Source organism: Callorhinchus milii, unplaced genomic scaffold (genome assembly GCF_018977255.1).
Source record: "Callorhinchus milii isolate IMCB2004 unplaced genomic scaffold, IMCB_Cmil_1.0 Scaffold1, whole genome shotgun sequence".
Lineage (NCBI taxonomy): Eukaryota > Metazoa > Chordata > Chondrichthyes > Chimaeriformes > Callorhinchidae > Callorhinchus > Callorhinchus milii.
In genome coordinates this window covers 98,732,038-98,799,531 of record NW_024704742.1, presented here as the reverse complement: position 1 = coordinate 98,799,531, position 67,494 = coordinate 98,732,038, and the positions used below count along the sequence as shown (strand labels likewise).

Genomic DNA, 67,494 nt, shown 5'->3' with positions numbered 1-67,494 from the left:
AGAAAGGGTGCAAAGGAGATTTACCAGGATGGTACCAGGAATGAGGGACTTCAGTTATCAGGAGAGGCTAGAGAAGCTAGGATTAATCTCCTTGGAGCAGACAAGGTTAATGGGAAGATTTAATAGAGGTGTTCAAAATAATGAGGGGATTCGATAGGGTGAACAGAGACAAACTGTTTCCATTGGCGGGTAGGTCGGTAATCAGAAGATACAGATTTAAAGTAGTTGCCAAAGGAACCAGAGGGGAGGTGAGGAGAAATTTTTTCACAAGTGAGTTGTTCGGATCTGGATTGCATTGCCTGAAAGGGTGGTGGAAGCTGATTCGATAACAACTTTCAAAAGAGAAGTAGATAGATATTTGGGGAGGAAAAATTTGCTGCTCCATGGGGATAGAGTGGGGAGAATGGGATTAATTTGGACATGATGGGCCAAATGGCCTCCTTCTGTGCTGTATAATTCTCTGATTCTATGATTCTATATACAAAACAATGTTATTCAGTAGGGTGGAGAGAATGAGATGGACACATTCTAACCTTGCACAAATAGCCACTTTCAACCCTGCAGTCCATTCCAGAAGGATATATCTCACTTTGCCAATGAATAGAATTGTTGATTTATTTTGGACTGTGCTCAAACTTCATTACTTTTGTGTCTTTTCAAACAAACAGCAAGCAATTTATCTTCAGGCCAGTCGCTGAATGCATTCTTACATAACAGTGCTGTCATTGTATAATTGTAAGTAATCTGCTTCAGAGAGTAACAGATGCTTTGTGTTATTTCATAAGAAGTAAATAAATATTCTCTACACTTTACAATTTACTCCAAATCTCCAAATCGAAGATTCAAACATAAGATAAATCACCTTATCTTACCTGTCTAATACCTTATTACTGGCTAGTAGTAAATTGGTTAGTAGTAGATTCAAGTATAGCAAAAAAATGAAGATAAATACAATACTGTATTATGTAAAATGTCAGAAAAGAAAGAACTTGCATTTTAATAGGTCATTTTATAGACTTTCTTATCACTTCTAAATATTCATAAAATACTTTTCAAATAATTGCCGTCAAGTGACTGTTTTTGTGGGCAAAGACAGTACCTATTTTATCTACAGCAACACAGACAAGGGTGGCCACAGACACAATCCATGTAGGTCAATTCTATGTGCAAAATTGGCTGCTATATTTGCCCACGAATACATTACACTTTACATTAAATCCTGTGAAGCATTTTGGGATGTTTGACAATGTGTTAAATCACTATATTAAATGCAAAGATTATTATTTTGATTATGATGAAATTGAGTGTTGGTAGTTTCCAAATATTTCTCAGGAATTTCAGTATTTTTGAAAAAAATCAGTATTTGTGAGAAAATGATACGTTATTTGAAATATACCTTTAGTTTTGAGGAAAAATTACTACTGATTAAAAGTAGCAAAATAATAATAATAATAATCCTTCCATTTGATATAGTGCCTTATCATGTCTTTGAGACATCTCAAAGCGCTTCACAGGATATACTGTAAAGTGAATTGACTGTATATTTTATGGGCGAAATGCGGCAGCCAATTGTGCACAGCAGTATCCCACAAACAGTCATGGATTGAGTGACCAGTTTATTATATTTTTTTTTGAAGGAATTATTACCCTCGGAAAAATTCCCAGTATTCCAGCCTTCCTTTAGCACCTCTGGAAGTCAATGCTGAGAGTGTACTTCAGTGATATTCAGTAGGGCTGAGACAATGAGATCAACAACAACGATAACAAAATTACATTCGTCTAATGGCTTTCATGTCGGGATGATATCCCAAGGTACTGGACAGACAGAGTTACGGACCCGAGCTGGGGTCGAGATAGGGGAGGGTGAACGGCAGTGGGGGGAAGCAAGGTGATCAAAAGCACGGTTGAAGAGGAGGGTCTTGAGATGGGTCTTGAAGGAGGCAAGAAAAGGGGCGAGGCGGAGGGACTGCGGGATGGAGTTCCAGAAGATGGGGGCAGAGTGGCTGAAGGCCCACCTGCCAATGGTGGGGCGGGTGAGGTGGGGGATGTGAAGCAGACCGGAGCCCGGTGAGTGGAGGGACCAGGCAGAATAATAAGGGGTTAGTAGGTCGCAGAGGTAGGGGGTGCAAGAGCATGGAGGGCTTTGAAGGTGAGGACCAGAATTGAGGAGGCAGAGTGAGCCCTGGTCGCAGATGGACAAAATGTCATTTGTCACTTTGACCAGGACTGTTTCTGTGCTGTGGGTGGCACAGAAGCCCAATTGGAGGGGTTCGTCAAGGGAGTGTCGGGAAACGAAGGAGCGAAGCTGCGAAGCAACAACTCATTCCAGGACCTTGGAGAGGAAAGGGAGGTTCGAGATGGGGCAGTAGCTTGAGAGCAGTGATGGGTCCAGGGAGGATTTTTTAAAGATAGGAGTGATGATGGCTGTTTTTAATGGGGTAGGAACAGTACCAGTGGACAGGGACAGGTTCATGATGTCTGTGAGTAGAGGGGCAAGGAGGACACATTCTAACTTTGCACCACCCAAAGTAAACAAATAGCCACTTTCAATCCTGTGATCCTTGCAGAAGGATATATCTCACGTTGCCGATTAATAGAATTGTTGATTTATTTTGGACTGTGCTCAAATCTCATTGCCTTTGCGTCTTATCAAATGAACAGCCTTCCTGCTCCTGATCCAGTGATTCCTGCTGGAAATAATATTTTGGCGGCTTGCCGTTAATGCCCACCACAACAATCAATCTGTTTACTCTATCTCCATTAGTATTTCTATCAATTTGAAGATCTGTTACTGCAGTGTGGATATGAGTTCTCAGCCACAGCACAGCATGGAGTTGATGCACAAGCAGTCTAAAGCAATTGCTATTACTTGCATGTTGTTCCCATTAGGTGATGTCAGTAAATGTGTGGTTTGTTCTGCTGTAACAGTATGTTCTCATAGAAGCAAAACTGTCATTAGTGATACATTAAATGATCATCAAAGGTAAATTGCCTGCTTTCTTCATTAGTGCAAGACCAGGGAATTTCTCTCACCTCTTTGTCACTTCCTGCTTTGATAAGGCAGCCAAAATCTACACAACTACACGTAACAATATATAATAATCCTTGCACTTGTTACAGTGCCATATTACATAATTGTAACATCTCAAAGCACTTCATAGGATTCACTCTAATGAATTGTGACTGTATATTTTATAGGCAAATTTGCGTGCAGCAACGTGCCACCAACAGCCATAGAGTGAAAGACTAGCTTTTTTCTGTGGGATTTTTGGCCACTAAAATGGGAGAAATTGCTTTCTGCTTTTGCATAATGCAATTGGATCTTTAAAGTCCACCTGAACAGGCTGACAGAACCTCAGTTTAATATCTCATCCAAAAGAGGTCCCTCCAACAATTCAGCACTCCTCCAACACTGCATCAAAGTGTAAGTTCAAATTCCTGATGTGGAGCTTGACCTCACAGCCTTCTGACTAGAAGCGAGAATGCCACCAACTGAGTCACGTTGACATCACATTGAAGAATGACCATCTGGATAAGACACCTAACCATCTGGTGCCCACAGAATCCTTACCCCTGTAATAGTCAATGTCTCAGTAGAGGTAGCTGGATAACTGGAGAGAAATCTTTGTGTAACAGCTGGAAAATGAAATCACAAGATCATAAGATTGATTTAGATGCAGAAAGCCCTAGAGCCCATCTGATTTTACCTCTCTGGAATACCTAACCTACCATCCTCCCATCACAGTAACAAAACTACTTTTTCACCACCCTTCCTGGCAACCTGTTCCAGTCATTAATTACCCTCTGAATGAAGACATTTATTTTTGCAACTGTGAACTATGTCCTCTTCTACTGTCATGGAGCATCCTAAACTATTGTTCTGGGTTTACTTTTTCAATCCCTTTGAAAATGTATGTACTTCTAGAAGGTTCTCCTTGAGTTGTCTTCTTTCAACATTGAAGAGCCCTAGCTTGGCTCATTTCTATAATAATGGGGATCATCCTCATTGCTCTCATTTCACTTCCTTTAGGGCATGAGCAGCCCCTTAATGTTGTGGTCACCAGAACTATATGGGGTACTCTAGGTATGGCCTCAACAATGCCTGGTGTACTGACTATTAATAATTTTCAACTTTAAGTATCTTCTTGCCAGAAAAATGTGATGTTTGGTAGATACTGGCTTGAAATATGTAATGTGACAAATGCAACTTTAATTGCATGGAAATTAAAATATAATGTAGGATAGATCATTGTAAAATGGGCATTTGATAATTTTGTGGTATATTCTGAGAAAGACACCATCCTGAATGTGTTAAAATATTCCCTGGCTCTGCTCCTGTTAGCTCATCTGATTCCTGGCTATGTTGGAATCTGTCCGTACAGTCAAGTCTCCACATCGGCTTTGTGTCTCTTTGTGCCAATTCCCAGATTTCTGTTTTGACTCTATTTCATTCTGTTCCAATTCACTGTCTGTGGTTTCCCATTTCCTCATGGCTATTAAATCACTCCAGGGAGATTAACATTTGTTGGCATAAACATAAATTTACATCTAAATGTCGATATTCAACCCAAAATATCTCCTGCAGTTGCCCTATAATCCATGAGCATGGGCATTGACATACTTTGTCTTAGGGATCAGATTGAGAGGAACAGTTTTTTGGGGGTCAACTGGGCGTCTAACACATGCGGAATTACTGTGCTTAAGAGTATCCAAACCAAACAGAGTTCCATGCATCCTACCAACACATGGAATTTCCTGAGATATTTATTGGGATGGAACTCTCTCCCTGGAGGGACTGCTTACCTAATTCTGGCAATTATTAGGTACAGATTGGAAAATCAAGGCTTGGGGACTCCAAAGCGTGCTGGCATCTAACCAGCTATAACTGCAAAGCTTGCCATGGAAAGTACTGGACATGGAAAGTGCCATGGAAAGCCTCCATGCCTCAGGCACTGACAGCATCACCATCTAAGGATGCACACTCCATCTTACTAAGCCAGTCTGGAACCTTGGCGTCTTGTCTGACCCTCAACTATCCTTTCTATAATAATCCCTCCAAAAAACAAAACAATAATAAATTGGTCATTTTCAATCCATGACTGTTTGTGGGACATTGCTGTGCGCAATTGGTTGCCGCGTTCGCCCACAAATATACAGTCAATTCACTTTACAGTGTATTCTGTGAAGCGCTTTGGGACATCTTTAAGATGTGAAAAGCGCTATATCAAATGCAAGGATTATTATTATTATTACCCCACATCTGTGTCATTCCCCCACCTCCGCAATATCTCCCGGCTCCGCCATTGCCTCACACCACAGGCTGCCAAAACCTTCATACACATAATCATAACATCCAGACTTGACTACACTGGCTTCCCATCACACAGAGGATACTGTTCAAGATTCTGATCCTCAGCTTCGAAGCCTTCCATGGCCTCGCTCCCCCCTACCTCTGCGACCTCCTAGCCCCCTACCAGCTTGCCCACTCCTTTCGATCAGTGGGCTCTGGCCTGCTTCACATCCCCCACCTCACCCGCCCCACCATTGGCGGGCAGGCCTTCAACCACTCTAACCCCAACCTCTGGAACTCCAGTCCCCAGTCCCTCCACCTCGCCCTCTCCCTTGTCTTCTTCAAGATGCATCTCAAGACTCAACTATTCGCCCATGCTTTCAATCATCCTTCATCCCCCCCTTCATTCTCGTGTTCAAATCCATTCACTCCCTGGCACCTCACTAACTCTCTGATCTCCTCACTCCCCAACCCACCACCTGGCGCCTCCGCTCGACTGGCACTGGCCTCCTGCTCGTCCCTCGCACCCTCCACTCTACTATAGGAGGTTGTGCTTTCAGCCACTATGCTCCAAAACACTGGAACACTCTTCCTCAATCCCTCCGCCTTGCCCCCTCTCTCCACTTTTTTAAGTCCCGCCTGAAGACTTTTTGCTTTGACATTGCCTACAGCCACATCCCCCTCCACCTGGCTGGGAGTCAGGCTCCACCACTGTTACGCGCTCTGAGATGCTACCCTGCACGGAGGGCACTATATAAGTGCAAGTTGTTGTTGTCCACCCTCCCCAATCCCGACCCCCGGCTGTCCAGCGCCTTGGAATGTCCTCCTGATGTGAAAGGCGCTATACAAATGTAATTTTATTGTTGTTGTACTGTCTGCCAAGCTATCCTGATGCTTGTCCAATACGACCACCTACTGCCTTTCCAGATCCTGCTGATGAGCTAAGAAGGCTGCGCTATCATCAGCAGTGCTTTGGATTACTATGGACCTGCCTAGCTCAGGAAGTGGACTTCTAGGACCACCACAGAGGGTTGGCTTGATTCTGACATTCTGACATTCCGTTGGCAAGCATGTCATCTTGGAGCCAATTCAACTCTAATGAGACCTTCCTCTCCAAGGAGGACAGAGGGGAGGAGACAGGTGTTTGTTTCGCATTACAGTTGAGTGGATTGCAGTTGCTGTAAAAAAACGTGGGTTTTGATGGGTCCTTGGATTCCTCTACAGCGAAAACAACAACAATACTTTACATTTATGTAGCACACTTAACAGCGTGTGGTTTGACACTGAGCTGGACAGAGAAGGGGAATATGGGTGAAGGAGAGATTGTAATCTACAGTAATTTGTGTTACTTTTCCTTGTGCAATACACATGTGAAGATGGTTTATAAAGGTGGACTTGCAATATTAATCTGTTCTTCATTACTAATCAACCCATGATCTAGCCCGTTCAATTCCCTATATGTTCTCCCATCAGTGAACAACAGTAGTTATCATTATGTAATACAGTTTTAGGATTGCAGTTTAATATCTTCAGTTCTTTAATTGAATGCACATTGTTTAGGAATCAAATACATCTAAAAGAGAGATGTGTTTTTTTAATTCAGCTCGGTAACCCTAGGCTACTCTCTAATGAAGTGTCATTGTGGTCAAGGTAGTCAAAAATAATCTGAACTTGTATTGCACATTTTCCATAAGGTAAACATCTCAAAAGTACTTCACAGAGATGATGTAAGGAGATTCCCAAACAGGAAGGAAAGGGAATATAGGGATATTGACCCTATTAGTCAAAAATGTATTTTAAGAAGGTTTTGAAGGTAGGAATAGAAAGTGAATGGCAAGGTGGTTTAGGAAGAGTTCCAGAGAGTAAAGGCATTATGGCTGAAGGCTCAGCTACTCATGATAATTCAGAGGAATTGAGGAATGAGCAGTAGACTAGAAGCAGGAGAGAAAGGACGAAATAACTGGAGATTACATATGTGGGACTCTGAGTACTTTGCTTTAGAGAATTTTAAGCGTGGTGATAGGATTCAATTGTGTCAGCAGAAGCTGAAGGAGATTGCAAAGATAGCGAGGTGCAAGATTGTGAAAGGATTTGAAGCTCAAACAGAGGCCAAGAGTTAGCTATGTATTCTTCAGTTCCAATTTTCCATCTTTACATGTTGAAGTAATAAACAACTGGTATTTTCTTTTATGAGCTCAAACTGGGTTTCGAAAAGATCTTTTTATGAAAAGAAACAGGAAAAAGGAATTAGGGTATGAAAACATTGTTTTTGTATGGCATGATAAACACACAATATTCTCAGCTAAGAACCACCAAAGACAGTGTTTCAGATTGAAACTGAAGGCTTTGTGCTTTGAATATGTCGATGAATGTTTTGTCATTGTGACTTTGCTTCACTGATCACACATATTGCTGAATGGTATATTATGAATGGTAGCTTTCTACAAATGGAGGCCTGAAATAGGATAAGCATTAGACCTGAATGAATTAAGTACTATCAGTCTCTTTACTGGGACACAAAAGAATTACTGACAACACGTAAAGAAAAATGTGTTGCACTTTTCCTTTATATGAATGTTCAGAGTATCGTAATTGAGTGGATCACAAAAAGCTTTCCATATAGCTCTCTAAAACCAAGAAAGCTCATAGCAAAAAAAACTGTAAAGAAAAAAAGTACTGGAGTACTTTGAGTTAAGCATTGTCATGAAACCTATTTTTACATTAAATCATTTGTTTGTAAATGGATATATCTAATGTTTTGAATGATATGTGTTTGTTTTATGAATATATGCTATACAGGGTATGTGTCAATGTGTTCCATCAATATCTAGAATGTATTTGTCATCATCATAATAATAATAATGTTTGTGAATAGTTCTATAAGTCTTCCATATGAAGGACATAGATGTGTTCTTCTGTCATGTTCAGATGGATGTTCCTTGCATTAGTTGTTATGTGAACTACAAAGGCTGTATCAAAGGGCGCTGCATCAATGCAAGTTGTTATTGTTGTTACGGTCTTAGCTCAGAACTCTAGGGGCAACCAGACTCAAGAGTCAGTACAGTGAAGGGTAATAAAGCTGATCCCCAGTGATATAGAGATAAGCTACAATGAACTCCTAGTTAAACTAAGGCTCTTCAATCCTGAAAAAGGTGTCCTGGAAGGGACCTTACAGAAGTGTATAAGGTGCTAAATGGGATAGAAAATGCAGATACACAATGGGGGCAGGATAAGAGGAGACTGGTTCAGGGGTATGAACAGCAATATTATGACATTTGTCAGGAAGTATTTCTTTACACAGAGGCTAATTTGTTTTGGTTTCTGACATACTTGGAAACCCACTACCATACTTAAAAGTCTCCAAACCAAGTTACTGAAAGTTCCATATTTGTATGTAAATTTCTGTTTATCTGGTATGTAGTCTGCACTCTCTTTATGGAGTGACGCTCCCTAATCCTTGAGAGTTTAGACACATATTGGCAAGAACCCGTCTCACTTGCCAGCACTCTCACCTCTGAGTTAGAATGTTGTGGGTTCAAACCCCATGTTGGGACTTTAAACTCACATAGTCTAGAGTCTAGGCTGACACTCCAATGCAGTAATGGGGTGTGTTGTATTGTTCGAGGTGTTGTCCTTTGGATAAGCCAAATGGTGTAGACTGGGCCTATCAGGTGGACATTATTTTGCCCTATTTTAAAAAAGGAAGGGAATGTCCCCCGTGCTTTTGGCCAACAATCTCCCAAATAAAAGTGGTCATTCACTTCATGGCTTTTTTGGGGACATTGCCGTGCACAAATTGGCTGCTACATATATCTACAATTAGAGTCACCATACTTTACAGTAAAATCCTTTTAAGCGTTTTGAGGCATTTTTGTAATGTGAAAGGCACTACATCAAATGTAACGATCATTATTATCATATTATTATAAGAGTCAATGTATGTGTGGGGAGGGGGTGCTAGAATGAGTATTGGAGTACTGCTGGAGTTTAAGCAACTAAATCCTTGCAATTTTCTATTGCATACTTGTCCAACTACGATCAATTTACCCCTCAGTGTTTTGAGTTGCAGGATTAACAAATCAAATGGGAAGAATCCCTGCTTCCAGTGACTGCTCTGCTCCTCCAGGTTCCACTAATGAGCAAGGCTGGTAGGTCTGTCATCAGCAATGCCCTGGAATACTGCAGACTCAACTGACCTGGTACCCAGACTACCAAGATCGCCACAGTGGGTTAACTTGATTCCAATAATGTGTTCCTAGGCACATCAACTATATGCAAGTTTAGCTCTAAAGAGACCGCACTCACCTCCTCCAAAGTAAAAGAGTCACTTGTTGGTTATTAGGCATCATAGTAGTTTGAGTCCTCACTAAATGCAAATTAGGAACTCCTCTTGAGCCACATGAACAGCATAACTAAGCATTATAATAATAATAATAATCCTTGCATTTGATATAGCGCTTTTCACGTCTTCTCGACATCTCAAAGTGCTTCACAGAATGGACTGCAACGTGAATTGACTGTATATTTGTGGGCAAAATTGGGCAGCCAATTGCGCACAGCAGTGTCCCACAAACAGTCGTGAATTGAAAATGACCAATGTATTATTGTTTTGTTTTGGAGGGATTATTATTAGGAGTGTGGAGTAAGGAAACTTGCCCAAGGTTTCGCCCTGCCTGGAATTGAACCCAGGTGTCTCACTTGCAAGGTGAGCGCTCTAACCACTGAGCTACAGGACTCCACAAACTGCCACCATCCTCCCGCCCACAGGGACTTATCAACAGTTGCATTGCTGACAATGATGGTTGAGGGCAGGATACTTGGCTCATTTACTAAACTTAATGTTAGAATGTAAATAGAGAATTGATATCACATTCTTAATCTACTGAAGACATGAGAAAAGGCCAGTTTTATTCTTTTATGTTTGTTCTGCTACAGTGCATAGACAGACAATACCTCACCCACTCATACATCTTCTAAAGTACAGCTCTGCTTAGATACTCTCTATATCTACAAAAATAATGAAGCAAAATGCAGGAATATTCATCAGTCATCCAGATTTTCATTATTCAAGTTGGTCTAGTTCCCTCAAAAGCCAGCATCACCTTCCCTTGACTCCAACAGTGATGTTCCACAATGTATTTGATCACCTAAGTCTATCCCTTCGGAGTCCATTCCACCTATCTCTGCATCTCCATTTCTATTCCAGGACCAGCTGTATCATCTGCCAAACATTAATCCAGTACCTCTACGAAGGCGTCAATAAATAGAGCATCGATTGCTTTTGCTGGGTGTTTGGTTCATACATCTTCTATTCTGGTGAACAAGTTTCTTCCTGAAAGCTTAGTTTTAAACCTGACTCCTATAGCTCTGGGCTTACAGACAGTCAAACAGCCTGTTCATATCTATATCATTGATGCCTCTAAGCATTTTGCAAGCTTGGAGCACGTCTACTCTCAATCTTCTTTCTCCAATGAAAAGAACGATCGTGACTGTGAAAGAAAATACAGAATTTGTTATCATGATTGTTATCTGCTCACTGGACCACTGAGGAATGAGAACAGGATGTTATAAATCTTTTTATACTTGTGTTAAATGTTGAAACATGATGTTGTACCTGTGTAGTTTCTTATGTAAAATCGGGAGAGTGTGAGTTACATTTTTAACATGGTACAGAACACCCTGCAATACAGAAAATTCTATAATGCTCTATAATGCAGAGCATTTTATAATCCAGAATATCCTCTAAAGCAAAACACCCTATAATAGAGTCATGGAACAAATTGTAATTATACCTGAAGCGAAAAGCATTGCTCTGCTGCACATGATAGTTTTATTCCCCACCACTTTAAGAATCTGACATAATGTATCCAATAAGAGAGGAAATGTATAAATAAACAATCCTTGCATTTGATACAGTGCTTGTCACGAAGGGCTGATGTCTCAAAGCACTTCACAGGATTTGCTGTGTAGTGACAGTGTATTTTATAGGCAAATGCACTGAAATAGCTAACTAAAAGGAAAATTAAGAGCAAAATTAAAAGGAACAATATGCAATTATATAGCGCCCTTCATGCGGGTAAGATCTCAGAGTGTTTTACAACAAATGTTACAAAAATCTACACACTTCCACTGAGGCCCCTTTAACTTAATTATATATTTCCCTCTCCAGATTGGGCCAAATCCAAAACACACAACCAGGCCACTAGAATGTTTCCTACAAACAAGTCTTGAGGGTTTGGATGAAACTGTGCTGTGTGAGCTGTTCTTTTCAAAACTGACAGTTGGATGGATTGCCACTGAGAATGAAAAAAATACATTACAAAGTTTCCTCTTTTCCCACATTTCACAAATTAAGATTTTAATTAACGAAAAACATATTTTGAAAAACAAAGATATCTTAACAGTAAACAGATCAGTTGTAAAAACAGACATGTTTAAATTGAGAGAAAGTTATTGCTTGCTTAATCTCATAATCATGGCAAGAACAATTATGAAAAAGTTCTTTATTTTTGTGAATTATTTCCAGTCAACCTGAATGTACTTAACTGTGCAGTGGTTAACATCTGGTTTTGTTTCTGGTTCAATTAAAAAATGGCTAATCCTGTTCTTTATGCCTTTTAAGTATTTAATACCACAAAAAATAGGTTACTTATTATTTGTTCGAATCTTAAAGGCACATTGTCTACTTGATAAACAGTTTGATAAACTCTTTCTCATTTCTTTACAAATAAATCACAACATGAATCATAATAAAATCATTATTGTATCAATTGCATACAATATCACCAAATGATGCATTGCATTTTGGGCTCTGTTTCTCCCTTAGACACCCAACTTGTGATTGTTCTCTGGGAGGAATAGGCTTCATTTTAAACCAGAGGAGTTAAGTGGATTGCAATGGCTCCATGCTACCATGCCTGGTGAAAGGGGAAAAAAGATGAGCTGTTTAAAATAATGAAATTGATTGGCAGTTTAGATAGTGGATTACTCTTCCTTCTAGAAGACAGATTCACTACAAGGAGACGTCATCTTTAAACTCAAACTAAGACAATTAGAACTGAGGTCAGGAAGTTTTTCTTCACACAGAGAAAGCTGTTGAGACAGAACCAATCAGGGATGTTTAAAATAGAGTTAGACAGATAATTGGGTAATAATGTTAAAGGATATGGCGAGGGTGAGGTGGTGGGGGGGTGTATTTGGATTAAAAGATCTTCCAATATCTAATGAACTGATGGAACAAGCATAATGAGCTGAACGGCCTCCTCCGGTTCCCCCCCCCCCCCCTCCCCCCCTCCCCCAGGGCTCACACCAGGGCTACCATGGTCCTTTTGGGTTGGCTGCCCCAGCCCCAGCCTACGGGATAATGCCATCCATCTGACCGCTCACTCCCGGTCCCCACGTGCGCACTATGGCTGCCGCTTTGACCCGAGCCCCCTCACCCCCTCCCTCCCTCCTCCCTCCTCTCTACCCCCAAACCCTCCCCCTCTGCATCTCTCCCGCTCTGTCCTCCTCTCTCTCCGTCCCTCTCGTCTTCTATCCCCACTTGACCCTCCCACAACCTCCCTCTGTTCCAGTCTGGGAATCCTCCGCCGGGCTCACCGTGGCACTCGGCGTTGGCTGTCCAGCAGCAGCCACACCGACTGCCCCATTCCCCACCACACTCGCCAGCCACCCCGGACACAGACCCGGGGAGCCAACCTCTCCTCCCTCATCCCCATTTCCCCCACCCCTGCCTCACAACCTGGACCCCCCTCCCTCCCCACACACCCTTCTGTCAACCGCTCCCTCCACATCGGACTACAAAACGTCCGCTCCCTCTGTAACAAGGCCCTGGTCATCAACGATCTCATCCTTGATGAGTGCGTTGACACCTTGGCCTTAACGGAAACCTGGCTCACCCCAGGCGACACCTTCCCCCTCACGGAGGCCACACCACCCGGCTACACCTCCCACCACATCCCTCGCCCCAACCGCCGTGGCGGTGGTGTAGCCCTTATCTCAAGGACACCACTTGCCCTATCCCCCTACTCCTCTGGCTCTTTCCCCTCTTTCGAGCACCTCACCCTCTCCCACCCCTCCTTCCTCTCGCTCAAAATCCTCCTCCTCTACCGGCCCCCTAAAACCTCTCCCACCTTCATCTCCGATATTTCGACACTCCTTACATCTCTCTGCCTCTGCTCTGATCGCCTCATCATCCTGGGCGACTTCAACCTGCACTTCACCCCCTCCTGCTCCATCTCCTCAGATTTCTCTTCCCTGCTTTCCTCGCTCAACCTCGCCCTCCACATCAACTCCCCCACTCAACTTGGTGATCACCCAGGGTCTCAATGTCTCGGATGTCACTATCACCGACAAGGCCGTCTCCGACCACCACATCATCTCCTTCACCACCTCCACCAGACCCACCACCATCTTCTACCGCCCTGGAAGAAGTTACCCCCACAATCCCTAACCGCTGCCTTGGAGTCCTCTGAACTCCTCTCCCTCTGGCCTTCAACCCTCACTGACCCCTCTTCTCCTCTCACCCTCCTCCACAACACCCTCTCCTCCACACTCGATACTCTTGCCCCCATCACCTCCCGTACTGTCTCCTACTCTCGCTCCTCCCCCTGGTTCACCACCCACCTCCGCTCACTGAAGAGCCAGGTGCGGGCCTGAACGCACCTGTCAAATCTGGCCTAACGGTCCACCGACAAATCTGGCTGGACCTCCTCAAAATCTACCGCTCCACTCTAGCCTCGGCCAAGTCGTCCTTCTACTCCAGGATAATCCTGGAGGCGAAGAACAACCCCAGGCTACTGTTTTCTACCACATCCCGACTCCTCCGTCCCCCCCGCCACCCCGCGCAGGTCATCTCCTCCAACCTTCACTGCGAGGAGATGCTGGATTTCCTTGAACCCAAAATCAGGGTAAATCGCTCCGCGGTCACTTCCCCTCCAATATCTACCCACCCCCCCACCCCCTCCCTCCCACACTCCGACTCCTACCCATCCTCCCCTACACACTTTCGTACCCGTTTCCCCACCCTCTGTCACCAAACTCATCCTATCCCTGAAACCCACCACCTGCTCCCTTGACCCCATCCCCACTCCACTCCTTATCTCCCAGCTCCACCTCCTTGCCCCACATATCATAGACATCGTCAACCTGTCCCTCTCCTCTGGCTCTGTTCCCATTCCCTTAAAAACTGCCACCATCACTCCCACCTTAAAAAAACTCTCCCTTGATGCGTCATAGCTATCAAGCTACCGGCCCATCTCCAACCTCCCCTTCCTGTCCAAGGTCCTGGAACGAGTTGTCGCCTCCCAGCTGCGCTCTTTCCTCTCCACCCATTCATTATTCGAACCCCTTCAGTCAGGTTTCCGTGCTGCCCATAGCACAGAAACTGCCCTGGTCAAGGTCACCAATGACATCCTGACCATCTGTGACCAGGGCTCCCTCTGCCTCCTCGTCCTCCTCAACCTATCGGCAGCATTCGATACGGTCGACCATGCTATCCTCCTCCACCGCTTGTCCTCCCACCTCAACCTTTAAGGCCCTGTCCTTGAGTGGTTTAGGTCGTACCTCTCCCACCGTCTTCACTTTGTTTCCACGAATGGTTTTTCCTCCAGCCCCCGCACTGTCTCGTGCGGTGTCCCTCTCAAAGACAGTCAGGAACCTTGGTGTTCTCTTCGACCCTGAGCTATCCTTTCTCCCTCATATCCGCGCCACAACTGGCACCGCCTTCCATCACCTCCAGAATGTCGCCAGACTACGGCACTACCTCACCCCTCACGCTGCTGAAACTCTGGTTCACGTCTTTATCACCTCAAGGCTGGACTATGGGAACTCTCTCCTCGCCGGCCTTCCCGGCACCTCCCTCCACAAGCTGCAGGTCATTCAGAACTCTGCAGCTTGTGTACTGTCCCGCACCAGGCTTCGGGACCACATCACTCCCACCCTCGCTCGCCTCCACTGGCTCCCCATCCCCCAGAGGATCGATTTCAAAATCCTCATCCTTACCTACAAGGCCATTCACGGCCTTGCTCCCTCCTACCTCTCCGACCTACTATCCCCCTACCTACCTGCCCGTACCCTCCGTTCCTCTGGCTCCGGTCTGTTCCACATCCCCCGCCCCAACCGCCCTACCATCGGTGGCCGGGCCTTCAGTCTCTCAGCCCCGAGGCTCTGGAACTCTATCCCCAAGTGCCTTCGCCGCCTCCTCCCTTTCCTCCTTCAAGGCCGGTCTCAAGACCTTTCTCTTTGACCTTGCCTTCAGCTCCCCTCTCGACTCTCTACCCCCTCCTCGCTCCCTCCCTTTCCTCCCCTCACCATTTCCCCCCTGCTCGGGTCCTGACCCAACTGTCCAGCGCCTTGGGACGTCCTCCCGACGTGAAAGGCGCTCTATAAATGGAATCTTGTTGTTGTTGTTGTAATTCCTTTGTTTCCTTTGCTCAAATACCTGAATCAGTGAGTGTTTCTGGGCACTGTTAATGAGTGACTTCCTGCAATGGGTCTTTCAAGGAGTAGACGAGTCACTGGGGAAGGGATTCATTGCAGATACAATCATGACAATCAATGTCCTATTAGGTGGAGTGATTCAAGGTAAACTGCCAATGGGAAACTTGATGGTGCCTAGTTCTGGTAAACTGCAATTTTGGCTGATATAAATCCACTCATAACTGAATGCACTCTTTGGGGTTCCCAATGCCTCTACATTTGCTAATACATACATTTGCTCCAGCCTCCTGTTTGTCCCTCATACCCTCCGCTCCGCTGTGCCTTCAGCCACTATACCCTGAGTGGAGGGAGCGTGTGGTGGTGTCGGGATAAGCAGGTGGGATGGGTAGGGTGGTGTGAGGTCATGAAGGGATGTGAAAACAATTGAGAGGATCTTGAAATCGATCTGTTCAGTAACTGGGAACAGGTGGAGTCTGACAAGGATCGATGTGATGAGGTTAATAATAATAATAATAATCCTCGCATTTGATATAGCGCTTTCCACATCTTCTTGATGTCTCAAAGCGCTTCACAGAATAGACTGTAAAGTGAATTGACTGTATATTTGTGGGAGAAACCCGGCAGCCAGTTGCGCACAGCAGTGTCCCACAAACAGTCGTGGATTGAAAATGACCAATTTATTATTGTTTTGTTTTGGAGGGATTATTATTAGGTGTGTGGAGTAAGGAAACTTGCCCAAGGTTTCACCCTGCCGGGAATTGAACCCAGTACGTGTTCAAGTTTTCAAGGGTCGGAGTTTTGTGCAAGTAAGTATCCGGGTGACGGAGTTTTGAAATAATTGTGCTTTGTGTATGGTGGACCTGGGGAGGCCAGCGAGGAGAGCATTTGAATAGGCCAGTCGGGAACTCCCAAAGGTGTGGATGAGGGTTTCAGCTGCGTTGGTTGTAAGGTATGGATGGATGCGGGCAATGTGGCGTAAGTGAAAAAAAGCATTCCTGTTCAGGGAATGGATGTTGGTAAAAAGGAAAGCTGGGCTTTGATTTTTCCATTTTAATCCAGTTGACAAACTGGACAATTTTAAATACTACATAAACTTGTGTGTATTCTCCATTCCTCTAACAAAAATCAGTGCATTTCTGTGTAAAAGTTAGGTGCCTACCATTTCAGAATGAAAAGGGATAGTTTTCGTGAGAAATTTTCAGCTGTTTATTTTAGGTCACAAGTCAGGTTTGTTTGTATAGGAAACATTGGTTGTCAGTGAATTCTTTCAATCTCATGGGCAAATTTTGGTAAACTAAATCTAAATGTTAATGTTTAATTTATTTGCTCCACTAACATTTACATTGAAGTTTGGTGAGTTTGATCTTCAGAGAAAGTCAAATTTCTGAGTTCACCTACAAGGCAAGGTCGAGCATGTTAATGTTTTCCACAGTTTGATATATTAACAATTTTGTTTTTTGGTTAGCCAGGTGTCTGACACACGTGGACGCTCATTGTCATGTTTAAGAATATTTTGACTAAGAGCTTCACATATGCGTGCCAGTTACGCATGGAAATTTCCCATTTGTTTGGAACAGAATACCTCTATCTCCCTGGAGGAAACACCCTACTTACACACCCGGAAAGTATTTGGTGCAGATTGCCCAGAGCCACGACTTTGGTACCCCAGAATATGTGCTGGGATGTTGTTGGTGTTTAACCAGCTAAAACTGCATAGAACCTTGCCATTGCGAGCATTATCTAGCAAACTTTCCATTGCTTCCACTACTCTGCTTCTTGGCTTCCATCAGCACCTTCTCACCTCAGATACTGACAGTATCAACCTGAATAGATGAACATACCATATAGTGGATCCAGTGCAGAATCTCAGTGTCTTGATTGACTCCCAAATTTTTTTTAGTCCCCACATCCATGATCTTATCTCTCAGCTTTCAACTTTTCCTCAACTCTGAAACAGCCTGCATTCACTGCTATCTCTCTTTTTGAGACCCTCATCCATGCTTTTATTACATCTAGACATGATTATGACAATGCTCTGCTCAGTGGACTCTCCAGCTCTTCACCACGTGAGCTGCAAACTATTCAGAACTTTACAACCTATGCCATTTCCCCCATTAGACTATGTAAGGCTATGTGCATTCATCCCCTACTGGAACAAGTTAAAAACATTTGTTCTCACCTTGAAATCATTCCACAGTCTCACCTCACTCTACTGTCATGACCTCCTTCAACTGTACTGACCCAATGCTCCTTTTGCTTAGCAAACAATAGTCTCTTGCCTTATGCGGCCCATTATCAAAGAGCGGGCTTTCAGCCATTCAGTCTCCAGTTTCTGAGCTTCCATTTTGGAATCTGTCCAACCCGTTCCTTCCCTCCCCTCATTCTTTGACCACACTTTCAATCATCTTTGCTGTAGCCACCCCTCTCAGCTCCCACCTCTAGGTTGGGTGTCCATTCACCATTGTCAAGCATCTTGAGATGCCCTCGCAATAGGGGTCACAGTCTTAAGATTAAGGGTCAGCCTTTTCGAACAGAGTTGAGGAAACACTTCTTCGCTCAAAGGTTAGTGAATTTATGGAATTCTCTACCCCAGAAGGCTGTAGATGCTCAGTCCTTGAACATATTCAAGATTGAGATTGATAGATTTCTGAAAGATAAAGGGATTAAGGGATATGGCGATAAGGCGGGCAGATGGAGTTAGGTTAGAAGATCAGCCATGATCTTATTGAATGGCGGGGCAGGCTCGAGGGGCCGAATGGTCTACTCCTGTTCCTGATTCCTATGTGCCTATGAATGTCAATTGTATTGTTCAGTTTGAACCATTGAAACCATTGGAAATTATAGGTTTAAAAGAAACTGGTTGGAAGCATAGAAGTGCATACTTCTCTGCATACCAGTCAAGGTGGATACCAAGCCCTGGATATATGAATGTTTGCTCACGAATCTGGATTCCAGGTAACACCTTCCACCAGCTGTTACCCAAGCTTCAGAGTTTTCCCATGAGCTATTTGATAGGTATCTTTCTGCAGCATGGTTGTACATTCAACTTTCTGAAGAGCACTGTTTATCCTTCATACCTTCTGCAGTTCTACAGTTGAATCAGAAAATCTTGGTCTCCAATGTTCCAATGGTCTCAGGCTCTGGCAGCATTTACCTCTATGGCTCACCAAGCCAGTTAGGAATCTAGGTGTCTTGTTCGACCCTCAAATGTCTTTTCTTCCCCAAATCCAAACTATGACCCATTCTGCCTTCCCTCACCTCCGTAACATCGCCCGACTCCGCCACTACCTCGCCCCTCAGGCCACTGAGACTCTTGATCATGCCTTCATTACCTCCAGGCTCGACTATACAAACTCCCTGCTTGTCAGCCTTTCCAACTCCTCCCTCCACAGGCTGCAGATAATCCAGAACTCTGCAGCCCATGTCCTCTCCCACACCAATCTCTGGGACCCCCATCTCCCCCATTCTCGCCCAAATTGAATGGCTCCCGATCCCTCCCTATTGATCCAGTTCAAGATTCTGGTCCTCACCTACAAAGCCCTCCATGGCCTCACCCCACCCTACCTCTGCAACCTCCTAACCCCCTACCAACCTGCCCGTTCCCTCCGCTCAGCCGGCTCTGGCCTGCTCCACGTCCCCTGACCCACCCGCCCCACCATTGGCTGGAGAGTCTTCAGCCACTCTGCTCCCAACCTCTGGAATTCCATCCCCAATCATGCTGCTTCACCCACTCCTTAGCCTCCTTTAAGTCCTGCCTCAAAACCCTCCTCATTGACCATGCCATCGGCCACCCCCCTTCCCCTCCCCTCCTTTCTCCCTCCCTGTCCCCAGCTCGGATCTGAAATGCTGTACACTGTCCAGCGCCTTGGGATGTTCTCCCGACGTGAAAGGCGCTATACAAATGTAATCTTGTTGTTCTTCTTCAATGGAACACTAAAAATGTTGATTAGTTTCAATTAGTCAAAGATATACAGTTTTAATTTTCTCAAAGGTTCAGTCAGCAGCTATTACTTATTTCCTTTGAGTTCTCTGCTCTTGGTTCTTGCTCATGAAGATGGCATTATTTCTAAAGACAAGGGAATTTCTCCCAGTATCCTGGCCAATAATCCCCCAGGTCAAATTGGTCATTCACTTCATGGCTGTTTGTAGGACAATGCTGTGAACAAATTGGCTATTAAGTCCACCTACTAAATACACAGTCACCTTCTGATGTGAAAGGTGGTAGAACAAAATGCAGGATTATTACAATTAGAAATGAGTTTTTTCAAATCTGAGCGCAAATGGAACCCTCATATTTCTATTTCTCAAGCTGCCTCCAAGAATCTTGATTTCTCATTCATGTCAAAGACTTTCATTCCCCTCATGTGAGCTCACCATGGGATGAAATATGTAGTATATGATATGATAATTAGCATATAATGGTAGTGGCCAACATTTAGCTCGTGGGCTGGAGGTGGCTGTAAGAAGCATACCCCCTGACATTCGCGCTAGTCCAGGTAAGTCCATGTTCAATTAATCAATGCATTTACAGATTTTTCTTGATTTAATTTCTTGATTAAGGCATAAATCAAGAAATATTCAATCAAGAACATTTATTTTGTTGGCCGACCAAAAAGTTGGCCACCACTGATATAACAAGACATTCCCTGGCTGGTGATATCTCACTCAATGACTATTGTGGGTTAACATCCTCCACCTAATATTTTCCAAATGGTCATGCCCAAAAGCCTCTTGCTGCAGTCATTGCGGTCAGTGTGGAAAGTAAATAATCATGTGATTCAGTTTTCGCTAACCATTCTTGTTTTTATGGTCTGTCGGGTGTCTGGCACATGTGGAAATCCATCACCATGTTTAAAAGTATCCAAACCAGATTTGTATTCTACTTACATGTGGACATTGCCCTGTGTCAGGAATGGAATGCACACTCTCCCTGAATAGATACATTTTGCTTACCCAATTCAAGAGAATATTAGGCACAGGTTGGCAAGAGCCAAGGCTTGGGGACCCCAGAGTTTGATATACAAACATGTCCTGCAGCTCAGTGGTTAGAGCACTCGCCTCTCAAGCGAGAGACCTGAGTTTGATTCCCGGCAGGGCAAACCTTGGGCAAGTTTCCTTACTCCACACGCCTGATAATAATCCCTCAAGAAAAAAAAAACAATAATAAATTGGTCGCTTCAATCCACAACTGTTTGTGGGATGCTGCTGTGCACAACTTGGCTGCCGTGTTTCACCCACAAATATACAGTCAATTCTTTACAGTATATTCTGTGAAGCGCTTTGAGACGTCTAGAAGACGTGAAAAGCACTATATCAAATGCAAGGATTATTATTATGTGTTCACAAACCTGGACTTCAAGTAACGCCATCCAGCAGCTGTTATTAGTTACCTTATCTCAATGTCAGGGAAAGAACTCTTGGATAGGTTCACCTTCCCTTCTCCTTCCAAATTGTATCTTCTCTTATCACTTGGTCACCATTCCTAGTTCATGGTAAGGAGTGCAAAAAGGCAAGTCTGCAGCCCAGTAACGAACCTTATTCTTGATCAAATAACCAGAGGCATTTTTATGAATAGAAAGTACTTGCTGGATTGGTAAGTAATGTAACATGGACAGCATCTGACCCAGGCTATCTTTTGAAGTATCTGATCATCTTATTCTAAATTATCCCTTTAACCTGCCACCTATTGCTATTTATTGCTATTTATTGAATCTGCGAGAATACAGTTCCACCAGGACATCGATCTGCAATCATTTCGAAAAGTTATTTTGAATTACGTTTCTGGATGCAAGTCTTCAGAACGAAGCTTAGGTGGTGGCATGTAACACAATCCCATCAGTCGCAGCATTTGCTTATTCTGCAGGGTTTGTGCAGTGGTTTTGCACTGGGGTTTGGATCCAGAGGGATTTGGGGTTGGCTTACATTCCCTTCCAGCGTCAGCGTCACTGTACAGGAGGAGGATAAGACAGAGAAACTCCAAAAGTTGCTGAGCAGCAGCTGCAGAAAGGAACTCACCAGATTCCTGGCACAGCAATTCCACACACACAGCCCCAGAGTAAGTACTTTTCCTTTTCAGAGATCGGAAGGAAAATACAGTATATATCTAAAAAAAAACATTTACTTGCTTCTTTTATATTGGCCCTTCTTTTTAAAAAAAACCATGCAATCCATAGTGCAAATTCATCTTTGGAGATTTTATCCCATTTAATTTGTAAACCAGGCGTGTTTCTGCAGATTTAAGTGGAAATGCTTATTTCAAATTGCGCAATGTTGTTGGCGCATTTGCAAGGATTATTATTATTATTATTATTATGTTTCCTTCGTAGTTTAATTTACATTGGCTATTATACTTGATCTCCACCTTTAGTTTTTTGGGAGGGTGGGTGGGGTTGTATAGAGAATATTATTGAAACGTGTTGCAGTGTTGTACAGAGAAGAGTTTAAATAAAGTCACGCTGCTGTAGTTTTATGCACAATATTTCATGTTTTCAAACGGTGGTGAGAAACGCCACCTGGGTCTACACTTACTCTATTAATGTAACGTTTCAGCACATCCAGAAGTTGTCTGATTCTTAAATAAAATAATAATGATCATTGCATTTGACATAGTGCCTTATCACATTGTCGAGATGTCTCAAGGTTCTTCACAGAATGATTTCCTAAATACAGTTGTTGCTTTTTGTAAGTTCTTTTAAGTTCTTCAAAGTTTAAACTGAATTCTACAACTGCTGCAAAGGTTGAAATGTTAGGTTAACTGAATAGATATTGACCTAGGTGGAATTTTAGCCCCTTATTTGAGTACAGTTTAAATATAATCAAGAATTCTTATTAGCCCTCGAATACTGCATTACAATTTATAATAATAATAATAAGTTGCACTTATATAGCGCCCTCCATGCAAGATAGCGTCTCAGAGCGCTTAACAGTGGCGGACCCTGACTCTGAGCCAGGGGGAGTGGGCAGGCGGTGGTAAGCACGATTGAAGAGGAAAGTTTTCAGGCGGGACTTGAAAGAGGGGAGAGCGGAGGCAAAGCAGAGGGATTGAGGGATAGTCTTCCAGAGTTTTGGGGCGTAGTGGCTGAAAGCACAAACTTCTATGGTGGGGCGAAGTGTGCGAGGGATGAGCAGGAGGCTGGTGGCAGTCGAGCGGAGGGTGGAGTGAAATGGTCGGAGAGGTAGGGAGGTGCCAGAGAGTGAACGGATTTGAACACAAAAGTGAGGATCTTGAAGTCGATCCTCACATAATAATCCTTGCATATGATAAAGCGCCTTATCACATCCTCGGGACGTCTCAAAGCGTTTCACAGGATATACTATAAAGTGGATTGACTGCTTATTAATTATTCAAACCCTTTTTGGTTTGTCAAGATTGTGGATTTTATTGGCATGCTTAGTTACAACAGAACATAATCTAATTAGATTTTTCTTTCCCCCAAAAAAATTGGAAACAGATTGGAGTATCTGTTCCACCATGTCTTGTCTTTTGCAACATTCATTTCTAAAATAATAATATTCCTTTATATAATATTCATGAAATAAAGGCAAAATATGGTGGAAATGGTATTTAGGTCAACTCTTTGTCTTATTTAAAATATTAATTACAAACAATTTTAACAACCTCGTGATTCTTATTCAGATCAGGAACTGATTTAGGATCCCAGAGTTTGAGAACAACAGTTGTTATTTTCAAGTTGCTCTCTTAACTTTGCGTGTGATGTTGTTGCATAATTCCAGTTGGGTTGATTTCAACGAAGCTTAAAGAGATTTGGCCCAGAGCCACTCGACTTCCATTACATTATCCATGTGATTGTAATGGTTTCAAATTACTGGCACCCCAGGTCAGAATTGGTTTGATAATTTAACTCAGTGTAAGCAATACATAAGTATACATTTGATTGTAATCTGGCAGTCTTATCATTTACAACGTAATTAAGGTACAGAATAAAGTTTAAAATATACAATAGAAAGAACTTTTGTAATATTTGGAACTTTGATAACGTGTTGTCATGCCATGTTGACAAATTAATCTGAGACTGTGAAAGAGACGAATGTGATACAATGGAATTAATGACATAAAATGATCACAGAGCAATAAAAAATTTACAGTACAGAAGAAGGCCATTCAGTCCATTGTGTCTGTGCTTGTGCTAAGTCTTCCACTGCAGCTCTCCACTCTAATCCCATTCCTTTGCTCATTTCTTGCACACTAAAACCCTGGTGGTCAGATCAATGTGGGGGAACATCTGGTTGGGCAAACTGGAATTTCTGGCTCGGTATAATTACAGTGCCGGTACTGGCATTTACCAGCTTTATTCGGTGCTGAAAATAGTGCCGAATTTGCACTATTAACACTTCTTCTCCCCAGTTTTGTTTCAACCCCCACTCCCCTTTTGTTTTACATCCCTTCTTTTGTTTTATGCCACTATCATCTCTTCAACCAATCAACTAACACAGTCTCTCCTTTGTTTTCTTTTTTGCCTTCTTTGTCTTCCTTGTCCTGCCTCCCCTCTCAACTTGTCCTTAAAAATCTCTCCCTCCCAAAATTCCCCAGTTCTGACAAAGGGTCGTGGACCCGAAACGTTGACTCACTTTCCTTTCTCCATAGATGCTGCCTGACCTGCCGAGTTTTTCCAGCTCACTCTGTTTTTGTTTCATATTTGCAGCATCTGCAGTATTTTGTGTTTTGTCCAGCATTGTAATTGTTTATATCCCACAAACAGGAGATAACGGATAAGCTATGTCACCATTTCCAGGGTGGTCCAACTGGCGGCCCATGGGCCGCTTCCGGCTTCCGGCCCTCTCCCCCCTCACCCACCCCTCCATTTCATCTAACCTACCTGCTTCCTCCGTAACCCATGAATGTTATGTTATGTTTCTGGAAGGGAAACATAGAAATAATGCTTATGCATCCCACAGATATTTCTCAAATAGGGCATGCAGCCCGCAGCAGCCAAAAGTTTGGTCCACCTTGATTTAATGTATGACACCTTACTTATTTTTCCACACAAAATGTGTGACTCCACATTTTTCTGCTTTGATTTTCATTTGCCACCCATATGCCCACTTTGCTAATGTAACTGTAGCCACCTGTAGTCTTCTATATCCCTCTTCAGTTTACTGTGCCTCCTAATTATTGTCATGAGACAACTTAGACATTTTGCCCCCCTGCCTAAGTCCAATACCATATTTATCTAGTCTCACCTAGGAGAAATAGGTGAGATTAGAAAAATATATGGTAAGAAATGCAAAACACGGTGCCAGAAATTGTTCCAATACTATGACAGCAAGAGGGTAGCCAAGAAGGGAGGAGACCAACAGGAGTTCAAATAAAGGATAACCAGTAGATAACAAGCATATTAAATGACACCTTATTTTCTTAACCACAACAAATATGAGGCTATCCAACATCCAATATATGTCATTTGTGCTCTGAAACATTGACATTAGAAACAAAGAAGCTCCATCAGTTCACAAGCCTGAAAAACAGTATATGCTTCATGTGGTTAAAACAAGGGTATTTAGTTAAATTCATAGATGATTAAAGCCGGGGGAGGAGAGGAAGGAGGGGAAGAAGGTTGTGGTACTATGAACTAAAAAGGGAGATTTGCAAAGCATATTTCATTTAGTCACTTGATATCTGACACACATGGAAAACCATGACTTGTGCAACCTAGAGCGTGCATTTCAATATCGCTGGATTTCAACCAGCTAAAATCACGTAGCCAACCTTGTGGATAACTGTAACTCTTCCTGCTGTTTCTCCACCTAAGTCCACACTACCTGATAAGCCTTCGCTTTGCAGACCCCAGAGATCTGATCTGGTCCTCTAAGTTTTGCGAGTGAGCTAGCTGATTGGTTATCAGGTAAGAGTACAGAGGAGTACAGTGGACATGCCTTGTTCAGGTATAGGATTACTGAAAGTGCCACAGAGAATTGCCCACCACCTTCCTGCCCACAACCCAGATAGAAACGATAGAAACCCCAATGCATTGAGAGATGGTTCTGCCAATTGGAGTCGTGGAGCTTCAGTACCAGCTGCTTATCTCTCAGCATGGCATTCAAGATAGGCAACGATCTTACATGACATGGCAAGAGATTTGTTGGCACAAGGAGGTTTGGACACACTGGACACAGGTGAATATAATTCCCATATTCAAGATGAATGATAGAACAATACCTAAAAAATGTAGACATCAGTAATAGGAAAACAAAAAGAATCATACATGAAAAATGAAAGAGATGAAAATAAACTACTAGATGATAGAGCACATGGCTTCCAAAGACACTTTTTAAACAGTTTTCTCTGTTCCTTGTTATTGATGATGTGTTTCCATTTTTAATCTACAGGGTGCAAGCGCTGGATACATTTGGACAGTGAAAATGACAGCAATGAAAATTGTTTGGGAGCTACCGGTTGTTTCAATTTATGAAGTCGCAATTACCTTTATTGTATTTGTAGTTACCCTTACCATCATCAGAGGTAGAAGGAATGCTGTAAATGTTGCTGTTTCTCTTCCAGGCCCTCGATCATGGCCTATTGTTGGAAATTTGTTACAGTTAGGAGAATACCCTTACTTAACACTCACAAAAATGCGTGAAGAATATGGCGATGTGCTTTGCATAAAACTAGGCATGGTCCCAGTGGTGGTAGTAAGTGGTATGGAGACGATTAAACAAGCACTGATCAAACAAGGAAACAGCTTTGCTGGTAGACCAGATTTCTACACCTTTTCATTGATAGGCAATGGGAAAACAATGACATTTAGTGAAAAATACGGGGAGAGTTGGAAACTACATAAGAAGATTGCTAAGAATGCTTTGAGGGCTTTTTCATTAACAGAGGCCCAAAGCTCAACATGCTCCTGTCTTCTCGAAGAACATGTGTGTGCTGAGGCTACAGAATTAGTCAAAGTGTTGTTGAACAAAGCTGAAAAGGAAGGCGCTTTTGATCCTGTTGAACCTATAACTAGCACTGTAGCAAATGTCATCTGTGCTCTTTGTTTTGGCAAGCGGTACGAACACAATGATAAAGAATTTCTCAATATTGTCCACACCAATCATGAGGTTATGAGAACATTTGCTTCTGGAAATGTTGCAGACGTGTTCCCATTTTTCCGTTACCTGCCAAGCCCGTCTCTTAAATCCATGATCAAGTTTGTTAACAGGTTGAACAATTTTATGATTAAATCAATACAGGAACATTACACCACATTTGATAAGGTAAGTAAAGCATATTAAAGTAACGCAAACAGTTAAAAACTGAAAACCATCTGTGTTGTTTAACATTTGTCCAGTTTAGGGGATATATGTCTTTAATGCACGACCTGATACAAATTTATTTGATGTTATTGGACTTTAACACTGCATCTATATATGAATTTATAGATAAGATAAACTATGTAAAATGTATCATTTTATAACTTGTACATAGCTCTTCTTACAGAATTATAGAATGCTACAGGACAGAATAGTCCATACTTGGCCCATCAAATCTGTACTGTTTTTTCCGCATGTGTTTCCCCATGGTGTTTCTTCCATCGAACGTAATCCCATTCTTCTTGCTCATTTTTCTTGCCTTTAATATTTGGGGCACTGCATTTCTTTTAATTCCATATCATCTAATTCCATTTCAAAAGAATGGATGGATTCTGAACTTTTAATTTGTGTCTTATGATGTTCCTAATGGAGTGTTTGAGGATATTTAAAGGCAAGTCTGTAAATCTAAATATTACAAAAGGAATTACCTGTACACTTTTCAGTATGTCTGCAGTTCTTTTTTTTACCATGCATTATGTTTTTAAACTGTTGGGATTTAACATTTGGTAATGAATCCTTTGATTTGACAACATTGAAATTCCATGTCAGTCAATACACTAAGGAAAAGAGTGGACTGTGTGCTGCAGGTCTCAACTCATAATGATAACAATTATATTTGAAAACAAGTAAATTTCCGGAAAACAAATTCCTCAAAACAGCACTTTTATGCTAGGCTTCAACATAATCAATATGCTTTCTATTTTATAGAATTGTGTGCGAGATATCACTGATACTCTCATTGCACTGTGTCAAAATAGAAAGGTGGGGTGGAATAACGCTGTGTTAACTGATGAACAAATTGTTTCCACCGTGACTGACATATTTGGAGCAGGTAAGTTCAATATATTGAAACAGGCAAAGTTTAAGGGTCAGTTACATTGGGACCCAAACCAGAAAATGACACCTATATTGGTGAGGCAGGTTCATGGTAGTTTACTTTATAATACATGAAGCAGAAATTTTTATAAAAACTGAATAAGCACAAAAGAACGTTCTTTCCTGAACTTCTACTACTATCAATGAGTTTTGCACAAACCCAAATAATGTCTTAGCACTTCATGATCATGGGGGAAAATTGCAGTATGTGATGATTATTGTGTGACTATTGATAGCTACTTGTAAGAAGGCTGAATGTAATTTGTAAAATATTTCACATCAATCAAACAAGTTGCTGAAATGGTAAGAGACTGTTTATTACTAAAAATGGAAGTTTGATTCATAAATTTGACTCAAACTCAAACTCACTTGCCTCAGTCTGGGATACGTATCACAGATCTGCACATGAATCATATTGGGGGAAGCGGGGCAATAAATATTAATTGAGGACTTGAAAGTAATGCTCATGATATTTACAATAAGAGTTTGGAATGGACAGATTTCCAAGACCGATATATTCTGACAAAATTTATTTAACGCACTATTTTCTATTTCAAGTTAAATCATGTGGATATAAACAATGTTTCAATTTCAAAATCGACAGCTAGGATTACAAGATAAAATGCTTAAAATGCAGTAGAATCTGTTTTTAACACTACTTCTACTTCTCAGACATTGGTTTAAACCTAATACGATTCTCCAATTTGTAGGTTTTGCATCTCAATAAGGCAAACTCAAATTAAATTCTCATGGACATAAGTGCATTGCATAAAACTGGTCACATTTTGACATGAAAAGTGCTATATTAAAAGCAAGGATTATTATTATATTTTAGGCCATTTTCTAGTGAAGAAATCTCTGCTCTCATTGCTCTAAATCTTGAATGTGGTCAGGAAGCAAGAACAGATTTCCCAATGCCAATGAGCTAAAATCAGCTACCTCAGCAAACTCCAGTGACTGACCAAATGTTGCAATCCTCAGTCTTTCAGTGAGTGAGTATTAAACTGCAGGGAGTGTTCTGGCTGCTGCTGTCCATGTGAGAGCTACTGCCAGAAAACATTTACAAACATGAAATGTAGCTGACATCAGCGCTTCAACAAAAAAAAGGATAACTGATAGTAATTTCATTCCAACAATGTTTGAGTTTAAGTAATGATTGTAAACTACTATGCTTCCTTGATTTAAATTTTTTGATGAGATGACGCTTGGCAGCTGATGTTCCTTCTGCGCTTAGTATCAATGACGCTCATCCATGGGTTCAGTGACGCCTTCATAGATTTTGATCTTGCATTTAATTTTGAGTCGTTCATGTTGGGAGGCCGTCTCAAAGTACTTGACAGGATTTAACAGTGTAGCGACCGTGTACTTTGTACGTGGCAGCCAATTTGCACATACCCGTGTCTGATAAACAGCCATGAAGTGAATGACCATTTTTGTTTTGGGGTTTGATGACCAGGATGCTGGGAGAAACTCCATTCTCTTTTGAATTGTGACATAGGATCTTTAATATCCACCTGAACAGGTAGACAGACGTAACGGCTCATCCGAAGGATCCAGTAGATTTGTGAGCTATATTCACAAAAGGATTGGTGAATGGCAGATCCTGCTGGCTCAGCAATGTGTCTGAGGCTAATCCTCCAGAACTCTGTTCTGACTCTGATCTACTGTTGGGTGCCTTAAGCCGCACTGGCTAAAATCTGGCTTTCCAAGTGTCAGAATTAAGATCGGCTTCTGAGGTTCCAAAGAAACATTTTCAGACATCCAGATACCTGAAGGATTCAGTAATTGCAAATATATTTTGCAAATCTTGCAAATTACACCCCTTTCTGTCTAGGTTTAAATGGTTTATCTTTTTAGTTTCAAAGAGTTAAAAATTCAGTCAGCAATTTATCTTTGGCATACATTACTGTTCCATGAATACCTCTTTTGTTTCACTAAATTTAAAATTATTTGCAGATGTTTTGTTTTCAGCTTTTAACTTAATCATAATTGAAACTGGAAATTGAATCAGTGCCATTTCTGGCCAAATAAATGTAGTCAAATAAAGAGATTCTCAGAAGTAGGATAGTGATATAGCTTCATTTTTAATCACAACACAATACAATTTATGCAATACAATTCATAATAATAATTCTTGCATTTTATATAGTGCCTTATCAATTCGTAGAGATGGCTCGAAGTGTTTCACAGACTATACAATAAAGTGTTGTGATTATGTGCATTTTACGAGCGAATGAAATCGCCAACTTGTGCAACAAAATGTCCCACAAAAGGTCACGGAATGAATGCCAAATTTTATTCAATTTTATTTGTTGGCCAGGACACCATGAGTAACTCTATTGTCTTTTTGAATAACGACATGGGATCTTTAACGTTCACCTGGACTGGCAGATGGGTCCTCAATTTAATGTCTCATCCAAAGGACTGCACATCCAATAATGCAGCACTCCCCCAGCATTACATTGCAATATCACCCTATGGTTCCATGTCCAGATATGGGTCTTACCAACTGAGCCTGACTGATACACCTCATTTTACATTTATATAACACCGTTCACAGCAGGAGGACACCTCAAGGTACTATCAAAGTAACATGGCACGATTTGTGGATCTTTTATTAAATTAATTCGGAGATTGATTTTACTGATCACTTTTTATCACTATTGGAACAAAAACAATATGGAGTATCAAAGGCAGTTAGTGTAGAACTAGATCTTTGAATTACTTGTTCAGAACAGAAAATCATATTGTTAACAAATAACAATTTTCCATGATCGGCACATAATACAGCCCATTTCACCCATGTACTTCATGATTAATGTGGGGGACTCTTGCAATAAGCAATATTAGCTTTCTGATAGTTCTACTTGTCGCCATATCATGATGGCATTAAATGCAACAAGAAAGACCAATGCTTCTCATTGATGAAATCCTCCCATAACCTCCTGTTGAACAATTGTTCCTCTTTCCTCCAAATCTTATTTATGCTTGTCCTTCCAAAATGTATTGTCTCATGTATAAGATCACAAGATTGGTTTGGATGAAGAAGGCGCTTCACCCAATTGATCTCATCCTTACAGAACACTCACCCTACATTTTCCCATCACATCACAGCCTGTTTATTAAATGATTCCAGTGTTCCGGCTTCAACCAGCCTTCCTCACAACCTATTCCACCTATTAATTATCCTCTGGGGAAAGAAATCCTTCCTGGTGCCTATCCTGAAATTGATCTTTGCAACCCTCAACCTGAGTCCTCTTGTTCTACTGCCTTGGTGCATCCTGGTATTCGTAGGTTTACTTACAATCTCTTTTATAATGTTATTTACCTTCATAAGGTCTCCACTGAGTTGCCTCATTTCAAGACTAAAGAGTCCTCATTTGTTTGCCTTGTTTATTGCTGCCTCACACTGTTTTGACATGGTGATTGATGAATCTACTAACAGTAGATCCTCTTTCAGTTGAGTCTCTTTCAGCCTCCTCTCTTGGCTCATTCCATCCTATCCATGGAGCATGTGTACCTCCTAATTTTACTTTGTATATGCAGTAGCCTGTATTGAACTCATCTGTCCGTGCACATCCTGTCAGCTCTCTTTGTCAGATCTTAGCTGCCTCCTCCGATTCCACAGTTCACCCTGACTTGTGTCATCTGTTAATGTAACTACCTTACACTGAATCTGTGAATCCAGTTTGTTTTTACGTATATCACAAATAGGAGAGATCCCAATATAAACCCCTGAGGCATTTAATACCTCCCACATTTTAACTACCTCCTGTAACAACTACCTTCTGCCACCTCCCTTCATTCAATTTCAAATGGATGTTTAAGTCTTTCCCCTTCATACTGAGTGATATCAGCTTGCAAGAAAGTCTCTTATGTGATCCTTTGCCAAATGCTTTTTGGAAGTCTTTTCTGAGGGAAGGTATTCATATTTCCTCAAGTCTGAAAGCAGCTAAGATAAGAGATCCAGCCATCTCCCTCCAGCCAATTGCTGTTCAGATGAATAGGTTTTGCCACTGATTTGTTCCTTAACATTGATCTTGGTAACACAAGCCAAAGTCTCAGTACTAGCTAGGACATGTTTTCGCATTTTGAGCAATAATTAAGTACTTATATCACTAGCCCAACCTCTTCAACAGCAACATTTAAATCCAACCAATAATGTAGTTCTGGTTGCTGGCTCGGGAAGAGTGTTTTTATTAACTTTTTCCTTGTTATTAATCTCTACTCACTAAATTTGCTAAATAACCTTTTCGGTCGGCCAACAAAATACATTTTCTTGATTGAATTTTGTTTTGATGTTTGCCATAAATCAAGAAAATTAAAACCCAACTGATTGAACATGGTCTTACCTAGACTTGTGCGAATGTTTGGGGGCTGCTTCTTGACCGCCCCGCAGGGCACTTCTGGCCCACGGCCCATAGATGGCCACCACTGGTCAACATAGATTTTAACAAAAATACCAGGTGGCCTCACTGGAATACCAAGGTCTGCTGAGAGGACCGATGTACTGTGGCGCTATACAGGAAGTGCAGTACACCTGAATTACAGCACTGATTAATTGACTTCTCACAATAATAAAAGGCAACCTTCAAGGTCATCAGGTTGCCCCTGATGTCACTTACTGTATATTGCATCAGAGGTGATCTGACAACTCGCATTTCAGTCATTTTTAAAAAAAAAATTGTTTTAACTTAGGGGTCTGAGCTGATAGACCCAGAGCATTATGTTTATAACAGGGGTCAGATTGGAAGGGAGGGAAGTAACTAAACACAATTTATGTTTGCAGTTAGCATTGCTTGTATTGACATTACACTTCCCCTTAAATAAGGGAAGTTAAACTAATGAAGAACACTGCTGTGCGCAATTGGTTGCCCACAAACATACAGCCAATTCACTTTACAATATATTCTGTGAAGCGCTTTGAGATGTCTAGATGACATAAAAAGTGCTATATCAAATGCAAGGATTATTATTATTACAATTTGATAGCACTGAATCAAACAAAACAAAGATCAAGTGAAAGCACTGTTGCAATGGTTTATGTTTTTTGTTGTTATCGTCTATTGTCTTTTCTTATAGTATTTGTACCCTGCTCCACATAATCCCAGCAGCAAATTCAGCACAATCATAGCAAGAAATCCATGACCTTGGCTTTCAAATTAAGACTGAATTTAAGAATAATTCACTATTCTGCATAACCTTATATTTTAAGACAAAACAGACTTATAAAGCATATGATGCCTTTTCATGCTGCAGTGTAAGGTAAATGTTCTCCACTCTTATTCTTCATAAGACAAGAGATATGATTTTATCAGTATAGCATCAGAGGTGGCAAATTCCTACAATTCTCATTCTTTTACATACATTGAAAGATCACAAGATTGGTTTGGATAAAGACAACCCATGATCCGACCTTATCCTTCCAGTATACCTACCTTATCCCCCCATCACAGCACCAACCTGCTTTATAAATGAGTCCAGTGTCCTGACCTCAACTGCCTTCCTGACAACTTGTTCCAGTCACTAATTGCCCTCTGAGTAAAGAAATCGTCCTGGTAACTGACCTAAAATTACCCATTACAACTCTAAACCAATGTCCACTTGTTCCACTGCATCCTGAAGTATTGATTTGGGTTTACCTTTTCAATCCCATTGGCTAACCTTGCAGCAAACTATTCTTCAGATTACATTGTTCCTAAACATAAAAGCCTCCTTCCCAGAATTCAAGTTTTGTGCACCTCACAATGTATCATAATAATAATAATGACTATTCAATTCTGATTCTGATTTACACCAAGGGCAGACAAAAGTGGGTGTTTTCAAGGAGACGTAATTGTTTTTGAAACAAAATGTCATTTAATACACACATATTCTATGATATTAATTTATCTTTCTTTCATTTGCAGGCTTTGATACAATCATAACTGGTTTGCAGTGGTGCTTGCTTTACCTTATACAGTATCCTGAATTCCAAACAAGAATCCAACAAGAAATAGGTAAAGACAATAACAGAGTGAGACAGAAAATGATTCTGTGGAACTGCAGGGGGATTGGATGCTGTAAATTTGGGGCCAGCATTCAAATCCAATCCAGATGACAGAATAAAAATTTCCTGTACCTAACACACATAAAATATTTAGACCATGCCCAACATAAGATATCTAGACATTCTGAGTTTATTCAATAATAATATGCCTTACATTTGATATAGTACCTTATCATGCCCTTGAGACATCTCAAAGTGGTTCACAGAATATATTGGAAAGTGAATTGGCTGTATATTATGTGGGCGAAATGTAGCAGCCAATTGCGCATAGCTTTTAACTTGCTGTTAGAATTGGGACCAGTGCATAAAGGTAACCAGAATTTATAATAATAATCACCATCCTTGCATTTGATATAGTGCACTATCATGCTGTTGAAACATTTCAAAGTGCTTCATGGGATTCTTACTGTTACATGTAGTGATTGCGTGTTTGTAGGCAAATTTGACACGCATAGTGACAGTTTATCAAATAATCGCTCACTGTCAGAAACACAAACACACACAAAAGTGTAGAGTATGGAACCTTGCAGTATAGCAAAATGTCTTCAAGAAATAATAAAACTAAGTTTATTAGTTATACAGTGAGGTTTAGTAAAAAATGTGTGGTTGAAGAAAATTAGATAGATTGTAGTGTTTTAGTTCTGGAATGCCTATGCACATATGATCTTAGTTATAATAATCCTTGCATTTGATACAGTGCCTTATCACATAGTTGAAGCATATTAAGGGGCTTCACAGGATTTTACTGTATTGTAGCTGTGTATTTTGTAGGCGAATGTGACAGCCAATTGGCACGCAGCAATGTACCTTAACCAGCCATGAAGTGAATGACCAGTTTTATCTGGAATATTGTTGATCAGGACACCAAGTGGAGTCCTGTAGCTCAGTGGTTAGAGCACTCGCTTTGCAAGCGAGAGACCTGAGTTCAATTCCAGGTAGGGGCGAAACCTTGGGCAAGTTTCCTTACTCCACACAGAGCCTAATAATAATCCCTCCAAAACCAAAAACAATAATAAATTGGTCATTTTCAATCTACGACTGTTTGTGGGACATTGCTGTGTGCAATTGGCTGCCGCGTTCGCCCACAAATATACAGTCAATTCACTTTACAGTGTGTTCTGTGAAGCGCTTTGGGACATCCTCCCGACGTGAAAAGCGCTATAACAAATGCAAGGATTATTATTATTATTAAGGAAACTCTTTTTGAGTCATGCCATGGTATCTTTAACACCCATCTGAACAGGTAGAAGGACTCCAAATCAACATCTCAACCGAGGGATAGCACCTTTGACATTTCAGCGCTACCCAGCTCCTGGGTTGCTAAACTAGATTGTGAGCTCAAACTCCTAGTTGCTGACAATTAATGTTGTAGCAATACATCTAAAACACTAATATATAGGCTATTAGCTGATCAAAATTGCAATAATTTTCATAATTAAACATCATGTACAATGTCATCAGCCGGCATTGTTAATCTATTTTCTTTTCTTGCCAAAAATGCGGCGAGCACACAAACCTACAGCAATACTGTAACAAAAATAACCTGTTCTCTATGCTGCATGTTAGAGGAATAGCATACAGGGGTTGTCATTTCGCCCACAAAATATACAGTCAATCCACTCTCACGACACGCTGATCCAAGATGGCAATCAGTCAATTTCAAAAGCTTCTATGGAACAAATTATTGTGTCACAATCGTGAGGGTATTCAGATCTGAAGCCAGTCAATAATTACTGATTGAAATGTTACCATTTTTAAAAGATTCAATATGATAATTATTTTGGATCTCTTACAAATTGCCACATTTTCTCTCCTTTTGTTTATTTTTATTGTTTCTGGGATCATGTAGAAAATTGCAGCTTGAAATGTTACAGTCTGAATTTTGTATGCACATTCATTTGTAAGTCAGGATATAAGTAAATATATATTTGCAGATGAAAAAGTTGGACAAAGTAGATTGCCGAGGTTTGAGGACAGAACATTGTTGCCTTTCACTGAAGCCTTCATCAATGAAGTGTTCAGACACACGACTTATATGCCATTCACAATTCCTCATTGGTAAGTTTCAAGGAAGGGTTAACTCAGCCCCCTTTGTTATTTAATAGGATCCTCCTTTATTTTTATGTTTGGAGTTAGATAAGTGAGAAATGCACACATGACTGGCAATGAGATTGCAATGCAGTAATTCAGTGGAAAGATGTAGTTGATATGATAAACCACTAGAACTTCACTGTCATGTTACTTGGCAACTGAACCCTCAATGTGATCCTTTTGCGGTGTAAAGATTCTGTGATTATATCTCTGGAAACAAGATGTATTCTGCTATGAGCAGAATAACAGTTCAAAACAGAGTAATTGAGTTGGCAATCTAAGTTGCGCTACCCGTGATATCTCTGACCATAAGGGCAATGTACTTCCCCTGAAGAAAGAAGCACAATGAGGAAATTTCATCAAGTTTAAGTCATTTAACTTCTGTAGCCATTTTTTGTCCACATCCTTTTAGGCAATGAAAGTATGGGACAAATTTTAAAAAAGTATAATACATGCCAGATTTATGATGTTGTGCTCCAGTTAGCACTTAGGGGACAATAGTCTTATGGTTAATCTCTTTTCAGTTGTTCTGGAAAATACATGCAATATAATTGTATTGATTTATCTTACAGCACAACAGCCAGCACAACGCTTAATGGCTATTTTATCCCCAAGGATACTTGTGTCTTCATAAACCAATATCAGGTTAATCATGATGAGTGAGTATTTTGTGTATTATGAGAGATTAAAAACAAACTCTGTCTTTTTATTGGCAAGTTATTGTTATTCTGTTTTTNACATAATTACATATAAAACTTCTTTGCATGAAATGTTATGGAGAATATACAATTGCATAACTCCGCTAATTGGAAAGACAGTGACTAAAGGGCCATAGCTATAAAATAGTCAAGAGAAGAGCAAAAGGAGAGTTTAGGAGAATTTGTTTCACTCAGAGATTTGGGGATGTGGAATGTCCTGTTGAGTAAGGTGGTAAAGGCAGAGCCCATTTTGAGTTTCAGGAGGGTAGCTGACAGATATAGAAAGAGACTTAAAGGGTTATGGGGATAAGGCAGAGCAGAGTGATTGAATGAACATCTTGCTCTGAGAGCCAGTGCAGACTCGATGGGCTGAACGGTCTCCTTCTGTGCTGTAAATTTCTATGATTTTATCAATATGCTAGACAACTATTGCAATTTGAAAGAACAGTAACAAAACGCAAAACAAACAAGAAGAGTATGATATAATAACTGCAATGGAATTATATCATTATACTTTCTGTACAACTGGCGGAAAATTGGTAAAACAAATGATAAATTGTTGAGGTTATCTTACAACTTAGACTTTTGGCACTAACATTGTTATTGGTATTATAATGACATTTTCTGTTGGCAATTCTCCAAGTTGAAGATTGCTATTCATCATGTAGTTTACTTGTTTTGGGAGGAAAGGGAGGCAAGTCTTGCGTTACTTTTCTCCTTTCCTGAAGTTGCTGACTCTCGATGAGGTACAGTTCCACAGATTCTGACCCTCTGGTACCTTCTAAAGTAACTATTCCTCATGTATCAATCTAAATATTGAGTTTGCCCACAAAACAAACAGCCACACCACTTTACAGTATACCCTGTGAAGGGCTTTGAGATGGATACTGGAGGAACAAGGCTTTTTTGTGCTAGAACAAAGATAGTTGAGCTGAAAGACCTGATAGAGATCTTTAAAATTATGAGGAGTTTTGATAGAATAAATAGAGAGAAAGTATTTCCACTGGTCGATGAGTCAGTAATTTGAGGGCATCAATTTAACAACAACAAAATTACATTTGTAAAGCACCTTTCACGTCAGGAGGACATCCCAATTTAACATAGTAAATGGGCAAATGGGAGCTTAAGAGTATTTTCACGCAAGATCAGTTAGGATATGGAATGGCCTACCAGGAGCAATGGTTGAGGCAGAATCCATATTGGCCTTCAAGAGGGAACTAGCTAAATACCTTAAAAAGAGTCAGCTACAGGGTAATGGGGAAAGGGTAGGTAAGTGGGACTGAAAGGATTGCTCTTGAATGAGCAGGCACAGAGACAATGGATCAAATGCCCTTCTTCTGTGCTATGCATTTCTATGGTTCTAAGATCTTGCGATACCAAATGCAAGGATTATTATTGATTAGTATATTATTATTGAATGTTGGCAGGTTATTTAGCCATGGACACCATTACAGACAAACCCAATCTCGTTCTCATCTAACACCACTAAGGCACATTTTCAAACATGGATCAATAAATATTGAGCGGGATCCTGATTATTTCTTTCTCTCTTATAACTCATTGCATTTTGATAGTGAAGCTCTTTGTCTTTTTTAGGACACTGTGGCAGGATGCAGGATCATTCATTCCTCAAAGGTTTCTGGATGAAAGAGGAGGGCTCAATAAGGATGTGACTGAGAAAGTCATGATGTTTGGGATGGGTATGAGGAGATGTCTTGGTGAGAACATTGCACGCTTAGAGATGTTTATCTTTTTAACTAGTTTGTTGCACCAGCTGAAGATTGAGAACCTGCCTGACCAGAAACTTGATCTGACTCCAAATTATGGACTCACAATGAAACCCAAATCTTACAAGATTATTGTGTCTCCACGCATATAGTGGGACCTGATATATCACTTTAGCCATACTTGCAGATTACTACTTATACCAAGATGTGTCACTAATAATGCCATCCAGATAATTTAAAACAGGAGTTTGTATTCCTTTCATTTAAAACTGTATATTTTTTAAAATAAAACTGGGACATTCCTCTGATGCCTTAATCAGTAAGCACATCACAGAAATCAGAAGGTCACTGGTTTGATTTCCAATCTAACCAGAAGTTGCAATTAAACTCTATCTTTAAACTCGGGAGTCCTGTAGCTCAGTTAGAGCACTAGCCGCGCAAGTTTCCTTACTCCACATGCCTGATAATAATCCCTCAAGAAAAAAAATAATAATAATAATTTGGTCACTCAATCCACAACTGTTTGTGAGACACTGCTGTGTGCAATTGGCTGCCGTGTTTTGCCCACAAATATACAGTCAATTCACTTTACAGTATATTCTGTGGCGCTTTGAGATGTTTAGAAGACATGAAAAGAGTTATATCAAATGCAAGGATTATTATCATTACTATTATCTTTTCTGTGAGAAACAATTATTTCACAGAGATACAACAATGTTGTGGAACAATGTTGTCACTCTGTTAGAGATAGTTCTAAGATTAGTTTTGTCAATGAGATTGTTAGTCACAATATAAATATCAATAGTGTAAATTGTTGTTTTAACAAAAAAAATTGTCACTCAAACCATGACTTGTTTGTGTGACACTGCTGTGCGCAATTGGCTGCCATATTTTGCCCACAAATTACACAGTCAATCCACAATATATATGTGAAACACTTTGAGATGTCTCAACTATGTGCTATGGGGCTATATCAAATGCAATTATTATTATTATTATAAGCGCAAAGCTGCCCATGTGTATCATGCAGGAGTGGACGCTAATGGTGATTCCTGCTTATAGCGTGCTTGTATGCAACATGCAGCAAGTGACCTAATAACCCAAAGGTCAGCTGTCTTGTAGTATAGGAAACAACAATAACAACAATGAAATTCCATTTGTAAAGTGCCTTTCATTTCGGGAGGATGACCCAAGGCGCTGGACAGACAATGTTTTGGACCTGAGCTGGGGGCGGGATTGGGGAGGGTGGAGGGCAGTGGGGGGGTAAGCAGGGAGATTGAAAGCACGGTTGAAGATGAGGGTCTTGAGATGGGTCTTGAAGGTGGCAAGGGAGGGGGCGAAGTGGAGGGACTGTGGGATGGAGTTCCAGAGGATAGGGACAGAATGGCAAGGCGGGCGAGGCAGGGGACGTGAAGCAGGCCGGAGCCCGCTGAGCGGAGGTATCGGGCAGGATGGTAGGGGGTTAGAAAGTCGCAGAGGTAGAAGGAGCAAGGCCATGGAGGGCTTTGAAGGTGAGGAAACTGCCTGGTTAGTGGCAGATGCTTATCAAAGGATACAATTATGATATTCTTGTGTTGGTATTATAATCATCAACCTTGGCATTTGTGATTTGATTTATTATGCTTTGTGGCATGAACATAAAACTCATGTTAATTGCAACAATACTTAAACGACTTTATACACTGGTAACATGTATTGTATTTTATTATGGAATCATGGGATGTAGGATTAAATAAAATACTATTGCAGATTTTGCATTCAAACTTACCTTTTTGCAGTTTCATATAATTTGTTAATACAAAAAAATTACCGTAATTATTTTATTATAAATAATATAGAAAAGACAATGCTATCCAACGATGTGAGCAGACGTTTGTAGCAAATATTATTGTACAACTTTTTATGCAAATAATTTATACATGAAATTTGCCTATTTTAATACAAATTCATGCAACTGTTTTCTGAATTTCGCTTTGTGAAATGAATGGTTGTTTAAGCTTCATTGCAATGTAGCAATGAATAAATACAATTATGGACGTTGTCTATGCTTCGCATTTTAATTACATAAAAATTCCACCTCAGAGGCAAGTGTGCATCCAACAGTGCCAGTCCGACACAATTAATTCTTGAAAAGAAAAAGGGAAAAAAATGGTTTCCAAATTAAGTTGCTTAATTTGGAAACCATTTTTAGCAACTTTCCGGGATAGTTTAAAACAATAGTCCTAAAACTAACACCAGAAGAATGTCAGCATCAGACTGTGTGGGTAAACACACAGGTAGTAAATCTGTGTGAAGTATTGTCACGAAAAGTGACATAAAGCTTCAAGACATGTCTGTGGATTCCATATTCAAAGTGAATTTATATAAATTGGCAGTTCAGGTTCTCTTTTGGCAGCTTGGATGGCTCATAAACTTCAATAGAATCAAGCCAGCACATTGCTATATAATTATCAAAAGTAAAGATCTGGTTATAATGGGAATGCCTCTGGGAAGCTTCACAATTTCCCCATTAACATTGACTTTTTGAACTTTGTTCTGTTTTCTCCTGTTTTGTGCATGTTTACTGGAGCAACTGATTCTGGGTTTTCACCACCGTACTGTATCTATATTGCACATAGTTGCAGTACTGTAGTTCAGTGTTCAGAGCACTTGCTTCGCAAGCGAGAGACCTGGGTTCAATTCCCGGCAGGGCAAAACCTTTGGCAGGTTTCCTTACTCTACACGCCTAATAATAATCCCTCAAGAAAAAAACCCAATAATAAATTGGTCACTTCAATTCCTGACTGTTTGTGGGACACTACTGTGCGTAATTGGCTCCCGCTTTTTGCCCAAAAATATACAATCAATTCACTTTATATTCTGTGAAGTGCTTTGAGACGTCTAGAAGACATGAAAATGCAAGGATTATGATTATTATTATTTTTATGTTTAATGCAATTAGATGTAAACAAGTCCATTTGCCATATTGTTCTGAATATGAGGCAATTTTAATTAAAAGGCAAATCCCATCTCCAATTGTTATAGTTACAGTAGAGGATATTAACTAAGATATGTAATGTGGTAATTATAGTGCAGATAATCAACACATACTTTATATAATTTTAGAACAATATTACAGCACATTATAATAACCCTAACAACAGCAATAACAGGTTTTCCATATTTAAAAAACACTGACAATTTGGAGTATTCTCCAAAGTTCTCAAGAAATCACACTTTGCCAGCCCTTCTCTTTCCCTGACTTTCTTTCTCTCTAACCCTTTCTCACATCTTTATTTTCCTTTCTTTCGCTCTAAGTCTACTTTCCCCCTCTCCACAACTTTCTAAATCTTTGCCCGAATCTTTGACTCTCTTTTTCTCTCTGGTTCTCTATGACTCTCTCTCTGTTAACACCTACCTTTTGCTACTGGCAAAACAATCCAGTTGCACGCAAGTACGGGAATGTAAAATTGCATTCATGCACGTGAGGTTATTAAGGGCTTGATATGCCCACACATCCTGCAGGTTTTGGTTAGTCCCAAATATAAGCTTAGTGAAATGTAATGGTGGGGGGGGTGGGAACTTGCTCTATTTTCAGTGCAATACGGTATAATCAATCATAAAATACTAGAATTGTGAAATTGCATTCTTGTGCCTTGTCCCTGTTCCTAGTTGTGTTACAAGGATCTGATTGACCCACTGTGTGCGTGATATTGAATCCTTGGTAACCTCGTGTGTACGCACGCAATTTTGTAATTCTCACGCATGAGAACAAGTGTATTGTTTTGTCAGAAACAAAACTGACAGGGAGCCAAAGGGCAAACTGCCAAATGCCTCACAAGTTTCTTGAAAAAAAAGTGATGTTTTTATTATCAATTTTATTAACAACGCATTATTATATTGCAAATTCTCAAAGTACTTCAAAGGTAATTACTATCCATTGCAATGACTGTACATTGCAGGCAACTGCAACAAACATGTTCCACCAACAACTATGAGATGAACAAGCAATTCACCTGGAGCATTGATAGCCAAGGCAAGCTCTTCAAATAGTGTCATGGCATCTTTAAAGGACCTTGATTTTTGATGTTTTATCCACAACAGGATTGCACAACGATAGAGGGAGGAGTGCTATAATAGAGTGCCAACCTGGACTGTGAGCTCATGGGACTTGAACACAACCTTTTGACCCAGACATGAGAATGCTACCAAATGAGCCAAACTGACACCTAAAGCAAAAATGTTTCACAGGACGTTGTTCAGTTGAACGAAAAAGAAATATCTGCTCTGGCGAAAACTGATAAATTTCCTTCAGATGCTGAATGCTATTATTATAGCTATTCAAAGCCCCATATATAAGTACAGTCACATGTATACAGTTCAGAAAGAGACTTCTGCATGCAGCAAAGGGAAATAAACTAGGCAGATGCTGAGTGTAGTTCATTCTCGAACACAGGTAAGGTAAAGCCCCTTCAAATAGATATACAGACAAGTATCAAGTTGTGCTCAAATTATTGAATGGAGCACCGACACAATAAAAACTCCACTGTTCAGTTGTTAGCACTCTTGCCTCTCAGTTAGAAATTTGTAGGTTTCAAACCTCACACCTGTACCTTGAACTCATATAGTCTAGAATATGTGCCCACAAGATGTACAGTCACTCCACTGTACAGTATATCCTGTGAAGCTTCTTCAGACGTCCTCCTGTTGTGAAAGGCACTATAGCAAATATAAGGATTTTATTATTATTATCATTTTATGACACTCCAGTGGCAGTGTTTGGAGTGTGCTGCTTTGCAGGAGGTGCCGTTCTTCGAATGAGACATTAAACTAAAGTCTTGTCTGCCTGTTTAAATGGACGTTAAAGATCCCATGGCACTATTCAACAAGAGAAGTGAGTTTCTCCTGGCCAATAGACCCCCAACTAAGAATTGGTCATTCACTTAGTGGTTGTTTAAGGGGTATTGCTGTATAATAATAATAATAATAATAATCCTTGCATTTGATGTAGCGCTTTTCATGTCAGGAGGACGTCCCAAAGCGCTTCACAGAACACACTGTAAAGTGAATTGACTGTATATTTGTGGGCGAACGCAGCAGCCAATTGCGCACAGCAATGTCCCACAAACAGTCGTAGATTGAAATTGACCAATTTATTATTGTTTTTGCTTTTGGAGGGATTATTATTAGGCGTGTGGAGTAAGGAAACTTGACCAAGGTTTCGCCCTGCCTGGAATTGAACTCAGGTCTCTCGCTTGCAAAGCGAGTGCTCTAACCACTGAGCTACAGGACTCCATGTAAATTGATTGCTACATTCGCCTAGAATATACAGTCACGAAACTTTGCAACATATCCTGTGAATCTCCTTGAGATATCCTCAGCGAGCATTAACCTGCTTCATCCTCCATCTACTCGCCCCACCATTGGGCTTTCAGCCTATCTGCCTCCTCTATTTAGAACTCTTTCCTGGAGTCCATCTGATTCATCCCCTACTTCACCTATTTCAAGGTCTGTGTTTAGACCCTCCTTTTCAACCATGCCTTCGGTCATTTTTCCCCACATCCTTCAACTTCCACCTTCAGCTCGGATGCCAAGCCAAGACTGTCAAGCACCTTGGAATGTCCTCCGGACATGAAAGACGCTATATAAATATAAATTTGTAATGCATTGTATTGTATCCTCCTGACACAAAAGATACTATATCCGATGTAAGGATGAATTACTTAGTGTTTGCTAGGATTAGCAATGTTGCTTACAGTTCATTCAAAATTGGGGCAGCAGTCCTGTTATCTCCTCTACTGGTTCTCCAGATTTAAGTTTCAAAATAATCTGCAAAAGAAAACATGAATGAAGTCCACACCTGTAAAAAATAAAACTTCAAAACACACAATTGTTCAGTTAGACAGATCGGCAAGCTTTGTGGTTGTGAATTTGAGACCTGCAATGTCAAGCCAATAATAAACAGATGTTTGCTAGCCATCTGGTGAATAATGCAGAAGAGGTTTGTTTGTTGCTGATTTCCTTATGACTGTATTTTACCAAACACCCATTCTTCTCAGGTAATACCTCAAGATATTTGCCTACACATACACATTCCCAGCACTTTACAGTAAATCCTGTGAAATGCCTTGAGACTTTGCATCTACATTATAAAATGCTACATCCAATGCAGCATTAATATTATTAAACATTCAATTGGGCCTAAGAGACAATATTACTATTAATTTCTTACATGTAGATCTTCATCTCTATTTATCCTGTATGCTAATCTATTTCATTGTCCATACTATCATCTAAACTCAATATACAGTGTGTTACTGTAAAACAAACAAATCATCCAAGATTTCTTCATCTGATTACTATCCAACAACAACAGATTGCACTTATATAATGCCTTTCATGTCAAGAGGCGGTCCCAAAGAGCTGGACAGTCGAGGGTTTGCACCCGACTTGGAGATTGGTTTCCGGAGGGATTGGGGGCAGAAAGATGACTGAAGATATGGTCAAAGAGGAAGATCTTGAGGTGGACTTTGAAGTAAGTAAAGGAATGGGCAAAGCGAAGGGACTCTGGAATGGCGTTCCAGTGAGTGGAAGTAAAAAGGCTGAAGGCCCGACCACAATGATGGGGAGCGCAAAGTGGGAAACGTGAAGCAGGCCAGTGTCTGCCGAGCTGACGAAGCAGGAGTTTTGGTACGAATTAAGAGATGGGGAAAAGCTGAGTAGGTTAAGGCATGTATGTGGGTTGTAAGGACAATTGAGAATCGAACAAAACACCATTGTTCTGCACTAGCTCAGTGAGATGTAGAGTGCATCCATGGATGGTGATTTTATCAGCACCTGAGGTGAGAAGGCAGAAGGCAGTAATGGAAGCCAAGCAGGAGAGCCTCTGCCTTCCTGACCTTCTTGACATGTCTTGCTGAAAGTTGGCTCTCATCTAGGACTTGATGTCTGACGGGTAATCAGTCAGAATAGCAATGGTCCTGGAATCGAGGGTGGAGGCATAGAGTTGGGTGTCATCTGCATACATGTGGAATTTAACTTCATGCCTGTGGATGACATCGCCGAGAGCGAGCTTGTAGATATGAAAGAGGAGAGGACCAAAGATAAAACACTGAGGAATACCGCACGGACGCTGCGGGGAGTGAGGAGAAGCCATTGGCCGATATGAAATGGAGACACTGGGATAGGTACGAATGAAACCAGGCAATGACAGAACCGTGAATGTGGATGATTCCTCCTGGAAAATCCGGATGTGTAGGCATTGGATGAGGACAGGATGGGACTCATCTGCGATGTCTCCCACATTTGAATAGCTTGTCAATGCTGAATGTCTAGGCTCAGACATGAAGAATGGTCATTTGCGTGATGTACTAGAAGGTTATCATGCAAATATTAGCGAAAGGTGACACTTTCAGAAGGGAAAGGAAACAACTTTGATTATTTTAATAAGATTAGATTTTCATTTTTCTAATTGCTACTAAAACTAATGTCCCCTTTGCTTGTTTTGGTGACTCTGGTGGACACTGAAGTTATGCAGGGATGATTTTGGGTATCTTGGCAAATATTACACCTTTTTCCAAATTCATTTAAAAAACTAGATTATTTGGGCATTTTTTTCTTTGTTGTTTGTGGGCACAGGTTTGCCCACATAGCAACAGTCATAACAGTTAAAGTAGCATACTGTGTAAAGAGCCATAGTAAATGCAAGTACATTAGTTATTATGTCAGAAATGCCACCTAGTGGCATAAATGTGAATGAATGTTATAAAAATAATAATCCTTGCATTCGATATTGTGCTTTTCATGTCTTCTAGCCATCTCAAAGCGCTTCACAGGATATATTATAAAGTGAATTGACTGTATATTTGTGAGTGAAACACGGCAGCAAATTGTGGACAGCAGTGTCCCACAAACAATCGTGGATTGAAGTGACCAATTTATTATTGGGTTTTTTTCTTGAGGGATTATTATCAGGTGTGTGTAGTAAGGAAACTTGCCCAGGGTTTTGCCCTGCCAGGAATCAAACCCAGGTCTCTCGTTTGCAAGGCAAGTGCTCTAACCACTGAGCTACAGAACTGTAAGATACAGGACTTACAGTCTAAGCATGTTCTCCGTTTGTCTCAGTCCTGATTGACCCTCAAACCCTCAGCTTCAATACAAGCACAAAATGAGAATGTTCTGTCCTGTGTCTCTTGAGAACAGTTTTCAAAAAACCTTGTATTTGATATACACTAAAATCTTGGCTGTCTGGTATAGTGGGCGGGAGATCAGTCTGATAAACTGGAGTTTCCAGCTAAGTATCATTACAATGCCAGTACTGGCGTTTACCGACTTTTTTCAACTCTGGCTTTTTCAGTGCCAAAAAATTCTGGTAAATGCTGGCATCTGTATTGTAATTGTTTGAATCCCATGAGCAGAACATAGCAAATAAGCTAAGAGTGGCTGCTGGGAGTCTACATTGCTTTTTTAATATTTTAGTTTCAGTCCTGACCCGTCTAGGTACGAATTCTAGATACTCGGAGTCTGGTAAGCCAGGGGTTTATTGTAGTGCCTTTCACATCAACTGGTTGTCTCAAAAGTAATCCACATGATATACTGTGAATTTTGTGCCATTCACAGTAGCCAATTTGTGCACAGAAATGTCCCACAAACAGTCATGAAGTGAATGATCAATTTTATTTCTAAACTGTCTAAAGTAAACAAAAGGTCTCCATTACCTGCTTGAGTCGGGCTATCTCCTTAGTCTCTGAATTTTTCTGTGCATTATTTGTTATTGATTTAACACGTGATGCATAGCTGTAAATTATATGTGTATATTGTTAAAGACATGAACACTTTTTTATCTTATATTTATTATAAAATAACCAATATTTTCCCAACCAGCAGTCTAATGCAAGGCAGTTTCAGGTTGAATCATTGTGATAAAGTGGTTGTAATTTTTACCCTCTTGTAAAACGTTATCTTGCAATCAAGTTTTAAGTTAGGAACTTACATCAGTGAGCTGGTGCTTTCCTCAGCATTGTAATCTGCTGGGGAAATGTTCACGAACATGAGCGTTTTGGAATTTCCACCCAAGGAATCCTGCATCAGCAGTGTCAGCTTGTTGTTCCGGTAAGGAATAAAGGACTGTTCCGCCGACAGAGCTGAGATGACGTCGCCCAGGCAACACAGGGATTTGTTGATGCAATTAGCTTCCTGTGATTCTCCGAAGATAAAAGGATTCAGGTAAATATTCCTCAAAGAACCCTGCATTTTTTTCCTTAGTTCCACTGAAACAAAATCAATAGTAACATCCATCCTTTGCAATCATTAAAGGCAAGGTGGGAATTGCCAATCAATGTTGGAATCAAGCAATCCCAGGTCTGTTAAAGCAATGACGAGATGCAAAGTAAAGCTCCTTGTACCCTGTCCAAACTTTGGAAGAGCACCTTTTTACTGAATGCATTATATTCCATTTTCCACACCAGCCACACTGTAGTGATTTGGATCGTGGAGGTGAAGAAGTGCCCACTTCCCAGAATAGCAGAGTTAGATGAATCATAGAATCATAGAATTATACAGGAGGCCATTCGGCTCATCGTGTCTGTGCCGGCTCTTTGAAAAGAGCTATCCAAATCAATCCCACTCCCTCGCTCTCTCCCCATAGCCCTGCAAACTTGTCCTCCCCAAATAATTTATAAGAATATTATGAATGAACATACATGACTTGAGGATAAGGTTGCAACCATTTCATGGAGTAACATTTTTCTTTACTAATAGCAGTGGATGGGTTGTTCTTATCACTGCAACAGTTTCTAAGCTCTGCTCAGCTCCCCGCGCCTGCAATTTGGAGCAGCAAATGTAAATCCACTTTCCAGCAGATGTCACATTGCGTCTGCAGTACTGTTTGTACATTGTGAAACCAAAGTCTTTACTCCTAGATCAATATGAGATGTTAGATGTTAAAATGCATGCCATGTAGACATCAACTCAGTCACAAAAACTTTCACGAATGCGATGAAAGACATCTCCTGGATTAGTTGCACACTCTCTACCAATGTTGTCTTTTACAATATATGATTAATAATTGAAAACTCTGAGTAAGGACTTCAGATTCACCCTGTACATAAAATAAGTCACATTAGTAACTGGTAGTAGATATAAACAATATAAATATGCATTCCTGTCTCAACACCCACCCACATACACATACCATTAAATAAATCCTGTTCTATTTGGGATTCAAGGATTGTGAACTTTATTAGATAGAAATAGCCTGGTTTAAAGCCTGCAGGGTGGCTACATATAAAGCCACATAGAATCAGAAAGAAACACATTAACTAGCACTGAACCATACAGTAATTTTACAAAATTGCCCCTTTTTACAGATCAGAGTGAGAACTGAGAATTCGCTGTGTTTCAAAACAGGACAAATACCAATTTGCAAAGAACTAAACTGCAAATAAGAATGACCTTCAGTTGCCCATCCTCCGCCCCTGTTTTCGATGCTCTCTCACTTCCTGCTAAATCAACCAGGCTGAGTTTCCCATGAGTTACAGATCCATTGGTGAGATTTGTGCTCTCAATAATCACGCCAATGATTAAGTGAGAACGGGAACTTTCGGTGTTCATTTCTGAAAAAAAAAGGATGACAGTCTTACAGGAATGAATTGATGTTATGTGCTTGCTGAACCATGCAGCTTCAATTGTTGTTGTCTGAATGAATATCAAGATCACAGAAGATTGATATAATACTAATAATTCTTGCATTTGATATAGCGCTTTATCATGTCTTCGAGATGTCTCAAAGCTCTTCACAGAATATACAGTGGAGTGAATTGAATGTATACTTTGTGAGCCAAACGCGGCAACCAATTGCGCACAGCAGTGTCCCACAAACGATCACGGATTGTTACACGACCAAATTATTACTATTTATTTATTTTAAAAAAAATGTTAATACATAATTCTGATTTCAGCCAATTTATTTCAGCCTTCCAGAATATTCAAGATACATCCAGTAGAGGAAATAAATGCTTTGTGATGTTTAGTGTGAACTGAACAGAAGATTCACACTAAATATAATGTAATACACTAAATGGCCATTAGTGGTAGCACTCCCTTCCTAAGCACTGGTTCCCAACTTTCTGACCACCATTATGTTTTCGACTTTTAATGCAGTCATTTTTTTTAATGTAAAATTGTAGCATTTATATATCCACGTGTGGATGGGGTGTAGGGAAGAAAATTAGACTGTTACCTGCTAGCAACAGGCACACACAAATAGAAAACACTTTTGTCAATTAATAGGCACCACACTGTGGAATCTTCATATTCCTGTACATAGTACCTTTACGTTGGGAGGACGCCTCAAAGAGCTTTACTCTGCTGGCTGGACACCAAATTTACTGGAGATGCACACATGCCAACAACACGAGTAATGAAACAGAACAAGCATAGAACAGGAGATATTTAAAATGCTTTATCCATAGCGTGCAGGCCATTAGGAAGGCACAAATGCATTACGTGCAATTTAGTTTCATTACTTCGAAAAATAGGTGGAATTTATAATAATACAAATTCTACTTGCATTTAGTGCAGTGCCTTTCTCGTCTGGGGGAGCATTTTAAAACACTTTTAAAGGCTTTTACTGTAAAATGTAGTGACTGTATTTTGTAAGTGAACACAATAGCCAATTTGCACACGGCAATGTTCCACAAACAGCCATGAAGTGAATGACCAATTTTATCCGGGGGATTGTTGGCCACTGCACCAGGAGAAACTCCATTCTCTTTTCAAGTAGAACAATACGATCTTTAACATCCACTTGAAAAAGTAGGTGTGACCTGAGTTTAAAGTCTCATCTGACAAAACAGTGTAACATCCCCCAGCACTGGAGTGACAACCAAGACGATTTGAGTTCAAAATCCCGACATGAGGCTTGAACTCAAAATCCTTCTGACTCAGAGGTGAGAGTGCTACCTACTGAGTCAGGTTGATAATGAATGAAGTGTTTCTATGATGAAGATCTTACTTGTTGCTGCAGTGTGACGATTCGCAGAGCATTGCTCAAATAATGCACAGAGCATTTCAGCACTAGTGACATCCATTATTTCTGCCCCCTGGACATGTACAAACCCCTTTCTGTCTTTCTTTATTTCAAGTTTTGCTGTGGGACCTTCACTGGGATTTATAAAAAGATCCAAAAGCCGTTCATTATATAGCTCCAACATATAGACTGAAACCTAGAGAAAACAAAGGGCATTGTCATCAAATGCTTAGATAAAGTGCCTCGAATTCACAACAAAATACTTGTTCCAGACAAGATGGAATGCTCTAGACCTGATCTCCCTTTTGAGTTGATTAAACTGTAGGAGGTGTTCAAACTATCACTGTTTAACAAGTTACTAACCAAAACAATTTCCAGTCAAACAGAATGGGAGAAGGGGAAATATATTGCACACTAACAGATAGAAACCACAATTTTTCAATACATGTTTACGTTCAGAATTTTTTGCGGCATTTTACATATGATAATTACGCAGATTGGACAGTAATATTTTAAATTGTGACCCACTGATAGTTTTATCAACTTACCTTAAAAGTGAATTTTGTTTGATTCTCTTCTATAATTTCAAATACTCTTTTAAATGCTCTTGGTGTTATTCCATGGTTGGGCTGTTCCTTGCTTCCAATCATTGTGAATGTTTTTCCCGAGCCTGTTTGACCATATGCAAAGATGCACACATTGTAACCATCCATGGCTGATTGTATTAGCCTGTGGGAAGATCACAATTGTGCTATATTAGTTTCATTATTTGGGGGGATACTTCAGAGTGCAATGATGCTTCAAATTCTTGAGAGTTCCACATATGCATAGGACATTTCTGTTGGTCTAGAATGGAGTGGACACTCTCTTCGCAGGGGTATGCACTTTGCTCACCTAATCCGAGAAAGTATTACAACAACAACAACAAAATTACATTTATAGAGCGCCTCTCACGTCGGGAGGATGTCCCAAAGCGCTAAACAGTTAGATGTCGCGACCCGAGCATGGGGGAGGGGTGGTGTAAGGGTGAGGGAAGGCAGAGAGGTGGGAGGGAGACCAAAGGCACGGTCAAAGAGAAGGGTCTTGAAACCGGCCTTGAAGGAGGCAAGGGAGGAAGCGAGGCAAAGGGACCGTGGGATGGAGTTCCAGAGTGTGGGGGCAGAGAGGCTGAAAGCCCGACCACCGATGGTAGGGCGGGTCGGGCGGGAGACATGGAGCAGGCCGGAGCCCGATGAGCGGAGGGAGTGGGCAGGTTGGTAGGGATGTACGAGATGGCAAGAACCAAAGCTTTGGGATCCCATCATGGGCATTAAAGTTACTTGTGGAATTTAACCAACTGATACTTGCAATTTTCAAATGCCAACACTGCCTGGTAAGCTTCCTGCTGCTTATCCAGCTAGAACCATCCTACCTCTTAGGGCTTTCGCTTGCAGGTTTAACAGAAACTGAGTGAGAAAAAATCCCTGCCCCCCTGTAAACGAAAGAACAATGCTGAACCATGACAAACATATGGCACGATTCCTGAGTAGCATTTGCATATTTGTAATAATGACTTCAATTAGTGAAGGAAGCATTTCAAATAATAATAAGAGCATAGTTTACAAATAATGAAGTGTATCCTTAAATCCTTTTATTTCCTTCACATTGTGATTGCGGCTTGATAAAAGTGATCCTCGGGAAATGTAATTTCAGAACATGAGATAATGTGCAGTGACCCAGAAGTGCTCAGTTCACCAATATCAAAAACGCTGTCGATTTAGACAGCTAAAAAGGCAATACATTTCAATGAATATTTTCCTGACAAATCCATTTCAGCTTATATTTTTCATAACCAGATGAGCGGTCTGTAGTTGTATGGGATAACATTTTTACCTGGGTCACGATTTACTCTGTTTATGTTAGGATTTTAGAGCATCAAGAATTTAGAAAATTGTCAAATTCAGTCATGACTTTGATGGCAATTTTCTGTCATTCTTAAAATAATATAGAAAACAGTTTAGAGTAAACCTAGACCCATGTGGAACTTACCTCTGCCATGTGGTTTTGAACATTCTGACAGTATCCTCAGCAAAAAAAAACGTAACAATCACAAACAAGCTTGAATAATATTCACATCATTCACAACTGAGATGAGCTTTTTTTAAAAAAGGTCCTCTATTGCAGTAATAGAAATGAGAAAGCAGTGAGAGCTCTACACAGTAAGCAGCTTGTGGAGAGAGTCAGAACTGCCTGAGTGGATATCCTTAACTATATCACTCTATCTACAGACTGCTATGTGGCCACAAGCTTGTGGTTTTATAGCTACAACAAAACTTTTAAGAAAGTTTGGAGTGAAAAAACTCCAGGTGAATGTTACAGAAATCTGTTTGTCTCATTCAACCCACATCTTTCTATTACCAGGTTTATACAAATGCAAGTCTAGTTCTCTGTGTTGCTCCCACTGTACCTGCTTGTATCACTGAAGATTTCTTCTTGTGATGCCGAGCTGTTGAAAACTTGATCAAACTGCAACGCCTTTACACCACGATTACCTTCAATGGCCACAGTGTATTCGTCAGGTGAGTGGACCACACACTGGCTTCCCCGGGCTATCTCGGATTTACTCAAAGGTCGTATTCGACAGAAAACACGGATTTTTCCTGCACAGTAAAGAATGAGAAATATTTTCAGCACAATTAAGCACAGTTTTTGTCCTTTCCTTAATTGCAAACGTGTTTTGTGCAAATGTTCCCTTGTGACATTTGCATAAAATGGTAGTGAAAACTTGAAAAGTGGGCTCTCTATATTTCCATGATTCTAAAGCATTTGCTTAGCAATGTGTGGATCTGATTATGGTTTTCAAATTCTTAAAAATTTCGAGAAGGTTTCGAGAAAATTTCAAGACTATTGATAAATTGGTAACAACGAGGCATGAATTCATGTCCACTAGAAGAATTAAAGGGGAGGTTAGAAGGATCATTTTCACGTACGGGGGTTGTTAGAAGGTGGAATGTTTTGTCAACAACAACATGCACTTGTACAATGCCTTTCACTCAGGTAGCATCCTAGAGTGCTTGACAATGGTGGGGCGCGATACCGAGTTGGTGGGAGTGGGGAGGAACCGTAAACATGGTCGAAGAGAAAGGACTTTCCGGCGCGACATGAAGATAATAATAATAATCCTTGCATTCGATATAGTGCCTTATCACATCTTCGAGACATCTCAAAGCTCTTCATAGAATATAATATAAAGTGAATTGACTGTATTTTGTGGATGAAATGCAGCAGTCAATTGCACACAGCAGTGCCCCACAAACAGTCATGGATTGAGTGACCAAATTATTATTATTATTTATTTATTTATTTTTGAAGAGACTCTTATTCCTGGAAAAGCAATCCACCAATCGACTAACAACCCGGTTCCTACTCACTGCTAGGTAAACAGAGGCATATGGAGTAAAGAAACTTGCCCAACATTTTGCCCTGCCTGCGAATCGAACCCAGGTCCTTTTACTTGCGAGGCAAGTGCTCTAAACACTAAACTACACAATAATATTTAAAAGGCAATTGAATAAATATTTTAAGTGGAACGGTATGGAAGGCAAAGAGCAGGCCATTGCAAATAGACCTTAGGCTTCATGTCTATACTATACTGCAATTTCTTGATTCTGTGATTTAATGAGGTTGCAGTTCTTCAAAGTAAACATGCCCAATATTTCCTGTCTGGGTCTAAAACAAGTTGTTCACCATTGCTAACAAACTTTTCGTTCCTAACTCAGAATGGGATTCCTTCTTTAAATCCTATTCTCTGTGGATTCCTACCTTTCAACTCCTCCACCATATTGTAATATTTTTTTCTCAGTGTCCTCTCTGAATTGAAGTTCTCCACCAGATTCTTGTTTTCCATTTTCAGCTGCTTCAGCTTCTCAGGGAAAAAATAAAGTTCAACAAAAACAACTTGCATTTATATAATGCTCTTCACACGGGGTAGCGCTTCAAATATGTTTTACTTACTTAAAACAAGTTAAAGTGTGATGATTAATTTAATATACTAATAGCGATGGGGAGTGATAGTGACGGGGGAGGGAAAAGACATGTTTGAGGTCTTTTTCCTGTGTTAAAATTGCTTTTCTTCTGTGATACATTTTTAAAATGTCTTTTCTCAGAGACTGTGAGTAGGAAACATACTGTGCTTGTGTGCTTTTCAAACCTAATTTGGGTTGCTATCCTTATATTGGTTTCCTCCTGGAGATACAGGAGATACTGTATGATGGTGATATTGATCCAACCTTGCTTTAAATATGTATATTCACCCACAAAATACACACATTCACATCACTTTACAGTATTTCCGGTGATTTCGGAGATGTGATAAGGCACTATATCACATGCAAAGGTTATTATTATCATCATCATTATATCTTCATGGATTTCTCATCGGCTTCTCAGTGACTAGATCCAACTTATATCATAAACTCCATAGTCAGAGAGCTGAAACATTCATCATGCTTCTTTTTCGGTCAGCTGGGTATCTGACAATTGTGGAAACCAATGCTTAAGAGGATAACAAACAAATTGAGAGTTCCATGTATCTCACCCTTCCTAATGGAAATTCCAGAGATATTTATTGGAATGGAATATACACTCACTGGCTGGAAGAATGCATTCTTTTTACCTTATTCCAGAGATTATTAGACTCAGGTTGGCAATAGCCAAGGCTTGGAGACCCCAGAATGTCCATTGGGATACTGCTGGAGTCAAACCAGCTAAAACCGCATAGCTTACCATTGAGAGCACTGTCTAGCAAGCATTCCCGCTGCTTGTTCAGCTACAGCTTTGGCTTACAGGGTTAATAGGAAGTATCCTTGCTCGAGTGACTAGTCTGTCCTCCCCAATCCTGCTGATCAGGCAGGCTAACTGGGTTATCATCAGCATTGCCCTGGCGTACTGCGGACCCACTTAGCCCAGAAACTGGATTATCCACAGAGGGCTGTCTCGATTCTGATATTCCATTGGTAGTTCAGCCCCAAGGAGACCTGCTTACCTCTCCCCCAGGGAGCTACTCATTAATTGATCATTTAACATCCAACAAGTATGTGTTTGAGTCCTCAGTAGGTGGATGGTAGATAACAGGAACTCCATTTGAGCTTCCTGAGGAGCAGCACAGCTCAGCATGAACTGCGTGAGAGCATTGCCATCATTGCCTGGAATCTGGGTAACGCCTTCCAGCAGCTGTCACCACAAGCTTCAGAGTTTGCTCATCAGCTATCTGACACACATCTGCCTTGAACCTGGTGGGGGCACTTTAACGGGACAGCTTGCAACATGCCAGCCACCTTGATGTTCTCAAGGTCCAAGTCCAATCCCATTTACCAGGCTTACTCAGCACCACCTGCTTAATCCAGGTCCTCATACGAGGGGCTTTGGCAATAGACATGCACACTGTGAAGCCGCCTCTGCCTCCAGGGTGCTTAGCAACAGGAGCCCTCCCTCCCTGCAGATGCTTCCTGTGTTTGCCACAAATCCACTGCTTGATCCTGGACTTTGCAAATGGGCTGGAGGAAGCTTTCATTTGTACCCCCGACAGCTCAGATCCATCAATAATAATAAAGCATAATCCTTGTATTTGATATAATGCCTTATGTTTTCAAAATGTCTCAAAGCGCTTCACAGGATTTGCTGTACATTGAATCGACAGTGTATTTTGTGAGTGAAATGCGGTAGCCAATTGGCAATAAATTTATCAACAAAGGAGGACTGTTTGAATGCAGGTCTTATAAGCACAAGCTTGATCTGCATTGGTAACTTGCTGTCCTTGAAGAGAGACGAGCAGGACCAGAGTGCCCTTCACCCTTCACTGCTTGGTCCTCAGAAGAGAGTTTGGACAGTGGGTGTGAGGAGTGGAAGATACCACAAGGTGCAAGTGGAATGTATATCTGAGGAGGAATCTCCACACCATTCGTGTAGCATAAAACACTGAGCCACTTCACAAAGATATTTCCAGTCATACTTCTCCTTGCTATGCTTTGAGAGAATTAAACTAAGGCAAAAAGATAATAAATATTGAATCTTGCCTGTAATTCAATTACTCTAACCCTCAGAAAGTGAGCTCCAACATGCTCAAAAGGAGATTGCTGAAAGTGGAGTTTCTGCAGATGCAATTGCGAATGATGCAATTTCAAAGCCTCCCCCTCCCGACACACACAGTTAATATTTTCAAAAATCTCTTGCTTTATCACATCAGGATGGAACCGCAACAAAGGAGGTGACTGTGTAATCCGTTGGATGTAGTGTACTGTGAATTCAAAGGATAATGCACAGTAAAATCTTGTGAAGCGTTTTGAGTCGTCCTTCCAATGTGAAAATCTCTATGTCAAATGCTAAGACTATTATTATTACTGATCACTATTCACCTACAAAATACACAGTGGATATTTACTTGAAAAAAAATTGCAAGTCTATGGGGAAGGAATTTGGGAGTAGAACTAGTTGGAAGCTCTTTAAAAGATTCGCCACAGGTATGATGCACCGAATGGCCTCCTTCAATGCTGTAAGATTCTATGATTCTATAAAATACGTTTAAATGCATTTTACAGTAAATCATGTGAAGCACTTTGAGATGTCCTCTTGGCAAGAAAAATGCTATATTGAACGTAAGGATTATTATTACTGTTCAGTGTGGTTTCATTCATTGTCGCAGAGCAACTGAGAATATATGTACCTACCTCAGTCTGCAATGCCAGGAGTTTGTCAGCAGCACTTCTCTGTGCTGGTGAAGCTAATCTCACCTTCTGGAGCTCTGGGTCACTTTTAGTTAACGCCTCCTTCAGTCTCTAATTCCAGCGAAAAAGAGAAATTATGATTTCAAAGAAAATTCTTCACAAAGTGCTGCTGAACTAAACATTTTTTTAAAACATATATTTAAACAAGAGATCAAAGAGAAAGATCTGGAGGTGGACCTTGGAGATGAGGGAAGCTGCAATTTTTAGGGACCTTGGGATGGAGTTTCAGAGAGTGGGGACAGGTAGGCTGAAAGCCTGACCTCCAGGGTGGGACCGCTTTGGCCGGGCACGTGAAGCAGGCTGGTGCCCGTCAGCGGACAGAGCAGTTGGGCTTGTAAGGTTTGAGAAGGTTGCAGAAGTCAGGTGGAACAAGACCATGGAGGGATTTAATGATAGCTCTCTTAATCTCTCTGAGGTGGAAAAAGTTCTTGTTGGGAAAACCGTACTGTAAAAGATGCCTCATAAAAGAAAAGGGCCGCCTGCAGGGAATTTTAGTAAACCCAGAGCAATAATTTAGGTTGCACCAAGACGGGAAGGTGGGTATTATAATAATAATCCTTACATTTGATATAGTGCCTTATCATGTCTTTGAGACACTTCAAAGCACCTCACAGAATATACTGTAAATTGAATTGACTGTATATTTTATGGGCGAAACGCCGCAGCCAATTGCACACAGCAGTGTCCCACAAACAGTCGTGGATTGAGTGACTAAATTATTATTATTTTACTTTTCATTTATTTTGAAGGGATTATTACCCACGGAAAAAACGCCAATTGACTAATAACTGGGTTCCTACATACTGCTAGGTAAACAGAGACAGATACATTGAAGGGAAACTTGTGGGAAATGGGATGCATCAGATGATTTGAGTATCTGATCCCGCCTGAAGTTGTTAACGTGTTGCTGATTCAATTGCATTATCTCATCACCAATCCCATCATTAGATACGTTTATCTGAAAGATACCTCAGGAAAGAATCCCATTAGAATTATGGTGCTTATGACAGTTACATATCAGAAGAGTGGGAAAGACTAATGATGGAGTAAAGAAGAAGCAAATCGCAATTTGATCACTGGTCCAATGTGACAAGTGTTACACTGCACCTCCAGCTCCTGTCCTTACATTATGTTCTTTCTTCAAGGCATCAAGTTCTTGCTGCAAGACACGGACTGTGCTTTCATTCTTCTTTTCAGTATCACGTAACGTTTCATTTTCCTTTTACAAACACAAACAAACAACACTCATTCATCTCTAGATTCATTATTATTGCAAAGATGCTCAGTGACATCCTGACTCTGTCAGATATTGTCAGATGTGTGTGTGTGTGGTGAGGAGGTCCTTGATGAATTGACTGATTTGTGGACCTCACCTCCTACTTTATGTATAAAAAGTGATTGACCTGAATGTATCTATGACTGACCCCTCTTAATCTTCGATTATTTATAATGTCAGCTTGACTCATATGGTGGCACAACTATCTCTGGGTCAGAAGGTTGTGCATTAAAGCTGCACCCAGAACAAACCCCTCAATTTTTAAAAGCTCTAGATGGATCTGCAGAGTGCAATTGAATGTTTTGATTCAAATTGCTACTGAAGTCCATAAAAATATTTAAAGGCAGCATTTCAAGAGAAGCAATGTAAGAGGGAATGGTAAAAGTGCAAGAAATTCATAGAAGTCTCTATAGCTCCATTGGAGGAGCTATTACCAGCATTGATTAAATGAAAGTTTTCTGTGTTGCAATCCATTAACTGTAATTCAATTACGATAAATACACAATAGGAGTTTCTAACCTGTCCATTTGTGTTGCTGGTAGGAACAATAAAGGATTGAATCATTTCCTCCCGTCCCGGATTAAACTTCATTTCTGCCTCCTGGGTTTTGCTTAAACCTGTCATAAGGACAGATTCAAATCTTTTAGCGACAATGAGGTTCCTGGGTTCTTGTTGAGTTAACAGGAATAATAAAACAAAAGTATTTTCAGCTACTTTTAGCACAACAAATGACATTTGTATTGTGGCTTTCATGTTGGGAGGATGTCCCAAGGTGCTGGACAGTCAGAGATGTGGATCTGAGCGGGAGTCGGGATCAGGAGGGGTGGAGGGCAGGGAGGGCAGGGTTGGGAGGGACTTGAGATGTACCTTGAAAGAGGCGAGGGAGGGAGCAAGGTGAAGGGACTGTGGGATGGAGTTCCAAAGGGTGGGGCCAGAGAGGCTGAAGGCTAGGCCGCCAATGGTGGGGAGGGCCGGGCAGGGAATGTGGAGGAAGCTGGAGCCTGCTGAGTAGAGGGAGCGGGCAGCTTGATATGGGGTTAGCAGGTCACAGAGATATGAAGGAGCAAAGTCGTTGAGAGCCTTGAAGGCGAGGACGCGGATTTGGAACTTTTAAGATCAATTAAAACAAATTTAAGATTTATTTTTCTACTACAATGATTGAAGTCAGTCAAGTTCTGAAAATTCATTCAGTCTTAGCTATTCTTGTATTGAAATGTAAGATTGAGCAACATTGTAGAAAATTCTTCAAATCAAACTTAATTTAGATGCCAGTCGTCCAAAGTTTTTAAAATTAAGATCAGAATTTAAGATTTTTCCAGTGCAAACTGAAATTTGAAGGTGAAATGGTTTCACAGAGTAAGACTAAGTGAAATGGAATTTTGAAATTTAGGATTGGTAATCTGGAAAGTGAGATTGAATGGGCTAAAGGACACTTCTTCACCTGAGTCTCATTTGTGATCTTGTGAGAACAATACAATATACATTTATTTATATAGCACTTTACACACTAGATAGGGTCTGGAGGCAGCAAAGCCTGTCCCTGGTTACAAAGCTGTGCATTTACAGGGTTGACGTGATGCCGGTGTGACTATACGTCTCGGATACACGATCGCTGCTTAATAGAGTCTCGGACATGCTTCAAACATTCCACATACAGTGCCTGTGCCGGATTCTTGGAATACATTGGTTCAACTGACAATCATGTTATGACAACGCAGTGTCATCTCAGGCCAGTTTATCAGATGTGTACAGCAACATGACATGGAGACTTCATTTACTCTTCAGACATGTCCGTCACATGGACAGATAGTCACCTGCGCACTGGGCTCACAGACTTGCTGTTCAGACGTAACATGGCTTGAGACTATACCCGGAGCTGGTATCGTGGACATCCATGATATACTCCAGTGAGACAATTCAGGAACAACTTAGGCCTTGAGCCTCAGGACGCTGGGACACTGTTCGTGATCGGTTGTTGTGCAGTGACCCACACCGATCATGTGCAGTAGTAGTAATAGTTTCACTACACAAGGACTTTTCAAAGCACTTTACGCAGCTGTCTAGGCACACAAGCTGGGTGTGAGGAGCTGAAGAGGATGGGGGGGATTATAATAGAGAACATTTCCAAAAAACAATGCAAGTCCTAGGTATGGGGCCAAGGCCCATAATACCAGACACCATCAAAGAGTAGCAAAGAAAATGAGATAAGTAAGAAGTGATTAGGTGATGCCATGCTTAGGTTTTAAAAGTCTGTAAATAATAGGAGGGAAGGCATTACTAAAAAACAATTATTTAAAGAAAATTTGCATAAAGGCTTTGAAATAAGCTTTATCATATTGTGGCATCTCAATGCACCTCCCTGACTGACCTGTGCTCCTAGGATGTAGGTGATCAATGCCAAGTGTCTGACGGTTACACCCAGACCTAATGTTGCCAAGAGTCTTGAGAATTCTTTCTGCTTCCCAAAGATCTGTCTTAGCCTCTTCCAGACTTTTGTAAAGATCCGCTGGAATCCGATCCCTGCAAAACAGTTCAGCCAATTCCGTCACTGAAGTACCGACAGCAGCGAAGTGAAAGATTATAAGAATAATTATTATTGCATTTGATATACCACCTTACCATGTCTTCGAGTCATCTCAAAGCGCTTCATAGAATATACTTTAGGTCAATTGACTGTAAATTTTGTGGGCGAAACAATGGCACCCAATTGCGCCCAGCAGTCCCACAAACAATCATGGATTGAGTGACCAAATTATTACTATTATTATTAATTTTTTGGCAAGAATGGTGATTGACAGGAATGGGGCTGTTAGAATAGCCTTGCAAAAATACCTGGGGAATTTGATTGATGGGAAACAGTTTGCACAGGAATTCTCTTCTGTGAAAGTGTTTGGTGCTAGTTTAAGTACAAATTGTATCCTAATTTGAAGCTCAAACTTTCCAACTTTCTAAAAAAATGAAACATTAGTTCTCTATTTAACTAAAAGCACCTTAGGATTTACCATCCAGTTTGGGATGTACACCCAATATGAAAGGTGTTATATACAATTGTATTGTACTGTGTGATAAACATTTTAAAGGATGCTATTTGGGAACTGACAACATCTCCTTCCATGGATGCACTCGACATCTCACGGAGCCAATACGGATCCTCGGTGTTCTGTTCGACCCTCAACTGTTCTTCATACCCCACATCTGTGCCATGACTCGCTCCACCTTTCCCCACCTCCGCAATATTGCTCGGCTCCGCCACTATCTCACACCGCAGGCCGCCAAGCCCCTCATACACGTATTCATAACATCCAGGCTCGACTACGCAAACTCCCTGCTTGCCAGTCTCCCCAATTTCTCCCCCCATATGCTGCAGATCATCCAGAACTCTGCAGTCGGTGTCCTTTCCTTCACCAGGCTCTGTGATCCTATCACCACCATCCTCGCCCGACTCCACTGACTTCCCATCACACAGAGGAACTGTTCAAGAATTTGTTCAAGATCCTGGTCCTCACCTTCAAAGCCCTCCATGGCCTCGCTTCCCCATACCTCTGTGACTTCCTTACCCCCACCAACCTGCCCGCTCCCTCCTCTTAGTGGTTTCCGGCCTGGTCACATCCCCAGCCTCGCCCGCCCCACCATTGGCGGGTGGGCTTTCAGCCACTATGCCCCCACCCTCTGAACTCCATCCCGCAGTTCCTCCACCTCGCCCCCTCCCTTACCTCCTTCGAGAACAGTCTCAAGCCTCCTCTTCAAACGTGCCTTCGATCACTCTCCTTCCCCCCCGCCCAATCCCGACCCCAACTGATTATCCAGCACCTTGGAACATCCTTCCAATGTGAAAGACTTTATACAAATGTAATTTTGTTGTTGTTGTATTCTGCATTTCAATGACTGTAAAGAAATCTTTACAGGAGAATACAATATTAGGTATAAGATACATTAAATACTAACATGTTTATTGCAGATATAAAACATATACCTAATATTGAATATAATTATTATTGTATTTAGGTATTATAATAAAATATTAATATATTATGTTGAGAGTACTGAAGTTATCCTCTCTGTTAAGTGGGTGTGTATACAAATGACTTATGCGCTGACGGCATCTGACATTGTTGTAGTTCTAATTAGTGCCAGGAGATGTCAGTATTTCCAGCTATTGAGCCAAGAAATTAAGGAGATAAATTGGATCTTTTACCTAATGCTGTATGTGTAATAAGAGATTCCCTAGACAGAATAAGGAAAAAAACTGTTTCTTTTGAGAGATTGTTATTTTGTACCTGCTAGAATTTGTAGGTGTTTTCCCATTGGTTTCTGTTTCGCTGTTTATCACATCATTCAAAATTACTTTGGCTGCCATCACTTTCCCATGACTTTCTTCTAAGAGATAGTCAACAAATTGCTGTGCCTCTGGAACCTCACTGTACATAGAATGGAGCTGGAATAAAATAGACAAAGTCAATTTTTCATTTCCCCGTTTGGTTCTTTCTCTGAAGGCTCATGCTGATATATTGGATACTTTGTCCAAGTGACCGTTCATCATCTGTCAGTCAGTCTAGGGAGTGAACGTGAACAAAACCAACCAGACTTGGAGCATGATACTGGAGCATTCCAATGAATTGTATAAATTGTACCCGTTGTTGTATCAGTCAACGTGTCAGCAATTCCCAATAAGAATAAGTTCACATACTATTTTTTTGGCAGATGTCTCAGGCACAAACTGAGATGCCATCAATATGCCCATCTACTCTTGATGTACGAAATATACAGCTACCTTTCATCTAAGAGTCCACGTACTTGATAAATTCCTTGCTTAGTTCAAAATAAAGTAGTTCACTTCACTTTACATTCAGAAGACCTGTATGTTTAACATATATAATTATAATGATATACAGTGCAAACACCTTTCATTGAAGCAGCATTTCAAAAATCTTGAAAGGTGACCATTTCATGTCTACAATTTGTAAAATGGATCCAATTTGCAGTATTGGCATTCATTGGCATTCCTCAATAAGGATTACTCCTGTTAGATTTCCAATCTACCTGTAGGGATAAGATTTTTTTAAAATCCTTGCACTTGATATAGCGCTTTTCACGTCGGGAGGATGTCCCAAAGCGCTTCACAGAACACACTGTAAAGTGAATTGACTGTATATTTGTGGGCGAACACGGCAGCCAATTGCGCACAGCAATGTCCCACAGACTGAAGATTGAAAATGGCCAATTTATTATTGTTCTGGGTTTTGGAGGGATTATTATTAGGCGTGTGGAGTAAGGAAACTTGCCTAAGGTTTCACCCTGCCTGGAATTGAATTGCAAAGCGAGTGCTCTAACCACTGAGCTACAGGACTCCACTTGTGTTGGGGTGGAGTGGCTAACACAGGAATCTCTATTTGCACTACTCAGATTCTTTATTAAGACTTAGATTAATTAATTACGCCCAAATAATGTTTGTCTAAATTATATTACATACAAAAATCTCCCTACTGGTTGACCTACTTTATTATTTTTCATTTTTTACGGAAGTGGCAGCCAGGAAATGAGAATTAAAAATCCGACCTATGAAATATCAATGTATAAATCATCATTCTGATATTCCCCAGATAGTCCTGTGAAAATAATCGAATGAGCACACATCTCCACTCAAGCATTAAAGATGCTGAATTATAGAGTTTTAAGATGTTCACCTTCTCTAAAAGTTTCTTCAGCAAAACCATGTTGTCAGCATGGACAATTTGTTGCTTTGTCCATCCTTCAGCTCCATTTTCTAGTTTCTTTTTATTCTTTAAAAGCGCAATAATTTCTTCTTCCTTTTTACTCAGTTTCCTTTTCAACTTTTCCAGCCTGCCCTGGGCTTCTTCTCTATTTGTCTCCTTGGTCACAAGCACTGGATTTCCTGTTACATGCGTCTTTTGACTGAGGGACATCATAAAACTCTTCTGAGCTTCTGCCTGTTCAGCCTGAATGACATGGTGACATAACACTTTGAAGATTAAACCATCAGAATAATGGGAAATGTCAGTGAGAGACTCTTAGGATAATAATAATAATCCTTGCATTTGGAACAGCGCTTTATCACGTCTTTGAGATGTCTCAAAGCGCTTCACAGAATAATAATAATAACAATCTTTGCATTTGATATAGCGCTTTTCACGTCGGGAGGACGTCCCAAAGCGCTTCACAGAACACACTAAAGTGAATTGACTGTATATTTGTGGGTGAAACATGGCAGCCAATTGTGCACAACAGTGGTCCACAAACAATTGTGGATTGATGTCCAAATTAATATATTTTTACATTTATTTTTAATTTTTTTATTACCCCTAGAAAAGTGATCTGCCAATCAATAACAACCTGGTTCCTACTTTTGTTTGGTAAATAATGGCATGTGGAGTAAGGAAACTTGCCTTATGTTTTGCCCTGCCTGGGAATCAAACCCAGGCACTCTTGCTTGCGAGGCAAGTGTTCAAACCACTACACTACAGGACTCTGCAATAGTGCTAGAAATAATCAGATGAGGTGAAGAAGAATTAGGGCAAAGTAATGGCTTGAGGGTAGAGGAATTGTTTGAAAGTAGTGATGTAGCAGCATAAATGATGTGTTGACAACGTACCACATGTTGAAAAGTCTCTTGTACAAAGAAAAACAATTGAAGAGAAAGGGAGGGAATGGAAGAAAAATGCATTATTAATTTACAGGAAGCATATTTAATGGTTCTGAAACTCACTTGGGTTTAAAATTTCTAACAACTCTGTAATTAATGGCTCTTCAATCTGAAGATCAGTTTGTTTCCTTGTGACGAGTAATAAATCATTGATTAATATTCAAATTATGGAATTAAAAACAATGATAATAATAATCCTTTGATTTGATATAGTGGCTTATCATGTGAACAAAATGTATCAAAGTACTTCACAGCAGTTTTACTGTGAAATGTAGTGACTGTATTTCAGCAAACACTGGTCTACTTTATGGCCCCCATCTGATCCTCCCCACCATCAGTGTGTGGGCTTTCAGCCATTTTGGGCACCGTTCTCTTGAACACCATCCCAGAGTCTCTCCTACTCAATCCTTCCCTTCTTCCCTCCTATCATTCAAGACATAGCTCTTTTCAGTCAATTTCCCCTCCCACCTTTCTCAGTTCCCACCCCTACTTCGGGTTCTCTTCCAGCATGTTCAAGTGTTTTGAGACATCTTCCTGATGTGAAAGACTCTATATAATTGTATTGTAATTGGTGGTGATGTGATGTATCTAATATTCCACTCCATTGGGTCGACAATCCTCCCAAAACAATTGTCCATTCACTTCACAAGATTGCAAGATTGGTTTGGATGAAGAAGGCCCTTCGGCCCATCCGATCTCATCCTTCCAGAACACCCACTCCGTTGCCCTTCCCCATCACAGCATTAAGCTGCTTCCTGGCACCTGTTCCAGTCATTAATTACTCTCTGAGCAAAAGAAAAACTTTAAGGGACGTGTGCAAATTTGCTGCTGCGTTCTCCTACAAACATACAGTTCTGTACCTTATAACAATTCCCTGTGAAACACTGAAATGTTTCAACATTATAGACACTGTATCAATTCCAAGGTTTATTATTATGAAAGTGAAAATGTTCACATGCTGCATTGTTTTTTTGACAGGATTTTTATGGAATGCAGCTATAGTGATGCACCTCTTTCACTTATTTATATCTTAACAGGAGCAGATGATATTTTAAATTTCATTTTTCGATTACAGGGAATGCACATGGGACTGTGCTTTAGGCATTAGATCAGCAACTGAGATGAAATGAGATTTATTCATCATAGTTTTGCACCCCATGATTCCTCCATGAATTAACTAACGGAAGAAGTATTAGTTTGATTTACCTTTGTGCTTTCTTCCTGTTCTTTTACCTCCTGGGAACAGATCTGCTGCTCCTCTGTATCTGGAGCATCCAATAGTTTGGTTCCTGAGGCCACTTGTAGAATGTTCTTCTCTTGGCTGTCTATGGTAATATCTCGTTGGGGTTTTAGCATATCCTGTACTCTTTCCAACTCTGCTCTCAGCATTTGTAGCTCATTAAGGGCTAGGGCAATAATATGCAAGGACCATATTATTTTTAAGTAAAATTATCATAATAAATTAACAAAAGTGAGTCCTAAGGAATATACAGAGGGGTCAGTGAGATGCATAGCTGCTTCTGGGCCATATTCTAGATCTTATAGGTTTCTTTCCTGATTCCAATAACAATAGCAAATTACATTTATATTGCACCTTTCATGTCGAAAGGACGTCCCAAGGTGCTGAAACCTATTCCTCACCTATTCCCAGTTACAGATAACCTCAAACTCCCCGTAGTGTATAAAATTGTTACGTCTATAAGTAGGATTTATAAAAAAAAGCATTTTGAAATACAAAATGATAGTTTTGTTTTTCACCCAGAATCTGTATCAATAGAAATTTGTCAGATACAGTAAACACACTAATTTTCTTGGAATAGTCACTGATCAGTTTTTACAATATAAAACTTAGAATGTAGTCAACAACAGCAACTTGCATCGAAGTGCTCTGAGATGCTACCCTGCATGGAGGGCGCTATATAAGTGCAAGTTGTTGTTGTTGCATTTATAGAGTGCTCCTCCTGCAGTCTTGTGTTTTGGAGCGCTGAACAGAGGCAGAGTTTGATGTCGAGCCGGGGAGAGAGGGAAGTAAAAAGGGAGCCTGGCGGAGGAATCGCATCAGGAAATTCCATAGGTTTGGGGTGTAGTGGCTGAAGGCACAGTCACCGATGGTGGAGCTGAGAGGTCGGGGGACATGCAGAAGGCCTGAACCGGTTGAGAAAAGGAGAAAGGTAAAAAGACAGGGTGTGAGCAGAGGAGTGGTAAAGGAATGGGACATAGTCAGTATAGAAGATTTTACCACCTTATTCATCAAGACGCTTTACAATAATAATAATAATTAGTATTGATAATAATTATTGTC

The 67,494-nt window shown here is 40.7% G+C and overlaps 1 protein-coding gene across 2 annotated transcripts; it reads left to right on the top strand.

Moving 5' to 3' along the window:
* The first annotated feature begins 21,544 nt into the window (after nucleotides 1-21,544).
* Nucleotides 21,545-42,659, top strand: LOC103182368 (cytochrome P450 1A1). 2 transcript variants are annotated; one of them, XM_007899368.2, is made up of 8 exons: nucleotides 21,545-21,785; nucleotides 26,078-26,950; nucleotides 27,755-27,878; nucleotides 33,832-33,921; nucleotides 35,906-36,029; nucleotides 36,635-36,721; nucleotides 38,357-38,478; nucleotides 42,571-42,659. In XM_007899368.2, the coding sequence occupies exons 2-8, from the start codon at nucleotides 26,111-26,113 to the stop codon at nucleotides 42,624-42,626; spliced, it is 1,443 nt and encodes a 480-aa protein (XP_007897559.1). In that variant the 5' UTR covers nucleotides 21,545-21,785; nucleotides 26,078-26,110; the 3' UTR covers nucleotides 42,627-42,659. The 2 variants fall into 2 exon arrangements, with proteins under 2 accessions (XP_007897559.1, XP_007897557.1); XM_007899366.2 differs by lacking the exon at nucleotides 42,571-42,659 and having other exon boundaries at nucleotides 38,357-38,942.
* Nucleotides 42,660-67,494: the final 24,835 nt, after the last annotated feature.

Coding starts and splice junctions, on each gene's coding strand:
- LOC103182368 (XM_007899366.2), top strand. CDS start 26,111: ATGACAGCAATGAAAATTGTTTGGGAGCTACCGGTTGTTTCAATTTAT. Junction 27,879..33,831: donor GACTGACATATTTGGAGCAG/GTAAGTTCAATA, acceptor TTTCATTTGCAG/GCTTTGATACAATCATAACT. Junction 36,722..38,356: donor TATCAGGTTAATCATGATGA/GTGAGTATTTTG, acceptor TGTCTTTTTTAG/GACACTGTGGCAGGATGCAG.